Source organism: Aplidium turbinatum, chromosome 10 (assembly GCF_918807975.1).
Source record: "Aplidium turbinatum chromosome 10, kaAplTurb1.1, whole genome shotgun sequence".
In the NCBI taxonomy this organism is placed as follows: domain Eukaryota; kingdom Metazoa; phylum Chordata; class Ascidiacea; order Aplousobranchia; family Polyclinidae; genus Aplidium; species Aplidium turbinatum.
In genome coordinates, this window is record NC_137481.1 from 24282133 (window position 1) to 24344922 (window position 62790).

A 62790-nucleotide genomic window follows, 5' to 3' on the forward strand; every position below is an offset into this window, starting at 1 on the left:
TCTTGTAAACTGTAACAGGTTAATTGTAGAAACACAATAAATTTATTAATAAAATGCTGTCATGAATTTGCAACGATTATAATAATTAATAAGTGCGGCACTGATTGTTCTTGAAGTGACATAAAGTCTAAGACAATGCCTTTCGTGTCCATCTGGACAAATCAATCTGACATTAGCTACACGTGGTGCAGTTGTGGGCAAATCCGGCCACAGCGGGTGACATTCTATTTCGTGGAACGGTTTCATGCCCAGTGCATTTGACCTTGTGTCGTTTTATATTCGACATAAGTGCAGTTTTAAAACATGACTGAGATTCTTTCGCATGCGAAGAATGACATGGCGTTTGCTTTATCACAAAGTAGGCTATGTCGTGTTAATGACAGATTGATGACGTAGCTGACGATGTTTGTGGTTTTGACTTTGGACTTGTGAGTCTGTGTGTGTTTGCGTTTCTAGGTCCTTCCATGGCAGGTTCGCTTGTTTTTGGAAACTTTTAAAGAGCAGTGGCGTAGAATGAGCTTCTACGTGCCCATCAAACAAGGTTACTTTGGCTGATACTGCACGGTTTAAGCAACATACTAACTTACTGTGATGTCCAGCAGCACAGTCGATAGGCTACATGTGCTCCAGTACACTGCCGAATTCAATTATGACAAATTGCACAACTGTGAATTCAGCCCTCGAAATTAGCTTCCATCTACGACGGCAAAAACATTGCCGTCGCCAAATCAGCAAACCTTGGATTGCGGCGGCAATTGCCGTATGCTTTAAAGTTTAAACAAACGAAATTTTAATCGTTTATTCTTCGTGTTTCATACGGCGGTAGCGGAGAGCATCACGCAAGCTATTTTACGCGCTGACAATGCTCTTGTAAACTGTAAAAAGTTTGCAACCTTGTAAATACTGGCTTAATTGTTACGAAAAAGTTGTTGTTACATCGAATGCTTATTGTTTACCGGTGTCGTTGCGAATATAAATCATGGTGAAGGATACAGTTGAAAAGTAGAATTTACCTGCTATAGGTTATCAAACAGAGGGAACAGAAGGAAAAAGTTAGTGTGGTATTTTACAAAATTTATAAAGAATTTTATGACGGAAACAAATCGGAATTAGAAAAGCTAAGGGGTCAAGTTAAAAAAGTAGAACAAAATTGGATAAATGGTTCTTCGGCAGTAAAATAATGCTTCCGATCATATGGCATTGCGCGTTCACGAACGGGCAGTTTTGGGTCTTCAAGTATTCCAGTGACGACGCGACAACCTCATCCTCCGATACAGCATCTGATGATTCCGATTTATATATGATATCCGACTAGTTCTTTATCCAACAGACTTTGTGTTGCTCGCACGCAGTATCCCAATTGTGCCGAAATTATGTTAGGATAAACATAAATCGAGCCAATCTTCTCGCAGGGAGCTATTAATTTGTTACCGGTACCTGTTTGAGCAATTAACATTATTTTATGATGGTTCAACGTCGCTAGATGTCGAAAAACAAACGTAAATTTCTTATTGGGCATTGTTGTTACCCAGGCAGCATAATTCGTTATTTTTGCATTGATTTTGCGTCTGTAGACGTTGAATCGATGTAGAAATGATGGTTTTGCTGTCTGGGTGCGCAATATAACCCGCCGGGAAAATTGTAAATCGATTTGTGCGGACTCGAACGTTGAATCAACCCAAAATTAACTTACTTTTCCCCTGAGCTATTTTACGTGAATTAACGTAACAGCGTGCGTTTTGCGTTGCTCGCTTTATCGCTACTTTAAGTATTATTACATCACAACAAATCAAACGATGCGGTCGTGATAGACTACTCTAGTATACTTTTCCCTTCTCGTTTCACATGTTTTGGTACAATTGTTTCGTAATAAACGTTCAGAGCAATTGCCGACGCAATTTCAACTTTTGCCGTTTGGCCTCGGCAAAGTTATTGCCAAGTAAAAATATGCTATAAAATATAATATTTTCGAAGACTGCGTGAGTGTTCACAGCAACTAAAATAGTCCGAGGTGAGGTCTTGGTGCGATGTTTCTGCTGATTAAACTCCCGCTGCGAGTAAATAACACAGGAAGAAATTTTGAACAAGTTTTGTTCTAATTAAGTGCTCATTTTGCGGCGGCATTTTTATTGCCGTAGCAGAATGGCCATTATGACGTTTACGGCGGCATTTACCACGGCAATTGCCGAGTGCCGCCGCTAATTTCGAGGACTGGAATTTGAAGTGTGAAATGCAGAGTGCTGGCAACTAGTTCATTTTTTCAGTCATGTATAATTAATTACATGTGTAATATTTTGTATTTCTTCTAGCTGTGGGCCAGAAGTCATTGAATTTTCTTTCTCAAAGGGCCTGGTAGCGAACACTGCATGTCATATCGGTTGCTACAACCATTCATTCTGTAACTGTTGTATACTGTAGTGTGTAATAGCCTACGTATGAGTGCTTATATGCAGAAGCCAGAAAGTACATGTATTCACCCATTATCGTATTTGACAATTGCATGCACAATTGTACTTTAGCTACATCTTGAAACTTCGCAAGCTCCCAATCACATCCGCTTAAACTTGCCAAAATCTGCTAAATGATTATAGAAACGTTTCAGCTGAAAATAAGGATGCTGACGGACACATGGGAAATTGATTACTTCAAACGCATCACTACGCGCGCTTCGTCGACCTCAACATTAACATATCTTGTTGAAATTTTATGTGACTTTTTCTATCAGAATGCATATTATCGTATATGAATAATGTATTTTTGGGACTTTTACAGTCGCACTTGCATTACGATCGAAACCAATAGGAAATTTATCAAACGGTTAACTATCGGACGAGATAGTGAATTGTGGTTGATTTAATGGACTAAGTTGTTCCATAAGTGTCAACTGCAAATCAAATACGAACTGACAGATCTTTCCGCTTTCAACTTAACATCTGCAAAAGGCTGATTCTATTTGCTGAGAGTTTTATGAAATTGTGGGGATAATCATAATCACCAACAAGGAGCGGAGGAGCCCTTTGTTGAACATAGAACAATGCACGGCTGAAGATTTTCTAGCAACTCATTTGCTGTGTTGTGTCTTAGCCAGCAAATGAGTCTTTTTGCTTCGACTGCCTCTTCAGTCTTCAGCCTCTGCAGAGACGTTAATGTAAAAGACTGTTTTTCCAGCTCTCCACCCCAGCCAGAATATCAACCTCGCGGGCCGTTGATTCGTAACCCAGGCCTCGAAATTCCGGCGGTCATGGCGGACATGACCTCCGGAATGACCTCGAATGTCTGCCGAAGCCGACTCATTGGTCGGTCATAAATGACCGCCGCAAAATTCTTGACAAAAATAGAGCTAATGCAGCAAAAATATATTTTAAATTTGAATTGTAACAATTGTTTGTTTAACGCGAACAAATACGGAGCTGAAGCAATAATAAGTAGTACAGGCAATTGCTTTAAAGATCAAGATCACATTAGAGTGGCGTGGTTAACTAGCTGATGGCAAAAGTAGCCATTTTTACATCATTTCAACGCCTTGCAATGTTGCCTTGAAATAAAGTTGTCTGAACTTTTCGGCAGGATATGTATTCTAATTTTAACAATGAGGATTATTGCGTTGCATTGATCGTTTGTTAAAAAGAAACGTCACAGAGAAGCAAGTCTCAGCTGGGTTCCGCACGTGCTTAGGCGAATGTGGCGACCTTATTCACGCTGATACTGATAGAAATAGAATTTCTGCACAGAAGGGAGGGTGTTAGACTAACACTATTGTGTTAGTTAGTTAACACTAACACTATTGAGTCACTAATGCGCATTTGTCTGGACGGTCCTGAGCTGGAGATTTGACCCCGCGCCGGCAATAATCGCTTGGCACAACGATTCTATAACGCGAAAACCACGGAATAAGTGATCGTAGTTGCTTTTGTAATTAGGAAATTTGGATTGTTGTTTTCAATTGTGTTTATTGCGTCATTACACGACTGTCATTAACGCACTGATTTATTTGCAAGCAATCTGCTCCAGTATACTTCAGGGTCGGTTAATTAAGCCGTGAACCATTGCAGAGTTATTCTGTTGTAGAAAATCTTCTACAAACACGACTACACAATACTGTAGCGTGATTTTGTGCAAAATCTACATGCAAAAAATATGTCCGGTTGAGATATTAAATGTCCGCTGAAAGGGCCAGTCCGGCAGGACATGCTTGACCGCCGGAAAAAAGTACAAATTTCGAGGCCTGGTAACCCTATTTTGTATTCTTGTCATATTGAATGTTTTACGTTTGATTTATTCTCACAAGAAAATATTTCTTGTACCCATTTGCTTTGCAATGTCGTTGTTCTCTCTCGCACGCCCACAGACTCCTCGCAGTGCTCATGTGATGGCGCCTTGTTTCTTCTGTCCATGTATACTGTGATTTTTGTCAACTGTATATATTTTTTTTTAAGTTAAGAAACTGTTTAAGTGTTTAACCCATTAAACGCCGCACCTATTTCTAGAAGTTTTTTTTTTTTCATTTTCTGGTATGTTAGTAGCACCCTTCCAGTTTAGAAAATCATTAAAAAAAATTGACAATTTTTTGTTTGTTTATACAAAATCTGAGGCGTTGCAGAAACGCAACGTCAGCGGTTAAGCGATAATTTTTTTTTAATTGTTTCACTAATCGAGTGTTAACATAGGCGCCGAGTTTTCAAAATAGCTGGGCGGGCGAACACATACTGTCACGTCATAAAGGTTATTTTTGTGCGTTTTTCAAAAGGGCGATTTTGCTAGGTTGTTGGGCTAGCCTAGTTTTACATTTAAGTCTATGTCTCCTCTAACACGATTTGGAAATAAGTAATAAATATAATTGGTACGCAACAACGTCTGGTCCTGGTAATTCAGTTCCACATATTTTTTGTGATTGGTATGTGCGGGTTGCGGGACGAAAACTGCAATACTGTACTAGTTCCATAATTACATTACTAGTGTTGATACAACACGATAACACACACACAATACATCCGTGGGTTCATACGATAAGTTGCTCCTAGCGGGCGCAAGGATAAGAAACAAGATGCTGTAATGCAACGCAGAAGCGATTTTACGACAATTCAGCTCCCGAGAAGCCATCTAACGATAAACTGCGCTATTGAACCGAGCTTACATTGAATCTACAATCAGAGCAGTTATATAACGAAGGAGCTGACTTGCAACTAATGACAACCAACGGTTTCATCCCGCCAAACCAACAGGTGTGCACAGTTTAACCAGTTAAGTGCGTAATTAAATTTCGCTGGTCGACCGCACAGTGCGGAATTATTTTTCGCAATTTTAAGTGGTTAATTTCAATCGACTCTGACACTTTTTGTGTTGAAGCTACAGCAAAACAATCTATTAATAAAATGTTCAGTTTGAAATTATCTTTGAAAATAGCTGCAATATGATGACGTCATATCAATGACGTCATAATGGCAATCAAAATTCCACAATCAAAAACATAATACACAAAATGAGAAACATCAATAATTTTTTACAGTGTGATAAATGCGGAAGCAAGGCTCTACACACAGTGCTTTGTCACATTCTTGGCACATGTAACAAGTTTCAGTTCGTTTTTGGTGTGAATAGCACACATGGCACCGGCGTGAAGGTCTTGCCTGCTGGCAGTAGGTGAGATTCGTGCTGGATAATGTGAAGCATAAAGACGAATAGGAGTGTCCTCTCTTGATGGTCTTCCAACAGGCTTTGAAGGGCCATCTCTGTAATTTTCTTCTATCAGCCTGTCAATTATAGAGAGAATAAATTGTAATCTGGACTTTGATCCTCCATTTTTCTTATAAAGTATGAAGGCATTGAGTGTTGCCATGTCCATAACGTGCCGGAATTGTTTTTTGTAATACGTCTTCATTCGTTTTCTTGTAGTTGAATAGGAAGCCAAGTATGCATCACTTAGATCAACTCCACCCATTTTATCATTGTATGTTAAGCATACTTGGGGCTTTTGCTTTACCTCGGACCGCGTTGCTACTTCTGTGGTGGATGCATCATGGATGGTGCTGATCATATGGACATACCTCTTGTCCCTCCAGCGGAGAGCCATCAGTTTTCCCCGAAATATTGCCTTGACTTCACCTTTTCGAAGAACTGTTTTGCTGAAACCGTCAGGTAAACCTTTTCTGTTCGCTCGCAAGGTGCCAATAGCATCTGTGTTTCTGCCACAAAGTTTGTCGAACAGATCCGGTGAAGAGAAAAAGTTGTCTAAGTGGATGCAGTACCCTTGATCCAAAAGATGATGGACAAGGCTGAGGACACACTTGCTTCCCATATAATATTCATTTGCGTATTCAGGGCGGTAGGCAGTTCCTTGTCCAGTATATACAAAGAAGTCCCAAATGTAACCTGATGAAGACTCACATAGTTCGTAAGATTTTATGCCATAGCGAGCTCGCTTTGAAGGAATATATTGCCGCCATCCCAGCCGACCCTTCCACAACATCAACGATTCATCTACAGAAACATCTCGCTCTGGCATGTAAATTGTGGAAAATTTTTGTTTCATGTGTTCAAGCACGGGCCACAATTTATATAGCTTCGGTGGAATGTCTCCTGGATCACTTCTGTTATCAGTGAAGTGCAGAAATTTGGTCAGGAGAAGGAATCGGTCTCTGTCCATTATTTTGGCAAAAAAAGGTGTTTCAATAGATGCTTTTTTGCTGAAGTAGTCAGCGACAACAGGCTTCTGAACAATGCCTTGCAAAAGCAAGAGAGCAAGATACAACCTCATCTCTTTACAGTCTGTATCTATCCATTTTGTCACACGTGATCGTCGTCTCAAATGAATACCATGGACCTCTTTGTGCTGTGCAGCATATAGATTAGTTTGATGAACTATCATATTCACCAAACTATCATCAATAAATAACTGAAAAAATTCAAGTTCATCCTCAGGATTGACTATATCAACCTTCATACCAGGAACACCAGTGAAAGAAAATCTTTGTCTAACTTGGCCTTGATCAGACCAAGCAGCATCCTGAGGAGGAGACTGTACATCCCAAGGTGTAACGGAAGTTTCACTATCAGTCACAGGCAAATGGCTAGGATTGTCTGTTGGCCTGCCCTGTGGCACAGTCCAGCTTGAATCAAGAACGTCACTGTCATCGTCACAACTTATTGCCCCAATCAAGCAGGGCTCTTCATTTTCACTATCATCCTCATCTGAACTTGAAGCAAGAAGCTCATCAATATCTTCTTCAGTCATATCAGACAAACATATTCTTTTACGCCTAGAAGCCATAATTTAGCTATATTTATGTACCTAAACTTGTGGTTATTCTGAAACGTTACCAAAAAGTTATCATTAGCTTTACAAGTAGGCCTATACTTGCTTCCCTTTCTCAATCTGCATTCTGTGCTACGCCAGGTAGCCTAAGCTATATTTGTTAGATAACTCTTCATTTGCACGCAGTTATACCATAGATATCTTAAATATAGATATGCAACTCAGCAATCGTGGAATTATCGTCACGCTCGACTGACTTTATGGACACAATCAACAATCAAGGTTGCCAGCTTGGCTAGCGTATCTATGGTAGACTATTATTGTACGGTTTGGGCTTGGCGAGTGGTAGCTTTTGAGCTCCTTTGGAATATTTTTGATGGCGTATCATATATTTCAAGTTTTCACAGAATAGCCTACTATGAAAAATCAAAACAATAATCTTTCTTCACGTAGGTTATGCAACTTCTATTTCATGATCGTTGGAACTATCATTTAAGCTTATTTCCAGTGACTCATTAAAGCTTGTTGTAGGCAGTTTACAAACCTGAGATAGAGAGGCGCCGGAACGATTTTAGGGTGAGATATACGGTAGCGATAATTGTCAAACGTTTTCAGGGGTTGTCGAGGATTTTCAGGGGTTGTCAGGCATTGTAGAGTAGCTACTTTCAGGCATTGTTGGGAATTTCCAGGCATTGTCGATCAATATCAGTGGTTGACAGGGTTTGGTAGTCATTATGGAACATTTTCAGGCATTGTCGAACATTTTCAGGAATTGTCAAACATTTTCAGGGGTTGTCGAGAATTTTCAGGGGTTGTCAGGCATTGTAGAGTAGCTACTTTCAGGCATTGTTGGGAATTTCCAGGCATTGTCGATCAATATCAGTGGTTGACAGGGTTTGGTAGTCATTATGGAACATTTTCAGGCATTGTCGAACATTTTCAGGAATTGTCAAACATTTTCAGGGGTTGTCGAGAATTTTCAGGGGTTGTCAGGCATTGTAGAGTAGCTACTTTCAGGCATTGTTGGGAATTTCAAGGCATTGTCTAGGATTTCCAGGCATTGTCGATCAATATCAATGGTTGACAGGCTTGTCAACCATTATCAGTCATTGTCGGAAATTTTCAAGAATTGTCGAATATTTTTAGGTGTCAGGGGCTCTCAGGCATTATAAAGTACTTTAGATTCTTTCTGGCAGGCATTGTCGGCAGTGGCGTAGCTAGGGAATGTGCCGCCCGGTGTGGATTCAGATTTTGCCGCCCCTTCAAGAAAAAGCATGTGAAAACAGGCCCGATTTAGGGGGGGGCAGAGGGTGCAGGTACCCTGGACCCCCCGACTTTTAAAGGGCCCCCCTACGTGAAAAAAATGTGATTTTTTTACTATTAGCTTTTGTGGTTTCTGCAAAATGCTGTGCAGTGCTGGATTGATGCTACTGTAGACGTCGAGGGGGTGTTTCGCGCCGTAGGCGAATTTTTTTGCACGGGGGGCCCTGATCTAAAAGTGCCCGGGCCCCCCATTAGCTAAATCCGGCCCTGTGTGAAAATGAAATGCGTTTTTTATCAGATTATAATCAAAATCAAAAATCGTAGTCTGAAATTGCCGCCCCCAGACGTGCCGCCCGGGGCGGTCCTCCCCTCCTTCCCCCCCCCCCCCTAGCTAAGCCACTGATTGTCAGACATCTTCAGGCATTGTCTAGGATTTCCAGGCATTGTCGAACATATTCAGTGGTTGATGGTTTGTTAGGCGTTGTCGAACGTTTTCTTGGGTTGTCGATCATTACCAGGTTTTGACAGGTTTGTCAGGCATTGTCGATACTTATGATAGCCAGGTCATTTAAACGCTGCTGTGTTTGTGTATACCGTAAATACGTTTACAACCTACGCAAAATAGAAAGGGATCATTCTGCTGCGCATGCAAAGCTGGGAATAAAAATGCATGAAAATGTTCGACAATGCCTGACAAACGTGTCAAAAACCAATAATGATCGACAATGCCCGGAAATCTTAGACAATGCTAGGAAATGCCCAACAATGCCTGAAAGTAGCTTAATCTAGAATGCCTGACTACCCCTGAAAATGCTAGACAACCCCTGAAAATGTTCGACAATGCCTGACAAACCCGTCAACCACTAATAATGATCAACAATGCCTGGAAATCCTAGACAATGCCTGGAAATTCCCAACAATGCCTGAAAGTAGCTACTCTGCAATGCCTGACAACCCCTGAAAATGCTCGACAATCCCTGAAAATGTTCGACAATGCCTGAAAATGTTCCATAATGACTACCAAACCTGTCAAACACTGATATTGATCGACAATGCCTGCAAATCCTAGATAATGTCTAGAAATTCCCAACAATGCCTGAAAGTAGCTACTCTACAATGCCTGACAACCCCTGAAAATGCTCGACAATTCCTGAACATGTTCGACAATGCCTGAAAATGTTCCATAATGACTACCAAACCTGTCAAACACTGATATTGATCGACAATGCCTGGAAATCCTAGACAATGCCTGGAAATTCCAAACAATGCCTGAAAATAGCTACTCTACAATGCCTGACAACCCCTGAAAATGCTCGACAACCCCTGAGTATGTTCGATAATGCCTGAAAATGTTCGACAATGCCTCACAAGCCTGTCAACCACTGATAATGATCGACAATGCCTGGAAATCCTACACAATGCCTAGAAATTCCCAACAATGCCTGAAAGTAGTTAGCCTACTCTACAATACCTGAAACCCCTGAAAATGTTCGACAACTCCTGAAAATGCTCCACAACCCCCCAAAAAGCCGACAATGCCCGACAATGCCTGACAATGCCCGACAATGCCTACAATGCCTGACAAAGGGTATTTAGAGGTACCCTCTGTGACTGTGATTTGTTTTCAATCGCCAGAATCTCCATAAAGCAGTCCATGCGGAACGAGAATGTGACGTCATCACAAGCAATCCATACGTCAACTTGAAAACGAAGAAAGTTTTATTTAAACAAAAACCAAAAAAATATATTAAAAATAAAGTTGTTTTGCTGTGCCAAGTTTGAAGTCAATGCATACAGCCATAGCTACGCTGTTAGCCTTCAAACATCTTACGCACCACTGAGTTGCATATCTATATATAAGATATCTATGGTTATACCAATTCTTGGCTAGAACCTTGCCAATAACAACCAATGTGTATTTAGCCAACCGTGAAATATCTAAAACATAGAAATCTAAAACTTGTTTTTATAGCGATAAGGGACAAATGAGTTGAACTATAACTGACTAATTTATAATGTAAATCATGAGAGGAGTGGAGGCGGCATTAAATCTTGCATTAATCCTCTTAAATCTATGAAAACAAAAATTCTAAAGATACAGAGATTGAGAATAAACCTTTAACGTGATAACGCAACAACTTCTCATACGAAAAAAAACAAAACGTCACAGCTGCACAACGCTTTGTAGTGAGACCCCGCCTTGACGTGATATCACGTCATACGCACTGTAAGGAAAATTTCCATGACGTGATATTCCGTCATACGCACTTAACTGGTTAATATCAGTGACGTAACAGACGCAACTGTGATGGTTGAGACGACAAAATAGAGCATTTTGGCAGCAGAGTTAATTGATAACGTCGTTTGAGAGAAAATTACTCCTTTGAGGAACAATGCTACAGTTTTTAAACCGATTTAACGTCTGGCGATGTTAAAACGATGTAAAAGCAGTGGATATTGCGGTCAGACTTTTGCGCGAATGAAGTTCCTCGCAGGTTTGCGCAATTTACTTGATTTATAGCACTGGGCTACGACTGGCAGAGTGGAGACAAACGGCGTGGCCGGACACTTTTGCTTGTTTAACGGCGAATCAACGTTGTTTAACGTTGCATGAATGTAACAATGTCAATAATTGACGAAAACTAATCGCTTAATTAGTAGGTCTAGTAGGGCCTATCATATGGCGACAAAACCCTGCGAATAAGGTAAGTAGGCTAGTATTAGAAGGTGGCAGATGGTTACAGAAATTTTAGGACTTAAAATTGCATTAATTTTTTTTTTAAATTCCTGAAATGTCCGGCGGCGCGGCCCGCCCGCCCGGGACTCGGCGCCGGTGAGTGTTAAGACTCCTTTCCCTTTGCGTCTTCTGCGTCTCTCTTTTGACTGTTTTCTTTTTTTCCTCTAAACATATAAAAATCTAAGACCATATTTTAGTCAAGTGCGAAAACATAGTTTTCTTCAGCTTGTCAGCTTCTTTCCTTACAGAAGAAGATAAGAAAGAAGCCTTTTTCTTACTTCATTTTACTTCCGATAAGCTGCGTTTTTTCTTCTGAACTGGGTTCGTTGGCACATGATCACTTTGTACTGGGTTGCAATGAATTTCAATCTCTCCTGCAGCGTTTGGTAGCACTGCTTCACTTTCTGTCAAATCGTTTTCGTCCATACCTTCTTCGTCGCTAACTACAGCATGATCTAGTGGCGCTATGACCAAATTGACCATGTCAATTTCATCTTCACAATATTCTGTATCCTCGAAAGCGGCTAATACCTCCTCTATAGTAAGAAACTTCTGGCGAGACATTATTTAGTGTAACGTAATGCGTTCGGCGTAATTGAGTGACGTAGCGGTTAGTGGAGTGGTTCCTGGCTCTACCGGCCCGCGTTCAATACTCGGTGCGTCACGGGAAGCCTCACTTAACTCTCCAAACTACATTTTTCCGTTCGGAAAAAAATAGCAATAGCTCGGCCTGCCTCTTGTAACAATCAGTTACCATGTGAGACAGAAAAGAAAATCCAGCTCTTTTTCGGTCAAGCCATCAGCAAGACAACTAAGTATCGTTTGGAGTTGGACGACTGGTTTACTGGCTAGTAATTCTCAGATATCATTTGCAAATCAGGTCAATTGTCACTTGATTGTTTCGTAAATGCTTTGTTAGCAAACAAACAGAACTTTTCGTAATCAGCATCTCTTTACGAAACAACGGTGCGTGTCCACTACACTGCATAGTGCATACAGGCCCGGATTTAAGGAGGGGCAGGTGCCCCGGGCCCCCCGACTTTTGAAGGGCCCCCTACATGGAAAAAATGTGATTTTGTGTTATTTTTTCATCCCTTCAGCCTTTGAAGTTTCTGCAAAATGCTGTGCAGTGCTGGATTGATGCTACTGTAGACGCAGAAGCGTTTTTTTGCAGGGGGGCCCCCAGATCTAAAAGTGCCTCGGGCCCCCCATTAGCTAAATCCGGCCCTGAGTGCATATGCATAATAAGGTATCGGTTTTACGCTGACGTTGCAGAAATGGTACAGCAAAGTTTGCCCTTAAATATCTCCGGCACATCACACATTTAGAAGATGTGCTTGCACTGGTATGTTCTAGCATCACTACACTATACTTTAAGCCAATTTTTGAAATTATTTTATTGAATTAATGCATATTGAAATACGACTAACAAAATGCGCTCGAAATGCGTGAAAAGTGTCGTAAAAGAGCGGTGATTTTAAGAGGTATACAAAAAAAAATAGTCTTTTAAAATAAGGTTTTAAACACTTTATTTAGAGTTCAAATGACAAGAATATTCATTTTTTTAGATAGAAAGTTGCTTTTGAAATGCGTTTATAGAGGCTCAAAGTAAGCGTTGCAGCAACGCAACGTCAGCGGTTAATGGGTTAATTGTTGCTCCACTAATTGTGTATTTGGTTGGCGCGTTGGCCTATCTGGCGTGGTTCCCGCAATTGACAGCTGTTTATGGTCATACGAAATGGTTCACTATTTTTGACTTATATACCAATCTATGATCACTTTTATGTTAAGCTACTATCGCAACCTTTTCATTTTCAATTAAAGGAATTCATAATTGTTCCTAACGTTTTGACTGTTCATAGGCAATCAGTGGAAAGAACTTGCCTTCATTTCAACTTTTTTCACTTTTGGAGTTTTATTTCTGATAAGGTGCGGACTGCGGAGTGGCCGATCTTACCACACACGCAATCTCTTAGAGAGTGATTTACACCCGCTTATTTCCCCCCTGTTATTTTGTTTAATCAATGAATTCCACATTTGAACATTTATATTAGCTGTTAACTATCATCTGCAAAATGTGATGAAGATTCAAAGCTAAGGCTACTCGGAGTCTTCTCTGGTCTGTGCGATCGCATGCATTCACAGTTGAGTGTGCTTGCTGAGTTACCGTACATTGTGTGCTTGTTTGATGTCGGAAAGCATATTTTATTTGAAAAACAAACAATTAAACGTATAGCCAAAACTATGAACAGTATTAATTGCCCCACATAAGTTGTGGTAAGATATTGCATCTTATTTTTTATAGACATACTTTGATGTTGACTGTAGTTTGTACGAACGGCTTTTGTGTGCGAATAATAAGCACGTTAAAAGTTTAACTGTATCTGTTGGTGTTTATTGGCGGTGTTACAAAATTCGGTTTGCACCTTGTCGTGAAGCATCTGCATGAGATTGAAGTTGGTCGGAAGTGCAAGGGCAAGACTTCACATTTGTTAGAAAAAGTAGCCGGAAAACTTTAAAATTGCTACTACATGAATTTCAGATGGAGGTGCCATACGTTTTCTCTTTAAAGAAAATGCCCTCCTTTTTGATAAAAAAATGTCTTCCGAAGACATCAAAAAACATGTAGCCTACTTGAATACAATCATTATAAGATAAGGTTTTTCAGCAATCGGAAACTTCACGCTGTCAGTCTCGGTGACTGGACCTGCGTCAGTGGTTCAAAGCCTCTACAAGTATGCGAAACTGCCAGGATTACGCTCTCAAAAGAAGCTTTCCCAGTCCGAGGTTAAAGATTCAATCAATCAAGGTTCTCATTATGCTCAGCTTTAGGGACTAACGAGATTGGGGTACCAGTTCCTTTCTCATTTGTCCGCCCCTATAGCTCAGTTGGTAAGCGCGTGACTTGGTGAATGAAGAAGCAAGATCAAGTGCCGCTGGTTCGACTTTCGGGGTGTGCGCTTGAGCAACGCATTCTGAGGCCTGCTCTCCCTTCAGCGGCACCTGAGGGATGGAATAGTTTCCTGGCAACAAAATTTCCACAATCGGAAACTTCGCTCTGTCAATCTCGATAACCGGCGCTGCGGCAAAAGCCTCTACAATTGGTTATGCCAAACTACCAGGTATAACCTATCAAGGCCTTGTCAGTCCGAATATGAAGATTCGAAACCGAAATCTCACGGCTGTCATCAGCAACTAAGTAAAGTAAAGGTGGTCCCATACTTGATTGAAGTGTTGGGGTATGAGAAGATAGGTACTCGTTGTACTAAGCCTTTGGCCCTCAGGAGAGTAGGGTGACCCCTTCCTGTCTCTCGGCCGCCTTTTCTTTAGTAACTACGTCTACCCAATTTATTACACCCTATAGGTAGAGGTGAGCAATGTTTTTCGACAAACAGCTCAAGCCGGGAGTGGAACCACGATTACATAACTTAATCGGAAAACGAGCGTCTATAGCAGTAGTTCCAGGCCCGGATTTAGAGGGGGCAGTTGTCCCGGGTCCCCCGACTTTTGAAGGGCCCCCCTATGCGGAAAAAAATGTGATTTTGTATTATTTTTTCCCTTTTGGCCTTTAAAGTTTCTGCAAAATGGTGTGCAGTACTGGACTGATGCTACTGTAGACGTAGAGATGGCTTTTCGCGCCGTAGGAGCAAAAATTTTTTTGCACGGGGGCCCCCCCCCCGATCTAAAAGTGCCCCAGGCCCCCATCAGCTAAATCCGGCCCTAAGTGTTTCCCAAACTTTTTTTTAATAGCGCCCCCTGGACAACAGAGTAGAGTAGGCCTATCAAAAGCCCCCTTCGACAACACAAGTACCAAAACCAAAGTTATTTTCCACTCATCACAACTTAAAGTCCAACTCTAATGAGACGGATGAGGTTGGTGCAATGCCATCAGCCTGTTGATGTCGGGTTCCAGTTTGGATAGGAACAATCTTAAGTCTCCCCGTCTAACTATGTCAAAACGGTTTGTTTTATCCAGAAGCGTTGTCACGACACCGAAAGCACGCTCCACCTATGAGCTGGGAAAGGCAATAATAAAAACGTTGACCCGATTCCACACGTGAGGGTATTTCTTCTTGATTTGGTTCTGTAGCCAGAACGATTGACACCAGATATTGAACTTTAGTTTAAATGCAAAAAAATCACTTTGCAATGTTATCAGTTTCTCCTCAAGAATTCCATGTCCGGAAATATCACAAAATGGGTCGATTATTATCCAGTCAGGGATTTCTAACTGGAATAGCTACCTCCTGGAATCGAACTCTTATGTCTTTGTGTACTTCTTGAAGGTGTCCGACGTTTTTTTCGTAAACAATTGTTCGTAAAATTAATTGTTCGTAACACAATTCTTCGTAAAGCATTTCTTTGTGCATGCAATTGACCGTAATACTAATTGTTCGTAAAACAGTTACAATTCTTTACGAACAATTAATTAGGGTAGCGTCTATGCTAGAGATGTGCTAGATGTGACGTGCTGTAGACGAGCAGACAGAGCGTAGAGCATAGGCGTAGCCAGGGGGGGGCGAACGGGGCCATGGCCCCCCCCAAATTTTCAAAGTTTGGATTCCGAAGTTGAGCCCTTTGTTGAAAATATAATAAAATTTGTAGAAATTTATAACGTTTTCCAAGACGTCTGGCTATTAACACCCCAAGGGCTTGTTTTAGACACACAGCAAGACACCAATAAATTTTGCAAATCCTAAATCGCGCAAAATTTACTCGATTTACGTTTCTTTTAACTAATTTGTGGAAGCAATTTCAGAATGGCTTACTCTGTTGGGTTTTTGTGTAGCTGAGTTTTTGGTGTTCTCTAATTTTAGCCGCAGATTTTGCCCGTTCGTGTGTAAGAGCTACCTTTAATAAGTTAATAGCTGTTTATCTGCTAATAAATTTCATACAAATATTACCCTAAAAGTGTTTCCAGAAAGCGCTATAATCCATTATTTAAGTGTAATTTTGCAAAAATTTTCCGGGGGAGCATGCCCCCGGACCCCCCTAGAATACGCGTGCCTTCGGCACGCTCTAACCCCCACCAGTTTCATTGCTTCCCCTTGCTCAAGCCCCCAGGATACGCCACTGCACATCAGGTGGCGATGTCTTAAATCCAACACTTTGTCGTTCTCTTCAATTCATCAAATATTTGGCCCCCCCCAAATTTTTTTCCTGGCTACGCCACTGGCGTAGAGTCCCTGATTCAGAATGGCAGCGAAATAGGAAAGCCAAAACTTTTGGATGGTGGCAAAGATTATTAGAAATTTGAGACAAAGACAAAGATTATTAGAAATTTGAGCATTTTCAAAGGAAATGTCCTGCACGAGTAACAACAAGGGGCGCCGAAACAATTTTTGACTGGGGAGGGGGGCAGGATTATGAAAAAGGGCACTTTTGTTGCTGAAAGGCCAATTTTTTAAAACTTTAAAGATAAGATATAGCCATACATAATGCTCATCTATCAGCTCACTATCGAGTAAAGATACAAGTGTCCGGTATACAAAGAAGGACATCATGCTATGTTATAATGATGTACGGTAACCTAATGTGTTGCAGAATTTGTGCTGTGAATATTATTTTGAGCTTTTGATTAACAATTTCAAAAATATTTTCATTGTCGAATTTCTCGAAAACTAGAGCCAATTCGAAAAAACTAAGTGCATTTTCGGAATCAGGGGCCTTGAAATAGTTTAAAATGACTCTCACCTTTATTTGTGCCAACATTTTTTTGTTGGCCTGTGTTATAATTAGGCTAAAAGCGAATACCGTAGCAGAAATTGTTATATTGCAAAATGTGCAGTAGCTTACATGAATTTAAAAGGGCACCATTGCCCCCTGTTCCTCCATGATGCCCCCACTACCTCCCGCTTCAGGTGCCCCTGATTAATAACTGAAAAATTGTTCACAAACAATTGACCTATCACCTGTTTACGAACAATTCACTATACGAACAATTGATGTATACGAAGAAATGATTTACGAACAACTGTTTACGAACAATTATTTTACGAACAACTGTTTACGAACAATTTACCTATAACCCTTCTTGAAGATTAAAGATGATTGCTGTAGCCTACGTCTTTACATCAACGTCAGATATAGGCCTACAGTAACCTACCTCTATCACTGGTATCAAGTTGATGCAAGCTTGAGAATTGGAAAAATTCTCGTCCACTGCTGCTAGCGTAGTTACGCTCCAATGACACAGAGATAACGAAATGAGTCTCAAGGAATCGTTTTATTCGTGAGTTCGAATTGCAGCATTTAGAACACTAATTTTTGAATTGGCGTTTTTTAGAATGAATAGATTTTGAATTTGGAAATAAAAATAATGTGTGTAAAACTTGTTTGTGTGGAGGTATATAAAGCAGAGATGATGAACTGTTTTATTTTGATCAACGACGCACGAGTACAAAATAATTGACACGGCGAGAAGAACACAATAAACATAGCCAGGTCAGAGACTTTAAAGAACCGGCCTGCCACGCCCCGTGGAGGCGGGGAGCGGCGTGATTATGGGGTGGCGATGCACCCGGAAGGGAAGTCCACCAGCTTAGGTCGCGGGGGCCAGGCTGGGGAGTCTAGGTACCTGTGGAAGGAAAGTGTGGATCGAGAATTTTGTGCGACTCGTCCGCAAAAGTTAGAATGGCGGAACGGGCCAGGGAGACGGGCTTTGCTTTCTGCAAACGCAAAAAGGTCAGCTCACGACGGGCCGGGCGACAGAAGTTTTATAAAGCCAGGCAGCGCCCACGTCTCCATCACGTGACCGTAACACAGGTACGTGTAACTCCTATACCCGGTCTGCCCGTAAGCAGAGCGGATAAACTTTGGGGTCTCTCACGAGGAAGAGATGCTTAGCTACAAGGACGATTTGAATACTCGTGGGAGACGAAAATTATATAAAATCTGGAGCAAAGGCTCAATTAATTGGTGTAAAAAAAAAGATGGTAAGTGGGAATATATTGTATGCTTTACCTACCGAAAAAGTGTTGACGTTGAACCAACGAGCACGGATGTGCACTGGCCAGACGTTGAGGCAGGTTCGCCCAGATGGGTCGGGGGGACTAGCGATCGAAGCGTAGATATGACTAGGCTACGTTACCAGGAAAAATATAGAATAGTGGGATGAAACTTTGGAGGTTGCATCGAGTTGATCAGGAAATCATGTTTATCGATGAGTTAAAAGCAACGCGAGGTTGATCCGAGCGGGAAAGAGCAGCATATCGGGAGAAGGTAGTGTGTGATAATCTAAAATATGAAAATACAGATCCTTGCAGGGGAGGGTCGCTAGCCCTCACACCCGATGGTCGACGTTGTCTTTACACGCGAGAGTGGGAGCTCCCAATGTCGGGGTGTTTAGCGAAGGCAAGTCGACCCTTGTGTTCTTTCAGAAACAACTTACGTTTGTGGTACGTAACGAAGTAAAGCAAAATCCCGAAAACGGATTTAGCTGCTTCGTGCCACAAACTCATGGTAAGATTTCGTCAGAGAGGTAAATTGCGGAAATATTGAATAGTTGTTACTTTAGGCTACAGCAACTTCTACAAGTCCTTTAATTACATTTATGACAAAATTTCGAAAGCGATCGTTGAATTAATATTTGCTGGAAAGAAAATGACTCGACTTTGTAGGCCTATCCCTCATTAATCATTCTCTCCAGGCAATAATAGTTGATTTCGAAAATGAAGCAACAATGATTTTCATTTTTCTCGCCTGGCTTTTGTCTGTGAGAAAATACTGTCTTGGTTAATTTTCTAGAAAATTCAAGTTGAATTTGTATAACTTTTGTGTGCCTGCGGGCCAAAAATAACACATTGTAGCCTGCAACAACCGGCGCACGCCATACAAAAACGTCTCGCGGGCTGGATTTGGCCTGCGGACCGGACTTTGGACACTCCTGATTTAATTCAACCCTGTTTGCAATGCAAAGCTACAGATCACAGCATCAAATGATAACATTTTGCGACGTCTGAATTGATGAGCAGCATGAAACCGTTTAGTGATACATAAATCATTTCAGAGATTTTACAACTTGAAGCTGTTTAACATATAGCCTACTTTAACACGAAAATGATTTGTTCTTGATGATCATCTGGAGTGACATCTACAATGCTTGAGAAAAACTTAGAACTATGCACTGCATTCCAGAATTGGTTTATTATTGGTACATTTTTATTTTATTACTAAAAATGGGCCTCTTCAAAAGTAAAAAAAAACAAAACCCACTCGTTTTTCTTTTACGATGTTTTGCTAAGGGAGAAATTTGCCCGACTTCCCCCCCTCTCGGAGCCCCTGGGTGAAAGAAGAAATGCATAAAAATATCAATGTTGCCATTACAACAAATGGTGCATTAAATTAAATTACTAATATTCCGATCTAATGTTGGAAATTCAACTCAGACTAAACTTTGTAAAATGTGGATGTGCAAATGGGCTGCGCGAATGAGTCGTCTCTGCACGTTTTACTGAATAAGCTATCACTGTTCATTTGCGGTAGGCTACTATGCCAAGTATAAAAACGTTTCACAGCTGTATAAAGCAGACACCTGACTGTGATTCTTGGCGTACAAAAGAAATTGGACAAAGCGGAATGCTATGACATAATGCAAAATACTGACCAGGAACGCACATTATTGGGTTGTCATAAAATTTTCGCATAGATAGTTAAAGTAAAAATGCACAGCTTGAACATGTTTGCTTGCAAAAGTTGAAATTCTTGTCGAACAATTATGTATAGGCTACTGCAGAAAGAATGAAGCTGTGAACCTGATAACGCTGTTCAGCCGATCGGAGTCTCGACAGCATCTCATTCAAACAATTTTGGTTTGAGCTCAATTACATGTCTTCGTGTAGGCTAAATAGAATAAGCTTCTAATGATCATATCAATGGTAGGTAGGCCTATGAGGTTTGATTTTTCTATTGATAATTTGTTATCAACTGCTGCTGATCACGGACAAATGTCGTCGTGTGGATGCAAAACGCAGTGGATGGACATGAATCTTGTTGGGTCTTCCTTTGCATTGAATGCTGGCTTGTAGAAATCAAATGGTGTAGATCTACCTTCAGAATATCCATGAAAAAAAGTAACCTAAAACAGAAACAGTCAAAATAAACTGCTGCCTCTATTTCACTGGTTGTCAGCATTTTTGATGATTGTAGGTCGGTTGCAATTTATTTGATTTGCTAACTGGTTGGCCACAGTTCAAACAAGCACAATTAAGCAACTTTTAAGTTCACGTCACAAGTAGGCCTATAAATAGGCTACTACGTTTGACTATACAGTCTGGGTAATGGGTATGTAAGTAGGACATGTAAGTTTCGATGGTCGGGATGTTGTTTGTAATCTAAAAACTGTTTTTTAAGGTGCAACGTCTATCACTCTAGCGTCTTCTAGAGGAAACAAACTAGTAGGAGTCTTAACTCTTGCTACGGTGTGAAGGTTAAGCTTCGATAATTAAGTTATGGAACGAGTTAATTTTCAATTACGTAAGTTTGTTATATGCTTCAAGAAGTTCCAACATGCAATCGAATGTAGAAAAATAGTTTTCAAGATGAGCAGTGTGCTCCACTGTAGCAACTCTCGTTATGGGCTTCAGTTTTGCATTCTATTATGTAATCAAGGCATTTGTAATCAAGGAAATATGTAGCGGCAGTATTCAAAGATGGGCCACCCATATACAGCTGCAGTAGTGCAATGACATCCTGAATTTCGCAGTGGAGGGGATGAACAGAGAACGGCGTCTATATTTTTCGTAGTAGTTTATTGCGATTGCACACGCCAACTTGACACATTGGAACAAAAAAGAGTAAGACTGGTCTGACGAAATTAAGTCTTGATTACAATTAGAATACAAAACTGATTGAAATCAATTTTGAAACTGAAGCCCATAACGAGAGTTGCTACAGTTGGAGCTTACTGCTCATCTTGAAAACTATTGAAACTACTTTTCTCCATTCGACTGCACGTTGAAACTTCTTGAAACATATAACAAACTTACAAACTGAAAACCAACTTATTGAAACTTACATACCAAGAACTATACCGATGGGCATGATGTTGATCTTGAGGATCAACATCTCGATCTTAATCTTCAGGATCAACATCGTGATTTTAATCTTCAGGATCATTTTTATTTTGGTGATTTTAATCTAAAATCACTAGGGCGATTTTTTTAAAAACCTAAAAAACTCAAAAATGTAACTTTAATTTTGCAAAAAAAGTAACCAAAAAGCAACTTTATTCAACGAAAACAAGAAAGCGAAAGAAATAGCAGCAACTCAGCATAAAAAGCATCTACACTAGTTTCAATTTGTGCTCAAATTATAATTACACATTCAAATTACACATATTTTATATTCTCTGGCAGCAAATTTCTGTCAATCAAACACTCAAGCTGTTGCAGAGAAAACAAGTGGCTAAATATAGTTAACACAATTTGTTTCATCGAAGAAAATGCTTAACGTTTACGAATATTTCGAGAATCAACGCGATATGAACAACCATGGGCTTGTGCAAACCTTAAATCCGTACCATAGTAGAACCAGAAGATATATTAAAAGTTTTGGCATTACATAGAATGTAAATTCTTCTCTCCAGTAGCAAAAAAAAGATAAATAAATAGGAAAATGAGGCATAAAACGTATGCCAAGTAAAGTGACCTAACAAATAAAAAGTAGCCTAAAAACACAAAAAGTGACTTTTGGTAACTTTATAACTTCTTAAATATTGACGCCACAACCCACAACCATGAAATTTTGGTTCTACATTTCTTTTGTTGATTGGTAAAACCACAAAAAAGTAACTTTAGTGACAAAAAATCGCCCAAAAAATCACTTTTTTGTGTGATCTTGAGCTTGAAAACCAATAAGACCAAGATCCCTTTAAAATTGAAGTTTACTAACAAGATGAAAGGCCAGTGTTGCCATTTCAAAATTTTGGTCAAAATAAATAAGTCAACTTCCATAGGCCCTATATACTTTATGGTGACGTATGATAAAAAATGATTCACCTTTGTTCACAATTTTGTTTTGTTAATTCTAAAAAGTCTTTGCTTTCTTTGACCCAATTTTAGATGTTTAAAAAATTTAGAACGGCAGTGCTAAACAAACAACTCTTTAGCTGACTTTGGTCATCTAAAGTGGTTTATTGCATCAAATCAACCAGATGAAAACTTTGTTAGGATCTTGGGTATAAACAAATGTATTAAATGTAAAAATATATTTTTTGTATAGCTTTTGTATTTTTCTTAGGAGCGGTTTATCTGACCGCAGACCTCTGAACATTTTTGATGGCAAACAACAGTATCAAGGTTGCCAGATGGGTCAATGGCGCAATAAACATTGAAAACACTTAGTGTGTTCTTACTTAGAGTGTAACACAAATAAAAGCTTCCTATATGAAACCAGGGATATCTAAAGAAGGGGATACGAAGGCTTTTAATACGTCTGACAATAGAAGGGCTTCTGTTTATTATAAATTATCTCTGTTTACCGTAAAATGACATTTGACACCGATAGCAGTTCAATAAATCTTGTTATAATAACCATAACCTGCATTGCGCTATTAGCATCAGGCCTGAATACTCACTGCATGCTTATGGTTACTTGTTAATTCAACTATCCGTACAGTTGCTTTACATCTAGCCTACTGCAAAGGCTTTGTTAAAAAAAAACAGCTTACTGGTAACTTTTCAACTGTCTTTGCAAACAAGTATTCTTTAAATATGCTCTATGTAACGTTTACTAACTGTCATTGGTAGCTGACTGTACCAGCTGCACGACAAAACTTTCTGCAATTTTGAAAAGAACCTCATGCTTCACGAGCTAAAAACTACTGCCCTGGAAATGTCATAAGAATAAAGCAATCGCTGTGAGCCTTCGCACCCCCTCTTTAGATATCCCTGTATGAAACAAATAAAATTTGTTAAAAAAGTGATGCAGTGTAAAGATATTTTTATCACAATAAAATTGATAAAACAAATTGCCAAGTTTGTGACTTTTTTAGTGAGTTACTATAAATCCCCTCAGTCTCAGTATTACGATTCTACGCAAACTAGGACAACGACTGATAGGCCTAATAGGCTACCAACAGTCACTAACTCATTAGTCCTACAGTTCTTAGGCCAGCGATCAAGTAGTTAAAAACAATAGCTAGCAATACTAACCATATTTAACCGCTCGGTCAATCTAGTTTGGTCTAAACAAGTGCTCAGTACGCATGACCAAACTAAAAATTGTTATATTACGTCTGTTTTAAACAACATAAAATAGTTTATTGCAATTTAATTTAATCCGCCCCGATAGCTCAATTGGTTAGCGCGTCACTTCTGGAACGAAGAAGCTTCAAGATCAAGCGGCGCTGGTTCGACTCTCGGGGTGAGTGCTTGAGCAACGCACGTTAAGGACTGCTCTCCATTCAGCGGCATCTAATGGATGGAATAATTTCCCGGCAATAAAAACTTCAACAATCGGAAACTTCACTCTGCCAATCTCGGTGACCGGGCCTGCGTCAGTGATTCAAAGTATGATTCAAAGTATACAAGTATGCGAAATTACAAGGATTAAGCTCTGCAAGAAGCTTTCCCAGTCCGAGGATAAAGATTCAATCAATCATTTAAAAAATGTTTTGACTATGATAAAAAAAAAACAAAGACGTTTAAGACATAATTCGACTGTGAAAACTCGTAATCATGAAATTATGTGCTATAGCAGGTGCCTAAGCTATTCAAACTGGCGCTGCTACCAGTTTATTAAAGGGTGTCATCCAATTAAGGGAAGTGATTAAGTTGTATGATACACTTCGTTAGACGAATTTGATAGGAATTAAGAAATATGGGTTCGTTTTTATACAAATCAATCAGTGTAACAGATAAATTTTAAAGTTTGAATGCAATACAAGACAATGCATTAGGACTGGTATAAAATAATTTTTGTTTCCAAGACCTGCTTGTGTGCTTCCACCCAGCAATGAATTGAAGTGAAAAAATTTAGTTGTGGATTGAAACTCATAGAAAGTTGTTGGTTTAAATGTAGGCCTACCCTACCTCACTGAAATTAGGTTATAAGTAGGGGGAAGGCGGGGCAAGTTGAGCAGTTTTTTTTTTAAATCTTATTTTTTTATTTTTTTACTAACTTTTTCGAAGACTCAAATATTGCATTTCAAAAACATGCTAATAAGCCAAGTTTTTAGACAAAAACTGGTTGGTTTTATTTATTATTTTGCACTGTATTCAAGTTTAAGTAACGACTGCACAACTTGCCCCGGATTATTTTTCCGGGGCAAGTTGTGCAGCACCATGGGGCAAGCTGTGTAGCACCATGGGGTAAGTTGAGCAACAACAATCGTTCGTTTTGACTAGGAGCAAGTTGAGTAACATATTACGGCCAGCAAAAGTACAGACAATTTAACAAATCAGCTATTTTTACATTCATTCACTAGTCATTTTTTACATTCATTCACGTGGAAGACTTTGAAACTATGTAAAAATGGCTAATAGGCTACAACATTTGTAAATTAACAAAGGCGGTTTACAGGAACAGTTGCATAACTTGCCCCGTCATCAATTGCACAACTTGCACCATTTACACTTTTTTTTAAAGAACAAAAAATTTCAAGAAAACTAACAAATGTACGAAAAAATTTTACCTGCGAAAATACAACTACATCATATGTCCACTGACCCCTACTGCTAAAGTTCGACTAGTTCTACTGTGCATCCAAAAAAAATCAAAATTTTGTTTGCATCCGAATTTAGATCCTAAGACCTAAACACCTTATATCGTTGATCAAGCCTAACCTGCCCAAAAAACTGATAACTGCGATTCACGTGCTTCAAAGTCATTATAGGTAAAATATTATAATGGCGTTTAAGATTCATTACGCTATTTATTTCCTTTCAAACGGGGACTTGCACAACTTGCCCCGCCTTCCCCTAGATGTGGAAAAATCATTACATAAAGTTAGAGGCATATAGAACGTGTAAAACAATGGGTTACTAGAAAATATCTTTCAATGTGATAAAATAGTTTAGTATATCTGTTAGAGCAGGGTTTCCCAAACTTTTTTGGGCCACGGACCACTATTTGTGAATCTGTTTATTCGCGGACTCCTAATACAAAGGTAAAAATGAATAAAACCTAATTTTGTTTATTTGAAAAAATGGCAACATGAATGGGACGGATGGAATTGCATAAGTCATCAGTTCTCGGAGTTATTTGTGAAAGGCAAACTCGTAAGTCCGGGTCCACGGAAAGTCTGGACATATGTTTTGTCTTCATGTTGGTAAGAGCTGAAAATGCAAGTAAGTCGTGGCAAAAGGCAATAACATTTTAGTTTTCTTTTGCGATAGCAATGGGTATTCCTCCACAACACTCAACCAGAAAGATGAAATAGCTGTTTGATTGAAACTAAGCATTAAAGTTCGATCAGATGATAATTTGGCTAATTTTTCTTCTTCGCATCCTGACAAATCAGTCTTTGTAACAACAAAAAGGTTTAATATTCAGTCAAAATTCTCATATGTCTCTTTTAAAAAGTACTTCTTGAAATGTGCAGAAAGCAATTCCAAATGTTGTGTATCGTCAGAGTCAGGTCAGAGTAAATCAATTCTGTATCAATTTGCTAATGTAGTCACACAGAACAGGAAACATATCCACAACATTATCATCTATCCTTGTTTTCCATATGTTGAGTTTCTTTATGAATGCTGTTATTTTGCTTTGAGGAATCCGAGAATTTTTCGTAAACAACTTTTTAACTGCAACGAAGGTGCAACAAGTAAGATTTACGATACTGGATAGCAAAAGTTTTCGAAATCATTTAAGTTGTAAAGAACTGCGGCAATTATCTTTGACAGGGTACGTACTGTACAACGTATATGTGTGACTTTTTAATTTCTTGTCATATCGCCACGGACCACCTGTGCAGTCGTCGCGAACCACCAATGGTCCGCTGACCACAGTTTGGGAAACCCTGTGTTAGAGGTTAGGCTACATATTAGGTTAGATATAATTACAAACAGTTTAAGCACTGAGCTTTATAAACCTGAAGAACCTTAACGAAACAGCAACCTGTTATGAAAGTTCATAAACAACATTGATTAGTTACTTATGCAAGTCAACAAGGAAACTAAAGTGAATCTTAAGTTATAACTAAAGTGAATCTTGTGTTATAAACTTATATGCTACCAACCCTTGAATGGTAAATTTACGTCAATACTACAAAAGTTTTACCCTTTAAAGCATTTCATCAAAACAATGCAACTTCGTGACTTCCTCTGTTTCTTAAACAATCTCATACAGTGGTTCTTGAGTTTGCAAAATGCAACGCATATGTAGCCTACCAACAGAGATGGGCAAGACCACCAAACTATGTGATCTTGAAGATCAAGATCACTTTCAAGATCACTTTTTGTGTACTTAAAAAAAAATAAAGTTTTTGATCAATGATGTTGCAAAAAATAATTACTACAGTAGAATTCGCCTATAGTGACTTTGGCAATAGTGATACTTCGCCTATAGTGACACCTGTTGCAAAGTCCCGTTTGCAAACCATATGTTTTGCATTGAAATGACTTCGCCTATAGTGACTTCGTGTATAAGAACACTTTGCTTGCAGTGACACCACATTTCTGTCCCCTGGGCTCAAAAATTTCCGTATAAGGACACTTTACGGTGTATTTCCAGTTTAAGTTGGAATCATATTTTGTCCTTATCAGCATTCGCCAGTTCCCAGCCAGCAAATCCATCTTTTTACATTGATTTAACGTATGCAGAGGTTGAACCATAAAGGATTGATTTGCTGACTGGGTTTGAATTAAACCAACATGGGATGCGCATGCGCAGATACTGCACAAGTGAAGTTATCAACGACGTTATCATTCGTCTATATATAGTGACACTTCGCTTATAGTGACACTTTTTCCGCGGTCCCTTCAGATGTCGCTATAGGCGAATTCTACTGTATAAGCAACTTGGGTAAAAATATATAGTTGGTATTGCTAACTTTATCTTTTAACTACTCGATCGCTGGCCTAAGAATTGTAATAAGTTAGTGACTGTTGCTATTAGGCCTATCAATTGTTGACGTAGTTTGCGTAGAATCGAAACGTCACACCCAAGGCCGAGATTAATTACAGTATAGTAGGCTACTGAAAAAGTCGCAAAGTTTGCAATTAGTTTTATACTTTTTATTTATAATAAATAAATAAAAATAAACTTTGAACTGCATCACTTTTTACCAATTTTTTGTCAGGTTCATGTGGGATTTTTAACTTTCACTGTATTATGTCAATGTTTATGACACCATTTACCCATCTGGCAACCTTGATACTGTTGTCTGCTATCAAAAAAGTTCAGAGGTTTGCGGTCAGACAAACCGCTCCATACTCAGACCCTAAACAAGTCTTGGTCTGGTTGATTTGCTGCAATAAACCACTTTAGATGACCAAAGTCGGCTAGAATCCATATTTTTTAACACCGCCATTCTAGACTTTTGAAACATTTAAAATTGGGTCAAAGAAAGCAAACATTTCTTTAAAATTCACACATGGAAACTGTGAACAAAGTTAAATCATTTTTTTATTATCCGTCAACATAAAGTACACGGAAGTTGACTTCTTTTTTATGACCAACACAAAAAACTTTTTCAATTTTGAAATGGCATCACTGACCAGATTAGATGGAGACTTTAAATCGTCTTTTGTTGGACACATATCATATTAACAGTGGCTTAATGTTAGTAGTCGCCACAAATTACGTTGCACAGCACAAGTTCTAAAAAAATGCCTCTATCTAGTAAGTAAACTTCAATTTTAAAGTGATCTTAATCTTATTGTTCTTCAAGATCAAGATCACACAAAAAAAGTGATCTTAGATCAAGATCAAGATCACCAAAAAAAAAGTGATCTTAAAGATCAAGATCAAGATCACGCCCATCTCTGCCTACCAATAAGACGTTTTTAGTAAAACAGCATTAAAACTGATTTATGCAATACAACTTACCACGATTCAAAAATATTGTGTTGTTACTTCAAAACAGTAAGTTATAGGTAATCATTATCTTTACAGATGAGTTGTACTTATGGAATAGGAAGAATATACATAAGTATTCTTTAAATCGCTAAGAATAAATGTGAAAATTAAATTGCAGTTGTAGCAGGTAGAAAATATAAATCACTTTAAGTAATATGCTTCATAAAACTACCAGTATAAAAATCTACAAATTAAACCATGCATGTGCTTAACAAAAAATAACAGGGGTTGAAAATGTGAAAAAAAATACTTGTGACCATAGTATAAACAAGATACTAATCCTTTTTATAAATGTAAGCGTGGGATCGATCACGGATCCAACAGCTCAACAATAAAACCTTCAGAACAGAATGGAGGTAAAACCTTGACTAAACTGTGTTGTCATTTAAAAGTCTCATGTGACACATCTAAAGCGTTTTATGATGTTTAGATTAAGATTATAAAAACAATTTAAGAGTTTGCAAATCATAAGTGTGCTTTAAGTTGCTGGAAATACGCTTAAGGTTGCTGGGAGTAAGCTTATATGGTTGCTGGAAATACCTCATCTTGATCTTCTATGCTAAAACGTTACAAACTGAGTTGTGCAACATATAAGAAATAAAAACAATGAACAAATAAGCAGATGTATTACTCTTGAGAGAAATCAAAAATTATGTCAACAAACTGTAAACTGAAAGTTTTTGCTCTAAAAACATTGACACAAAAAATTATTTTAACAAATTGAAAATGTTAGTTCTGTAACTTGCAAAACTGAAAAAATAATTTTTTCATTGTAAAATTCAACAATTAAAAATATTTTTAACAAACTACAAACTTTTAAGTTGTATGGTTGACAAATCAAAAAAAATAACTAGGTGCAAATCTTTAAGTTCCATAATTTACAACTGAAAAATAAAATAGTTTTAACAAATTGCAAACTGAAAGTTTTGCTCTAAAAACATATACACGAACAATTAATCACAAACTTAAGTTTTATTTTTTTTTGTTTACAAACTGAAAAATATTTTTAACAAATCACAAACTTTTCATTGCACAAACCAACAACTAAAAATATTTTTTTAACAAGCTACAAACTTTTAAGATGTATGCTTGATAAATAAAAAAAAATTAACTATCGAGGTGCAAACTTTAAGTTCCATATTTTACAACTGAAAATTAGTTTTAAGAAACTACAAATTTATAAGTTCCATAACTTACAAACTGGAAATAAAAAAAATAGTTTTAACAAATTGTACTCTGAAAGTTTACCTTTGAAATACACATAAAAAATTATTTTAAGTCACAAATTTAAGTTTTCTTTTGAAAATTTCACTGTACAAAAAATGAAATAATTTTCTTTTTGATAAACTTGATTCCCAAATTTTTGAAATTTTTTTGTGGACTCAATTGGGATGCGGACAAACGGGTGCGGACTTAAGCGGGAGATTACTGTAGGTTGCGCTAAGTTTGTTGATATTTTCTAGTCGTCAGATTGTAGAAGTATATGCTGCAAGAACTTATTCTATAGCTGTTCGTTTGGGTGTTTTCATTGCATAAAAAGAATGTTGATTGTTTAGCTGGTATTAGCATCATCTAAAATATTAATAATGTAAAACTTATTCGTACAAACAAACAATAACAAACTTAGAGTAACGTTATTTTGAATAAGCTATTTTTCTTACAAGCTTTAAGTGACATCATACCAACAAATTTAATTTCCAGGTTAGTTATTTTTATCAAAATTACTATCAATGATTACCTAAAACCACTGTTTCAATGATCTTTATCAAACAAATGCTTAGCTAAATTATGAACCTGATAAGCTACGCAGATTTAAACTGAAAAATACCAAAGCAGGAAGTTCTTTTTCTTAATTTAGTGGTTGTGTATTGAGTTGTATCGTCATGATATTATCATAGAGTGGTTTAGTTGTAATAAGTATCCTAAAACAAAATCGTAAATGTTTTCCTACATGATAAGCCTAAAGTTACGTCGTTTTGACCAAGCTATTATTCCAGGTTAGTTACATTAATCAAAAGTTACTACCAAAGGTTTAATTGAAACTTATGTTACAACGAAAGTTTTGTATTTTTACCGCTGATGTTTTTTTCTAAATAATCTTAGAGCTGCTCTCTGCTGAAATGATTAATGTGAATTTTTCCAACATTAAAAAAGTTTGTGGTCATAACCTCACGCTTTGTTGTCTTGTTTTTAAAAGCCATAACTAAACGTAGGGCCAGGGCCGCCCACTAGTGGATTTCTGGAGATAGGTGCAAGGTGGTGCTCGCACCGCACTGTATCCAAGAATGCACTTTGCCATGAAATAAGAGGATTTTCTTGATCTTATCATTGCATTTTAAAATTGATTATTTTTACAGAATTTGGAACTGAATGTGACAAAATTTCAAAAGTAGCCTATACTTACCAAAGTAAGCTCTTAAATTGCTACAAATCGGACAATCGCTGTGGCCTACTCCTACAGCTTGCCCGGGCCAGGTGTTCTTACAATGAGAAAATTTTGACGAGTAGTAACCACAACAAATTAAACCTTACCCTAGCTTTCAGATTCGTATATCTCAGTATGTGTCCATGTTTTTGATGTTGGCTGTGAAACTGTTGGGTGTTCGTCGTTGGAACTCGTAGAATATGATGAATCAAAACTCCCAGTGCAGAGTCTTCGGCCATGACAAGAAACGCGCAAGTTTTAACGAAATTATTTCCCCTGCAAACCAATAATAATAATTGATAATAAGAAATTGGTTGAAACGTATTTCTTTCACGGTATGTCATCAGACATCACATTTTTAATATTAACCGACTTATTTAATTAATAATTATTTTATTGTATTGAATTGTCCAAATAACTAGACAATTTTGCCCAATTGATTTTTATAAACAACTGCATTAGTAGGATATTAATAAAAAAATAAAAAAAGATTATTCGCCCACTCCCGCCTAGCTGAGAGAACACCTCAGCTCAGATAAAGGTTCGGTCTTTGATCATCAACAACAGTGCCTCGCCGACTTTGCATTTACAATCATTGCCAGAGAAAATGATGCGGTACAATTACGCTTCAAAGAGACCATCTTCATAAGTAGACAGGGTTATAGGCAAATTGTTCGTAAACAGTTGTTCGTAAAACAATTGTTCGTACACAGTTGTTGGTGAAATGAAATCCGTAAAACAATGCTTCGTAAAGCATGTCTTCGTATACATCAAATTTCAATTGCATGCACGAAGAAATGCTTTGGGAAGAACTATTTTACAAAGAATTAATTTTACGAAGAATTGTTTACGAAGAATTGCTTACGAAGAATTGTTTTACGAAGAACTGTCAGACACCAGTATAGACAGAGTCCAAAGATCAAAAACCGTGCCGAATGGGAAGAATTACATCACCTAAGTCCTAATCTATTGATCAATTTTAAGAATTACATCACCTAACCTAAGTCCTAATCTATTAATCAACTTTTTTGTTTGTCGTATCCAGGTTTTTACCCGGTGGTTGAAGATTTAGATTAAGTGAACGAGAAGGCAAGGAAGCCAATCTTCGTGTCCACCTTCAGGCATGCCTTTAAGTGTCCTGCCACAGACACAGCCGCATGCTCTTGAGCGGTGTCGAACCGGCGCCCTTTCGATTGCCGTTCCAGGGTTCTCACTACTCGGCTATGTAGCCGGCATGTAAATTAATCAACTGATTCAACACAATTTCACAGCAATAACGCCTAACAACACAGAAACTCAGCAGACAGCTGCAGCCTCCAGCCAAACAATAGAGCCGCATAAAATAAAGACCCACCGACTTCAACACCATTCGTCATAGCGCATGACTAGGGAACTGTATTCGGAAAGCTAGTGCATTTCGCTATTGCCACAGCAAACTCGCAGCATCAAGCTAAAACAAATCGTTAATATCTACATTGTATTAAATAATATGAGGCGTTCTACTGGTGCAAATTAAGCTAAACTATCACAAGATGTATACTGTGACAATATGCTTTTTTCCGACGTTTCGTCAATCAGACGCGACTGACTTCTTCAGGGTGCTAAACCTAGCATGGCAAAACACAGGGTCATGTTGCTGAAATCAACTAAACATGCAAAATGAAAATTCAACTTCTAGACAAAAAATTATCGCGCGCAAAGTTTGAAATAGCTCAGAAACAGGGGACTTAAATGTTAACGATCAACAAGAAACTTAAATAACGACAAGAGAGGAGAGTGAACGGCATGAGTCATCATGATGAATCGAGTTTTGTACGCACTATTGCACAGTTTTACAATCAGCATGACACCAATTTAAAAAATGTCAAAAAAGCACTTACAATAGTTTTTTGTAGATAACAGGAAAAGAGATGCCATCATTGCGATTCATTACATGAGGCTTTTGATTGATAAACCAACTTTCAGAAAACATTCGCTTTTTACAATCACATTCAGAATTTTAGAATTGCTCCAAGGTATTTTGTGATCTGAAGTTATGGCAGGCATGCAAGGAGCAGAATGTTCCGGCCGTTGATATTTGAAAGCTCTTTTGTGTTCATTAATGCGAGATTTAAGATCTCATTTTTCTTGGTCAACATAAATTAAATTGCAATCATCACAAGAAACTTGGTACACTAAACCTGAGATTTCGCTTTGTCTCAAGGGGTCTTTTAAAGACGGCAAAAATTTACTTATTGTCTAGAAAGGTTTCAAAGCGACTTTTACCCCAATTTCATTTAAGATACGCCGAATTTTTTCAAAAACTCCCTTAACATAAGGTGAAGAAACAAAAGACTTATTCTGGGTAGATGGGGGTACTAAACTTTTTTGGTTGTCGTTGGCAAGCATGCTTTCTTGGAAATCCATTGAGGCGCAACGTATTGTGTAATGCTTTGTTTTGTCGTGAACTTTCATGCGGATCTGCGACATGTGTGTCAATGTGGTCATACAAAGTTTTAGCTACAGTAAGTTTTTGATGCTTTGGATGGTGTGAATTAAAATTTAAATATCTGTCAGTGTGTGTGGGTTTTTTGAAAATCGTAAATCTTTGAGAGGAATCTTTGAGAGGAACGAAAGTAAATAAGCTCACAACATCAAAAGAAACAAAGCAATGATTGCAATCAACAGAGGTGGTTTTTGATTAATTGTACAAACCGAGATCAATTTTTTAGAGTGTATTCTTGGTTCAATAATGGCGATAAAATGTCAATTAAAAGTTTCGATAAATTATAAGTAGGCGAACCGATAAAGGACACGATAGGTCGAAGAGGGGTGTGATTTTTATGAAGTTTGGGTGATCTATAAATTTTCGGAGTTACACTCTTATTACCCTTCAGACGATGATAAACTGGCATAGTGATTTTTCGTTGAGTTGCAAATCGCCAAACTAATTTGTTTACAGATTTTTCAATAGATGCAATAGGATTAGGTTTACGTCTTAAAATTTTATTGGTAGTAGCCCTTTGTCATTTAAAAGTTCAGAGAGTTTGTTATGATACTCAGAACTATCCATAATTACCGTAGCGTTCCCTTCATCGGCTTTCATTATTTTGATGGAGCTGTCAGATTTCAGTAGCTGTCATTTCTTCTGGAAGAAGGTTGGGTCAGTACAGGTCTTAGGGTATTTCGGTCCCTGTGAGGAATATGCTTTGCGGGCCCCAATGACAATGATCCAATTCAGTAGCGTAACTAGGTATTTTGAAAGGGGATGGGGTGGGCCGGCGGGCGAAGCCTGACGGTGTGTTCGCTGAAGGCGACACCCAGAGGCGGGAGGTCTGGGGGCCTCCCCCAGAAATTTTTGAAAAATTAGTTTGAATTTGGTGCATTCTGAGAGCATGTTCAACAAAAATTTGTGTATAAATATTACTGTAAAATGGTGCTCTCCGGTGGCATAGCAAAAGGATAAGATCATGTTTTCTTTGGGATTTTTCGGAAATAAGCAGGTCTCTATGTTTTCTTGCTGCTAATTCCTGGCTGAGCTACTGCATTTTCTGAGTAAATTGCGGGCCCTTAATTTGCGGGCCCTGTGCGATCGCATGGTTTGCACACCCCAAAGACAGGCACTGGTTGGGTGGAGGGGGTCTTGCCGAATTCAGAATTTGAGTAATCTTTGATCTGGCCATTGCAACACCAGCTGCGTCATTCACACCTCTGTATCCTTTTTCTGTGGCCGCATCAATGTATCAATGTCCAACTTTGGAATTGACTTGAGCGAAATGACAAAATTGTGACCCCTTTTCAACACTTTTTCACCACTTTGATTTGAGGTTTAGGTTTTTCACCCATCGGTTTGTCAACGATGATGTGTCATTTCTTTCTGAGAGCTGTGTTTGTCGTAAAGCAGCTAACTTTTTTTCATGAATTTTTGTTTTATTGTTTGAAGAATGTTGCGTTTTAGTGGAGTAGTGCAGTAAATCTTGGACATGGCCTGACTTTAGCTTGCTCTTCAAAAAATCATGAAGTTGACTATAAAATGATTTTTTCTTCTTGATTTGAATGTGACATTTCGTTATGCGCAATTTAAAAAATTTAAAACCGTGTTTAGACGCTAATCGAAAACCTAAAAGTCTACAGTTTTCTCCACCTATTCGCACATCTCGGGTTTTAAAAAAACAAACAAAAAAAAACAACAAAACAACATTCAATTTTCATCTACATTGTATTGTAGCCTAAGTTGGCTACATTGTTGGCCATCTAATTTAGCCTGGTGTTAGATTTAACCCCTCACATTTCCAATACATAGGCCTACCATACTTTCATCGCCTAAAAAGAGGACACGTTTCGCCAGCAAGTAGAATATTACGCTTGAAGAATCTTTTACATGTTTTTAGATCATTAGGCCCCAGTATAGGCCTACGCAGCAAAAGTTACCAAAAAAGAACAAGAAAACAGATTGACTGACCGTTTAACTTATTTTTTCTCACTTCTAATGCTTCCTTAAGACAACAAATGATTTTAGACTATATTTTTAAGAGACAGCAAAAAGTGAAAAAAATACCTAATTTTAGACAGTTTCAATCAGACAGCAATGATCGCAAATATCTGCAAAATGTGACAAATCAGGCACGACCTCCAGGTCAAGCCTTAACTTTTTTCAGCAAGGAATGGTCAGTCTTAAGGAAATTGTTAACATATTTGCAAGAAATACGACGAAAACGGTAGGCTGCATATTGTCGTTAAGATGCTAAAAACGGCGTAAACTAAAAAGCTGCTCCTTTCCTTGCAAAGCTGTAGGCCTAGTATCCATGCCAGTGCCACGATTTCTTTTGCTGTAGGGGAGGTGTAACACACATTGCACTTTTAGACATTCGTTTCGATTTGCTTCAAGTACCAAACGAATCAAACTGAGTTGGTAATCAACAACTTCTATCAGCGTTGTATCAATATAAAATGTATCTAGGTAAAAGAATATTTTTTTGTGAAAGTGTAAGCATGGTCTTTGAAATGTCATTTAATATCTTACAGTGAACCAGGCAATAAACGTTCAACAACAGTTCCATAAAATGCGCCAATTTCTTGTAGAACTTATAAATCAGCATGTTAGCCTAGATTGGTATACAAAATGTTTAGAAAACAGATAGCCTACAAGCCGTCGCTGAAACGTCATCAAGCAATATAGTCCCGTTGAAAATATAAGCATGAAAACCCAAACTGTCAAAAAAGAGGACATTTGAGCATTTTTAGTATCCTCGGAGGACAATTCGTTTTTCTTGAAAAAAGGACAAATCTTCTTAAGAGGACATATGGTAGCCCTACCAATACGTGTTGCCTTTGTTTATTTGTGCTATCAAGTTTGCCATTGGACACTTACTTTACCCACGGCTCCATCATTGTCACCAACGCTTTGGAAAAGCAATAGTCGTGTCCAGGGACGAAATGTAGAAACGGACTTCGCTGTATGTTCTTAAAAAAATGCGATTTTAATCAAAACTGGTTTGGTTAAGCAAATGATTAGAAAGAAAGGAAACTTTTGTTTCGTCTGTTGCGAGAATAGTACGTCATAATTATAAACAATAGCCTACGAATGAAATAGCTCTACAACAGACAGGAAGCAGCAAAAAATTATAACAGTCATCAAGTCAGCTGCTTCCCTATGCAGGTGCTGCTGCATGCAACTGTATGGAGCCAGCTTACTTTTACCAATAGGCTAGTGTTTGTCAGACTGCTACAAACAAACAAATCACTTCTTTGGCCAACAAGAAATCAATTTTTTAGCAAGAACTTTGGAAATTCTAGAAAAATAAACCTCGTCAGAACATTTGCCCTTCAATCCTAGATAATGCCGATGCATGATGGTATGATTTCGAAGAAGGATGAAACAGGTTGCTAAGGTTTGTAAATAATAACTGGATGCAATGTTTTGCAGAAATATGTAGCCTAAGTCTAGCTTAACTTTAATTATTTGATAGGCTAGCTGTGATTCAAAATCTTTATATGCCGCTCATCGTAGCCTACATTTGTTATTCAAGTGGTTGTTATGTTGAATTTTAAACTTGTTGATTCATGAAGACCACTTGTGGCTAGTTGGAACTTTCACAAATCCAGATTTATAGAATCGCCTTATTACCTCCATTTTTTTACCATGCCATTTCCAAGGCTTCAGATCTTTGTGATATGATTCATTATAGACCAGATTCCAGACCCATGGATCCGGGTGAGCGCCCTAAAAAGCAATAATTTTAAATAATGAAAAATACTTTGTGGAGAAATATTTTTTTCAAAGCAATAGCAATTTTGAATAAGCTGTATCTCTGGCATAATTGTTGGTGTCATTCTCTCCATTCCCGGATTCTTCTTTCTTGCCAATAAGTTAAGTTCACTGGAGTTGAGCAAAAATAAACAAAAAAGATAAAAACGTTTTTCTTATATTTATTAAGGTGGCACGTATAGCTAGACACAACGTTGCTTTCCAAGATCAGCTACTGGAACTTACATATATCATTTGCGAATCTTGACTGCCAAGATAGATCGGTTCACTGGAGTTGAGGGTGTTGAGTAAGACCAACAATTGCTTTGTATTGACGTAGACGTCGTCATCGAAATGACACCACCATCTGCAGAATAACTCAACTGAAAAACTTCAAAACATTGAAAACAGCGGTGTGTTCATCCAAAACCGAGTTTTTTGAAAAGAAAAAGCTCGCACATGAGATAACAAACGCCTTTTCAGGTGTCTTACTTTCTTCATGGTCCAGTGGTGATGTGAAAAGTTAACAACAATAATAACATGGCAACCAAAGTGTGCGGCTTATTGTATTATAGTCATATTATCTTCCTATTCACAAATTATTGTCTAGGAGACTCTAGGTTTAGGACGTTTCATACAAAATAGAATGTGGCCTATATCAAGACCTTGTTTGGTCTTGTTATCGAATTGCTTCGTTCTGGTTTGTTTTTGAGTATAGCTTCTTATTGAAGAAATACTTTTGGACAATTTATTTCAAGCACTTTCAGATTACAGTGATTTGATCATGTATCAGCTAAAGCAATAATACTTGTCTTCAACAAAGTAGGGTAGTTCGGGGCAAAACAAGTCGTCGGGTAAAACCGGTCAGTTTGATTTTAATCAAGCGTAACTTTTTTTTTGGAAATAATACACTCAAAAAATGCTTTAGCTCACTTAGTGGTTCTTTTGTGATGCGACAACAGCAACTGCTGTGCAGTTTTTGCTTGCTGTCTCGGTCTAGGCTGCGAAACGTAAGTTGGTGTAAAATTTTACCTTCATATTTTGGACTAACTTTTTTTTGTGGTTTCGACTAAACAGAGCATTACACTATGAAAATTGTTAATTAAACCAAGACTCTCTAGTTTAAACGAAATTACAATTATTGTACTTTGTCTCAAAACTACTCATCTTGTAGTTCTTCCTTGGAAATTAGTTTTATTGGGTATTTATTTTTGTTCAGTCATGGCTATTTTGGTTGGGGCAACACAAGTCAGTCACGAAGTGCTGTGCCAAATTTTTGCCTCAATTGGTGAAAATGCTAAATTCTTTAACCACAGAATTTAGCATTTGGTTCATAGGGTATTATTTGCCTATTAAATCAAAAATCAGCTTATCCTGGTGTGAGCGAAGCATTTAGTTTGGGGGGGGGGGGTCTGCCAAGGGGGCACAATTTTTTTGATTTTTGGCCATGTTTGAGGCCCTATCACTGCTAAACCAAATTAGGTAACAACCCAAATTTTTTACAGGTGATAGTACTTCTGCCAAATATTGAAAAAACAACATCGTTCACATTGTCACTCTAAAAGGTCAAAGATCATAGACATCCAAAGTTGGCCGTTTCCAGCTCTCGGCTAAGATTTTCCAAAATTTTAAAACCTTGCCAAGACCCCATTTTTGATTGGTTTTGGCTGAAATTTGGTAGAAATATTGTTTATAAGATTCTCGATGAACTGAAAAAATATCAGTACAAAATATCAAAGGGTTTGGGAGTTTATTTAATGTGAAACGTGGGTCGAAATGAAAAAAAAGCAAAAAGTGGAGTCCTTTTAATATCTTGGTTGCCCATGACCCCAGTGAAAATTTGGACTAAAATTAATTTTGTCCACTTATTCACTAAGATATGGTAAGTATACCATGCAAATTTATCGATGGTTCTCAATGTTTTTTTATAGAAAGTGTGCGTCAAAGTTTGGACAAAAACGCAAAAAATCACAAATAAAAGATTTAAAAAAAATGTAACAACATTGAACTATAGGCTACTAGAAAACATTTGAAGTGTATTTTTGATTGTGTTTCTATCAATTGTTCACAAAGAAATTGTTCTAACATTTGACAACTGTAATGTACCATGTGGACCTCATTGTCAGTGAACAAAATGGCAAATTTTGTCATAATCTTCCTTGCTCAGTTTGTTTTGTCGTCAAGAAGAGCCATGGATATTCGGCACAGCAATTGAACAAATAATGTCATAAAATAGAATCCAGCATGTTTGCTGATGTCTGTTCTGAATAAATGTGCTGCAGTAGTGCACTTTGTATGTGTAACTGCACTTTGTATGTGTAAATATACTCTTTCTTTCATCAAAAAAACACTGACCGGTTTTACCCTTACTTAGGGGCAAAACCAGTCATTTGACTCTGTCGTAAAAATGATGTTGTATTAACATAACTTAAAAATAAATTTCACTTTTTTTTGCTATCTTGTTTAAGGAAGCCTTAGTACAACTGTTTAACACTAAAAATTGAGACATTTTAAACTTTATGTGAAGATATACACAATGATACCAAATTGTGACTAGTCTTGCCCCGCACTACCCTATCGCAATATTGCACTTCGGTGAGTTACAAATTAATTCCAGGTGCTACGGTACTGCAACATTAGGTCCACCGCTGCATTATTCATCGATCAGAAGCCAAATAGTAAAACAAACATGATATCAGACCCTGACATAAAAAACCTTGTCCCACTACAGCAATCTCCTCGGTGATTAATGTCAAGAAACCCCTTTGTATCAGCTGTTCTTGCATTGATACAAACATTCAGTGATCATACCACTAGCCCAGCACATTTTATAAAACACACTTGGACTGCAGCATGGTGTGCCACCGACACATAACTCCATGGTTTTATACCTCACCCAGTGGTACGCCCCCCTGGTATGGACTTGTCCCGGCCAACTCGGATCAAGTTCAATACAATTCAAACAGTAGTCGGCCACTTCCATTCTAACATGCACAATGAGGTTTGGCGCCCTCATCGGCCTGCGAATGCGGCGCGGAGAAACAAACTGCTGACCATGTCGATTTTAAATGTCCTAATCACAAGGCGCCATATCAAATGCATGGCATAGCAGCACTGGATGAAGATACACTAACCCGGATTTTCATCACCTGCCCTCAAATTTAGGAACGCGGGCCTAATCAGTAATCACCCATAACATATTCCTTTCGTTGAAGTTTGGCCCTGTTATGTCACAATCGATCAAATCTATTTACATTACCCTACCGGTACAGTAGTGTTATGCGAATAAGAATTAGGGAATATTGGAAAAAAATTTTCATGTGTTTCATTGAATGTTGTTCGGAAGCTTTCGATGTCATCCAATATAATATTTTTTGGAAATGTCCAAAGGACACGACAACACCAATGCATCTGCGGGAAATCATCAGATCATTGCGTCGTGATCAAGAAGCTCCAGATCGAACAACATACGAAAGTACAGCTTGGTTTAAAATTGAAAAAGGAACACTTTGAGGATGCATTCTAATCACGGTTAAATATTGGAGCAAAATTGAGGGGTAAAATTATTGTCAAGGATTTGAAATATGCAGACGACGCTACTTTTTTGGCGGAAAAAGCACGTGACCTTGACGACTTAATTAGTGAAGTGGAAAAGAAATGCGAATGGCTGGATTAAAAGTCAACATCAAAAAAACAAAAAGTATGAAACATGAAAAATCCGACGACATAGAAATTGAACAGCAAAAGAATTTATATTTCTAGGATCAAAAATAAGCTGAGACTTACAACTCACCAAAGATGTTGAGAAGAGTAACATTGGAAAGAAATGCATTGCTTGGAATGAACAGCATTTAGAAGAGCAAGGATATCAATTTAGAAACCAAATATAAACTGATAAAAACCATTATATTTCCTATTGCAAGTTACGAACTCTAAACATGGACAATGAACAAAGCAGACAGAAACATGATTGACGAATTTCAATTTTGGTGTTAAGGAATGATGTCTCTACATGTCCCTTAGATAGCTAAAGACAAAGTAACAAATAATCAGATTTCAAACTAAATTAAAGCGGACATATTCATGTAAACTAGAGTCGTCCAACAGAAACTTTCTTATATTTCGTCACCTAATCATAAGCAAATCACTGGAAAAGATATCATGCTTGGTTTGGTCAGCGAAAGAAGAGTTTTCCAAAACAAGATGTCTCGATACAGAAATAAATGACAACGGGTATGCATGGAAGAGCTGGAGGAAGTTGCGAGGAATCGAGATTTTTGGAGGAAAATGATTTATAAAATAACCTAAAGTCGAAATTGACAGAACGGATAGAGGAAATAAGTTTATAGATTTAAGAGGAACGGTATCGAATTTTCTAAAAACGAGTTTAGCAATGGAAGTTGCGCAATGCTTTGAACAAAAGTTACTTTAAGACAATTGATCGGCTATTACTACATATAAAACTTATACAATGTAAGATTACCACACGTTTAAGGACAAGGAATGTAACCTTCCGTCTGAGCTGTGGATATTGGTTGTAATTAATACTGTAGAAGCAATAAACAACCTCTCCGCCCAAAAAAAGTCACATTCATGCTGTAGGCTAACCTAATACATAAAACTTTTCAAGGATGGCAGAAAGATTGAAAGGCAATGAAATATTTTTCAAAGATCGAGGCTTTGCAACTTCCTAAATTTTTGTAGGCCTATAAGCCCCCATCAGGATACTAACTTTCTTTTTGTTGCCAGGAATGTAACGCATTCTATCCCAGTTTTACAGCACAAGTCGTCCCTGTAATGAAAAAAACATCAGCCATTTTTTAGTACGGTAACAAAATTATTAATAATCCTGTAGTAATTACAGATTTCATATTCAGACGTCACACAATACATAGCTGGGAAGGGCTGGAGAACAACACTCCTCTGACATGATTCTTAACAGAAGACATAGCCTACTGATGTAGGCCAAGTTAAACTACCAAGAAATAACTAAAAGAAAACAACAAAAACGCAAAGATTAGCAGACTTCGTTGAGGGAATGTGAACAAACTTTATTTTGACTTAAAACGACTTCTTCAAAACCTTAGTCAAAGCATTTGTGCATGCATTTTCTTGAAGAGTTGAATTGCGATTTCCGCTTGATTGGTTAAGGTTAATGCAATCATGATTGCTGAATGCTGATTTGTGTTTCAAGATGGTTGAAATTATTCTGAAACACCCTTATTAGCTCTCACTCAACGCTGGATAGCCTACCCCTACAGCATATTGTAGTATCATTCTATGGTAGTATAGCCTAGGCAAATATTTAAAACCCACCTATCGTGTGTTGTTCCACAACCAGAGTTAACTATTTCAATTGCTGGAAATTGCAAGGTGTATAAAGTTATTGATGCCAATAATATTTTTTTAACAAATAAATATGTATGACAATAGAATAGACCACTTTGCAACAAAGATTAGCCTAGTTCTTCAGAATCAAGTCATTTGCAGGTTTTCTAGCAAATAATCTGGTTCTGTATCACAAATTTTAGTATCAGTGACAATTGAAATATCATAGAAACTATCGATTCGGTGTGATATCAAGCAATTGTTTAACAATTAACATCCGTTTGTGCTTCTCTCTGAGGTTGAGAAACTTCACTATTCGACTCGTTGCTCGCACGTACATTAGGGTGTTTTAGCGTAATACGCAAAATTCTAACCATTGTTAATATTAATGTACAGGGTGGTGTTCATTTCCTTTCATTAAAAAAATCCTTTTGGCAAATTTTTGTTGAAATCCGTCGACATTTACTACTTGCGCAAGGAAGCTAAAGTTTAGGTTGTTTAGCCTATAATCTAGCAGCGGAACAGTGTTGTCAGGTTATGTTGCAAAAACAAGCAAAAAAATTTGAAAAACAAGCCCATAACAAGCAAATTAACACAAAAACAAGCCCAAAAACAAGCAAACAAAAAACAGTCAAAATAGCAGTTAAAAAGTTGCAATATGGCAAATTTTTATAATACAAAACATTCTATAGAGAAATAAAACATACCGTAGTAACTTTAGCGGGTATAGCATTAGCATAGGCTACTTTATTTCAGGCAAAATATAACATAATTAAAATAAAATAAACTCAAACGTTTTTGACACGTAGGCCTACGTGTGTCCTCATCAGGAATTAAATCTGAAATACGGTATAAAATGAAAAATCGTAAGATAAATTTCACTTTGCACTGTAACTAAAATGTGATAAGGAGTAAATAAGGATTTACTAGGCTATAATGACACTACCAGGCAGAAGCACACACTAGTTACCCCTGTTGACTACCTGGCTATGGCTACTGACTTGTGACATTGTGAACTTGAACTACTGACTTATAACTAAACTTGTGACTTGAGTTGTTGACTGGTCACTGTTGTGTGTGCTAGAATTCTTGGAAAGTGTCTGGTGGAAAAAGAAACCGCTGCCCAGTGTGGCCAGATACAAAATCCGTTTAAACAGAAAATTAAAACAGCAAAAGTTCCATAATATTTAAAAATGTCATAATAATTTAAAACAACTAACAATTATACCAATAAAATGAAATATTTCAATAAAAATAAAACAACAAGCACAAAAAAAGCAACCCGCAAGTCTTAAAAAAAAACCGCAAACCCAGAAAAAAACAAGCCCAAAAACAAGCAACCCGCAAGTCTTAAAAAAAAGCCGCAAACTCAAAAAAAAACAAGCCCAAATTCGCGGGAAAACCGCAAGGTTGGCAACACTGAGCGGAATATGAGCAATTACTGGTACTTGTAGGCTACGTCACTTCACAGAACAAATAAAGCATTGTTACGTCACAATTGCAACACCTCGTAAACTACAAAAATTACACTGTCAAGTCTGTTGTGCCGTTGCATTTATTTCAGTTTACTAACAGTTTTAAAATTACCATCGAGAGGAGAAGTGCTTCAAGTTTTGTTTGATTTTCATTGTAAAAAAGGTTTTGATTTGAAAAGTAGTGTCAAGAACACAGTATCTTTGCTTTTGCCTATTTGGAGTCGAGCACGGATTCCAACACGCCATCAAAACCATGTGATTAATCAGGTGAAAAAATTACACCAGGAATGGCAAAACTTGAAAAAATCTATCAATCGTAAGAGTGCGCTTGAGTTAGTCAAACGGACAGACTTTAAGAAATCATTGAATCACCTGTTCGATATAGCACACAGTAATGCTTTGGAAATGATCAACATAGAAGAAGATCGCCAGTTCCTTCTTGCCCAGAGAGAAGAGGGGCGCCTAGGTTCCATGGTTGGCGTTGATATGGTTCTATGCAGGAGAGACGAGCGAGTGAGAAATAGAGCATTAAAGGAGAGAGAGCGAGTTGAGGCGGAAGCAGTTTGTGTTGCCGAATCTACCAATTTAACCATACTGGAATCCAGTGATTCAGAAATGGATACTCAGCAAGAAGATAATCTCGACAAGTCTGGAGATGGGCGTCATCCATCAGTTGGTGGATCGACGTGCTCCGAACAGCCTGGGTCCAGTGCTGCAAGCTGTCTGCCGAAATTCCGACGAGGTAAAATTGTTTTATAAACCCCCGAGATAGCAGCAGCATTGGACAGGACCAATACTACCTCGAGGAAGGCCGTTCATATTTTAAATGCACTGACGGTGTCCAAGCAATTGCTCCATCCAACCGGTGATCTGATGATTAGCCCAAGTTCAATTCACAAAGCTCGCCAGATCTATCGCCAAAAGCTGTCGGACGAAATTAGGGAGGCTTTTAACCCTTGCACCCCACTGACCATACATTGGGATGGGAAGATCATGGGTGATTATGAGCAATACAATCACATCAAAGTAGACCGTTTGCCAATTTTAGTGTCTGGCAAAGACGTTACCAAACTTCTGGCTGTACCAAAACTAGAATCGGGAAAATCAATCGTCGAAGCTGAAGCAGTGGTCTCCGAAATATATAGTTGGGGCATAGCGGATCTTGTACGTGCAATGTGTTTCGACACAATCAGTGTCAACACTGGCTGGCAGAACGGAGTATGTGTTTTGATCGAAGCTTCTCTCAAGAAACAACTCTTGAATTTAGCCTGTCGACATCACATGTCGGAGATTGTCCTTGAAAAAGTTTTCTCTTTGGTAGATGCTGTTTCTAAGTCCCCAGTGATCGACTTATTTGCTCGGTTCCGCGACTTCTGGTCAAATATAGATCAAGCAAACTTCAGCACATCTCTGGACGATCCTGCTGTTTCTGATCAGTTACAACCTGTCCGCGCAGAAATCCTGAAGTTAGCGGCCGACAAGCTGGATCTCAATCATCCTCGGGACGATTACGCTGAATTATTAGAACTCAGTATCATATTTCTCGGAGGAGTGCCGAAGAGAGGTGTCAAATTCCGTTACCCTGGTGCACTTCATCGAGCAAGATGGATGGCACGAGCGATATATTCGCAGTATGGCAAACAGTCATGGATCCGAAGATCCGCCAAACCGGGCCGTGGTATCTACCGATATTGCTGAGAGAAAACTGTCTGATTTCTGCACTACTGCAACTGAACGATTATTCACAATACTTGGTCTAGACAAAAGCTTCTTAACCCTTGATCCTAAATACTGGGCTGAAAATGAGGCGTACTAAAGTGCCAAGGAAACAGTTTCTGCCCTGAGGGTGACAAACGATTTGGCAGAACGAGGAGTGGCGCTTATGACAGAGTTCAATTCGACATTGACCAGAGATGAGGAGCAGAAACAGTACGTTCTGCAGGTAGTGGAGCATCATCGAAGAAAATTTCCCGTAGCCAAAAAAAATTAAAAGCCATGTTTGGATGGTCTAGCTCAGATGTATTTAAACAAGGATATTGTACTCGAGTATGATGCAGTCATTGACATATTTGCCAAGCGCAAACTCTAAGTTTAATGCGATGGCTGTCATTACGAATCGTCGAGAATATTCAAAAGTATTAGAGGTCGGAAGGACTAACTTATTGTTTATGTTCTGAAGTGTTTGATATCTTTTGTTGGTTCATTGATTGGAACAGTAACTTACTTCTGCGGAATCGCTCTTGATTTAAAGTATGGGGCCGTTCAAATATCATATAACGATATTTTTGGCGATTCTGGACCGCTACACGGCTGACTGACACAATGTATTGCCCCCTCCCCCTAATAAGCTTTCTAAATACGCCACTGCTTCTGATCATCTCGGTTATGGGTGAAACACGGTGTAAAGGTTGTTAAAGGAATAGTTGCTTTGTTGCTATATTTGCTTTGTTATCCTATAAACGTGCCTGAAATGCGTGCATATTAAAAGTACTGAATAAAGCTGGTTATTTGGTTGCGTGTTGTAAAGTTGCTTGTTTTATTGATTTTGCAAATTTTTCAACCTCCTTGCGCAAGTTGTAAATGTTGAAATAATTTCTTGAAATTTGAAAGACATTGTTTTCTTACCAATTGTAACAAACTGGTGCCCTGTACAAATCAAACTTACGATATGAGAAAATTAAAAACACCCTAACGTACATTCATGGTTCTAATCGTCTACCAAGTAGCCTATGCCAAACCGTCAGGAATAAGCTTCGGAAGAGAGTTTTTGTTGTGTGAAGGTTGGCATTTCATAAATCAATTCAACCGTAGCCTACAGACAACAATCTGCATAGGCTACAATATATCCACAGAAATCCGTTCTTTACACGCTGGCGAGTATTAAGTCATGAATAGGGCGATTTTTTTGTAACCTAAAAAACTCAAAAAGGTGACTTTAATTTTGCAAAAAAGTAACCAAAAAGTAATTTTCTTCAACAAAAACAAGAAAGCGAAAAAAATGGCAACAATTCAACATAAAAAGCATCTAAATTAGTATCAATTTGTAGCCTACTTAAATCAGAATTACACATTCAAATTACACAATGTAATGTTTTACATTCTCTGCCAGGAAATGTTTGTCAATCAAACACTTTAGCTGTTGCAGGAAAAACAATTGGTTAAATATAGTTAACATAATTTGTTTCATCGAAAAAATTACCTAACGAGTTTTCGAGAATACACGCGATATGAACAAACATGGGCTCGTGCAAACCTAAAATCCGTACGTACCATCGTAGAAAATACATTAGAAGTTTTGGCATTACATAGAATGTAAATTCATCTCTCCAGTAGCAATGAAAGATAAATAAATAGGGGAATTCGGCAAAAAATATGCAAAATAAAGTGACCTAACAAATGAAAAGTAACCTAAAAACACAAAAAGTGACTTTTGGTAACTTTATAACTTCTTAAATATTGACCCCACAACCATGAAATTTTTGGTTTTACATTTCTTTTGTTGATTGGTAGGCTATACCTAAAAAAGAACTTTAGTGACAAAAAATCGCCCTAGTCATGAATAACATTTCAACCTGGATTTTTCTCTAAAACTTCGTCGTCTCCGTCCGTGATCACGTAAATCTGTAAATTAAACAGAGACATTAAAATAGTTCAAAGCAATAAGTTCCCTAGTTATAGCTCATGACTAGGGAACTGTGCTCCGAAAGCTAGTGCAATTCGCTATTATCAGTGAACTCGCGGCATCAGGCTGAAACAGGTCGTTGATACCTACATCGTGAAGTAAGCAAAGATCATGCTGCGAAAATACAAAGCAATATGGTTTGACAAGATTACTGGCTTGCATGTTACCTAATTACCTTAGCCCATTATGTATGTACGGTACAGTAGACAATCATGCTGCTTACAGTATGCTATACTACATTCAGATTGCAATGATGGTCGTCGTCGTCGTGTGAGCGTCTGGGGCCGAGGGTCTATCCTTTTACCACCCCAGATTCAAGATGTTCCCGGACTATACTGGAAGGCTACTAAAGAGCAGCCAGTCTTTGGTTTAATCATCCATGACACGCAGACCTCCCACTCCGTTAGGTGGCTTGAAGATGGAGCAGTCATTGATGATGTGGTCTGCGGTTTGTTCCTCGGCACCACATTCACAAGAGGAGGAAGAGGCCATTCCTCATTGGTGCATGGTTGAGCGGAAAAGCCCGACGCCCGTACGGAGACGGTTGAGGCGCACCCATGCCTGTCTTGGTAGTGTTAGACCGATGGGGCGTGTGTCGGCGTCGGGGATGAACGAATAGAGTCTGGTGGCGCTTGACTTCCATTCAGAACTCCATTTATGGTCCGCCCAAGCAGCCGCAGAGATGTCTTGTACATCAGTTTCGTTGATAAGAAGTTGAGCGGCTGGCACGAATGGGTGTCTTGATTTCAGTCGACGGAGATGCTCGTTTGGGAGAGCAGAGATCTTGTGGGGGAGAAAGTGGTTAGGCTCCATTGCCCGTCGACCGAGGGACAGAGTGGCTTCTTCGCGACGAAGCTCAGTGGGTTGGATGCCAGCGAGAATGGGGAGATTGTCCAATGGTGTGGGACGCAGGCATCCGGTCACTGTGCGCAGGGCGCTGTTTATGGCAGTGTCGATGTTATGGCAGTGAGCACTGCGGCACCAAACCGGTGCACAGTACTCTGCTGAAGAGTAGACAAGGGCTAAGGCTGCTATACTCAAAGTGTCAGCCCTCGCCCCCCAGCTAGAGCTAATGATGGTAATTAATTCTGTATGCATTTACGAATTACTTTATTTTGGAAGAAAATGTTGGCGTACAAACATACAGTAGAATAGTAGATGGACAGTTTGTTGTGTCAAGCGGTTATTGGTTCTAACAATTGTTTGAAAGTGTTATGTTATCCAACGTAGAAAGTAATCGATTGCACATCTTTTGGTCACTATTTGAAGTAATGATGCTTGTCTTCAACTGTACTGCAGAACATAAGAACGTAAATTTTATTTTGCATGTTATTCGCTCTGAGGATGTGCATTGTCATGATGCGCGAAACGTCATTGAAGCAATAAAATGACTTGTTTGTTTTTGCTTTTACTTTCATCAGATGAACGTTGCATCTAGCCTACAGCTAGAAACAATAATATTTCTGATGAGTACTCAAACCTTTCCTTATTCTGTAAAGTGTATTACCGAATACGGCACCCCCATCAGTTTGTTTCCTGTATTCAGATGTATGAGTAGCTTGAATAAATAAATTTTGTTTCTAAAGCATTTCGTTTTAACATTGGAACTTGATTAACGTAGTCATTACGCTGACGTTGCTACAACGTTTTAACCTAGCATTTCTAGACCTCAGTATTGCAGCATTCCATTCACGTCACTGACCTTGTCTACAAACTACAATGGTTACAGTGATATATTGTTTGTGTGTAAAAAAAGTATGTTAAATCCGCTAAAGTTACTCTGTTTTATTTTTCTATAGTTCGACAAAGCAACTCTTTACCAAAGCTTTATCATGATAAAGTAAACTTGAACAGTTTTGTTTTGCAACCTACTGGTTTTTCCGCTGTTTTGATCCAAGTCTTTGCCGATAGTGCTATTCTGGTAGGATGGTTCTTTTTAGTTGTTCTAATTGTGATGTGAATATCGTCCCATTGCACATCAGGAGATAATGGCGTGTGGTCTTTGTATTTTGGTGCACGGATGGTTTCTGAGATTCCTGCAATATGACAAAAGAATTTAGAACAAAAAAAAAATAATAGAAGAATGACAATAAATTAAAATACTGCAAAACCACAGATAAAAAAAAACTTGTTTCGCAGCAACAAGTTGTAATTTGGTCCTTGAAATGCTACGTTTAAATACTGGGCACTCATTTCTTCAACAACACTTTTATAAAAAGCCCATGTACCAACTGTACTTGTTCTCTGACACAAACCTTCAGTTTTGCCATTTACATCCCATTCATCGGCTGCTTGGCCGAGTAGTGAGGACACCTGCCCAGCAATCGAAAAGATGTCGCTTCGACACCGCTCCAGAGCACACGGCTATGTTTCGGCAAGACGTAACAAAATAATAGAACCAGCTGACTCGATGGCTATACGTCCCTTCCCTGCTCCTAGTTATGTTGCATCTTTGATCGCATTATGCTGTAGGCTATGTTGTCGCAATGCGCGAAATAAAATATAATTATTACTGAATACTAAAAAGTTTGAGTGTTCATCAGGACAATTATCGTTTCTAGCACTAGTTGCTACGTTCATCTGATGAAATTGAAAGTAAAATTAACAACAAACAAGATGGTTTATTGCTTCACTGACGTTTCGCGCACCATGACAATGCGCATCCTCAGAGCGAATAACATACAAAATAAAATTTCACCAGGTTATATACTGCAGTGCGATTGAAGGCAAGAAAAAATTAAAACACGCAATATTTTAAAAAATTGGTCAATGATGTGTGAGCGGTTACTTTCCACGTTAAATTACATAAAAACTTCCAACAATAAACATAAAAATTCGAAGCAGTGACGACCAACAGAAAAAAAAGTGCGATTGAAGGCAAGAGAAATAGAACACAATGTTTTAAAGATTGGCTAATGATGTGTGGTTACTTTTGACGTTAAATTACGTAAAAAAACTTCCAACAATAAACATAAATTCGAAGCACTGATGACCACCAGAAATTCGAGACAAAATTAAATTGTGTTTAAGTAGGCTTAAAGCCTGCATGTCCAGACAATAATGATTTATAAGGTTTTGGTAAAAGGTTTCCGTCGTTCCGGTTGAGTACATTGCAATGTTTGGATGTGACGTTGATGAAGCAACTTTCTGCGTTGGTGCGTTGATAATAATTACTTTCATTTTTCAAAATTTTTGTTTCTGACCAGTTAATTTTGTGATCCTCTTCTAACATGTGTGAACAAAGGGCTGACTTTTCATGTTCCATATTTTTGACAGCTCTGCGATGTTCTTTGACCAGGGAATTTATACTACGTTCAGTTTGGCCAATATAAACTGCGTCACAATCATTACACGGAATTTCATAAACAACGTCTAAGACGACGAGCATTGAATCGCGCCGGAGTTAAAGTCGCTATGAAACCACTTCGAACCACCGGCAACATTTTATCACTACCAAAAGACCCTACCCCTTTTCACAATAAATGTGGTGTTGTTTATGAAATTCCGTGTAATGATTGTGACGCAGTTTATATTGGCCAAACTGAACGTAGTATAAATTCCCTGGTCGAAGAACATCGTAGAGCTGTCAAAAATATGGAACATGAAAAGTCAGCCCTTTGTTCACACATGTTAGAAGAGGATCACAAAATTAACTGGTCAGAAACAAAAATTTTGAAAAATGAAAGTAATTATTATCAACGCACCAACGCAGAAAGTTGCTTCATCAACATCACATCCAAACATTGCAATGTACTCAACCGGAACGACGAAAACCTTTTACCAAAACCTTATAAATCATTATTGTCTGGGCATGCAGGCTTTAAGCCTACTTAAACACAATTTAATTTTGTCTCGAATTTCTAGTGGTCATCAGTGCTTCAAATTTATGTTTATTGTTGGAAGTTTTTTACGTAATTTAACGTCAAAAGTAACCACACATCATTAGCCAATCTTTAAAACATTGTGTTCTATTTCTCTTGCCTTCAATCGCACTTTTTTTTCTGTTGGTCGTCACTGCTTCGAATTTTTATGTTTATAGTTGGAAGTTTTTACGTAATTTAACGTGGAAAGTAACCGCTCACACATCATTGGCCAATTTTTTAAAATATTGCGTGTTTTATTTTTTTCTTGCCTTCAATCGCACTGCAGTTCATAACCTAGTGAAATTTTATTTTGTATGTTATTCGCTCTGAGGATGCACATTGTCATGGTGCGCGAAACGTCAGTGAAGCAATAAACCATCTTGTTTGTTGTTAATTTTACTTTCAATTTCATCAGATGAACGTAGCAACTAGTGCTAGAAACGATAATTATTACTGTTATGTTAACATACCGGTTGTGTGTAAAATAATCTGCTGAGCTATAAACGGAAAACTATTTGAGAAATAGCCTACTGTGTGCGAGAGTAATACGAATAGTCATATATTGCTTGACAAAACAGTCTTTTCAGTGACTTGTCTGGAGACGTTGAATCAATGTTAAATCAGCTGATTTGCTGACTGGGACCCCTTTCAAACATATAAGTTGTAGATACGTTTCTTTTCAAGCAAATAGTTGTCACAGCAGATTACTCACTTGTCCGAGTTGTACATGTTTTTATTCTGTTTTCAGAGCTCCAGTATAATCCAATTGTAGCAAGACTAGCAAGAAAACAAAATATTAAAAGAATTTGTATTCCATTTGTCTTTGACATTCTTACAGCTCAGCAATAACATAAAGAATCGCAGCATGAAACTAAACCTGGTATTAAAAGAGAATTACTCTCAAAACAGACGAAATAAAAAGTTTCTCTCTCTCTCAGTTCAGATAGAGAAACTCCGGTTAATAAATCCACTGGCAATGACTTTGACCGAGTAAGTTTAAATCACAATTTAGCTAAAAGGTTACTTTTGAAAACATAAGCAAACGAAACCAAGCAACAACTCGGCATATATAGTTTGATACAGAATATAAACAAAATTGTGAACGTTTTCGGCTACGCTTCTAACCATTGTCAAGCTCTCGAAAAAACTGATTTACATAACATACAAAATGATAGAGAATATCCAGCAGAGTACTGCACAAAAAAAACAAAAAACGGTTCAAACATTTGAGAAAACTGCTTTAAATTGCATAGACAAAATGATAGAGAAAAGATCTTCTTGCGTTTGAGGCCGCCGCAGGTCATGCTGTTATATCCAGGCAGCAGCCTATGGATTGTGTATTCATCGAGCGTTGTTAGGTCTACATATCTATCCTTGGGTCGGTATACAGGTGTTACGGCCAATCTCTATACAAATCAAACGTCATATAAAACCGTTCAGGTCTACTGAATCTTACGTCATGGAATTTTTCCTAAAAATGAGCCAAAATTGCACCATCGTTCGTAAGACTTGTGTCAAACCTGTTTAAACATGAAATATTGCATCATCACCTTTGAACACCTGTTTGAATTGCGTGACAATGTCTTTCACTATTACGTCACAGTACTGCGTACGTGAGTTTGAGATATTGATATCTCTTCTGGTCATTCATTTTAAAATTGTTGCTTGAAGAGGTTGGTCGCATGTTTAACTGTTTTGCTTAGTGCTTGTCAGCTGGACGAAAATTTCCGTCTTTTATCCAAGTAATCTGTTCTGTAGTGACAAGTTTTATTGGTGTACGGCGTTGCATCCCATTTTCGACAGCCAGGTGGCTAATTTTACAGAAATACAATTTTGAATAGACGTTTCAAAGGAGTGTTTCTTTTTCGGTCATTACATGCAGACGAACGGATTCGGGAATCTTATGTTACAATTTTTCCACGAAGAGATTATGGTTTACCGCTGTGACCAACAGGACATTGATAGAGAATGTGGTGTGCAGTTTGAAAAGATCACGCGGCAAAACGAATCAAGCATTTAAAACAAAAACGGCTGCATAGCCGATTTAAAGCGAAACACTGTACATAGTTTTTGTATTATAGGCTATCCGTAGGCTACGTCTTAAAAGCTTGTGTTTTTGATTTTTCTTTTTTGTGTTGGTAGTAAGGTTCAGTCACCCCCGCATGGCTTTATCAACTGGCACACCTTCAGTTGCTTTAGGTATGTGCATCAAACTGGTTCTTTCAACTAGTTCACTTATTTTAAACTGTTAGGTTTGGTGGCCGTGCTTAATTTATTTTCATCTACGTAACCAGATTGTCCTAAACTCGCACTCCCAAAAGCCCCAGCGCTTGAAATCTCGACGCCCGTTCTCTCGACATGCTGCAGTTATCTGCAAATCGAACTTCCACATTTCCGAAGTTTGGAACCGTAAATGGAGAGAAGTTGCGAAACCAACCCAATTCACAGTCCTTCCCAATACCAACACCCCACCTGGAGCAGAACTACCCCGGAAGGAATGGGTGAAGCTCAATCGCCTGCGGACTGGAGTGGGCCGTTTCAGCAGCAACATGTTCCAGTGGGGCCTCGCCGATTCACCATTTTGTGCGTGTGGCTCAGATTTTCAAACTGCACACCACATTATCTATCAATGTCCTGTATACCGACCACAAGATAGACATGTGGACCTAACAACGCTCGATGAATACACAATCCATTGGCTTCTGCGCCTGGATGTAACAACGTGACTGTGGCGGCCTCAAACGCAAGAAGAAGATCTACGTAACCTATTTGTATCGCATGCACGTTTTAAACTTCTTTGGTTTTGCCGCCGTTTCCTTTTGTTGGTTTTGCTCCCGTACACTGTTTGCAACTTTATCATTGCTATTGCTCTCCAACAAAGAAAAAATAAATTGGATTGTAATGATACACAGGATGTGGATCCATGTAGGACTAGCCTACGAGCACGATTTAATTAAGAGATTATTATCACTACACTTTATCGAAACTGTTTGCAAAGTTATTTTATTCTGAGCAAAGTAATCAGTGTTGCTAGGTATGGAAACATATCGCTTTTATAATGCATCGTGACATAATTTATTAATCAGGAGTTTCAGACGCTTTTTGTTTTTGGAGTGCATGGAGGCTTGAATTGGAACGAGCTCCTATTGAAGCAAAAGGATGACTACCTTTGAATAGGTTGTTCTTCAGATACTATGTGACACTATTATCATACTTTTCTACATCTAACCACTAGCCAGACAGCAAATCAGACACTTTTTATATTGATTCAACTTCTCTAGACGTTGAAAAAATGTTAAAAACGACTGCATGCCTCCCTGGTATGCACTGTAAAATACAAAACTTTTCTTTTTCCTTATTATGTAAATCCAAATTGGACAGTTATGAGAACCATCACCGTGTGTGTGATTCAAGACGTTCAAACGTTGGCCTCCTACACTTCACAGTATTCCGACCATAACCGACTGACAGTGTGAGTTTGAAAAGAAAATTGGACTAAAGACAGGTGGCATAAATAAAATGTTTACTAAAGTTTATTGCTTGATTTAGTTCTAGTATCAAGTGATGATAGTACGTTTGAATAAGTGTAGACTAGAGATTTCCAACCTTTCATTATAGTGGGCTGCATTGTCACTTGAAATAATTCAATGGGCCGCAGAACCTATTAAATTTCAAGAAAAATAGATACATAAATAACAATTAAAAATCATTGATTTCATGTTTAAAAATAAGAACAAATAACACACGTAGAAAGAAAACAAAATTTACTAATATAATAACCATGGATCGTGAAGGAACTGACTTTTGATTACGCAGGTTTTGGTTGCGCTGGGGAATAATTATCCTACTTGTCGACCAAATGGTATACTTGAATCTCCCATATAAACCAAAGAGACCACATAAGCCGGGATTGCCGCAACTCATTAATTTGTTGATTATTTCATTACCCACCCGTAGACATACGGTAGTGAGATGTTTATCATACCTAAAATCAATGCTTGTGGATCTACGCTTTGATCATTTCAAAATATTATAACCAAAAAAATAAATTTATAAGCCACAAGACCGTAACAGCCGTTTATAAAATAAGAAGATTTCAATCAAGTGTTCATATTTTTTTCCAAAATCTTCGGCCAAAAGTCAAAACTGGTTGTTTAGTTCAACACCTCACCCATTTTAAAAACATTAAATCTTAAATGCAATTTAGGAAGAGAGGTAACTTTTTTAAACCATAAACAAACATAACTCAGCAATAACACTACATTTAAAGTAACTTGCGTACTTCTGGTGACTATTTACCAGGTTACCCCCTGATGTTAAAGATGATAACTAGCTTTTTGTATTTCCGACGTTTCGTCAGTTAGCACGACTAACTTTATCAAGGTGGCTAAAACAGGTTAACACAACCTGTTCAGCAACAATGGCACAACACAAAAACATACTGATAAAATGAATAAAGTAAAGCAGCAAGAATCAGAGTTAAAACACGCAACAAGATGACTGCAGGGCTGAATACAGTGAATGCCTAAAACCAGTAGGCTACTTTTCAACAGCGTAAATTTATCTATCTTTAGGACCACCGTCAAGAAACGATGAAAAGATATCAGACAAGACAGAAAAAAGGATTAGCAATTACAATGATAAAGAAAAAGCTCTGAGCAAAGGAAAAGGTGAAGGTAAAGTTAAAGTCGGAAATGCAAAAAGCTAGTTATCATCTTTAACATCAGAAGGTAACCTAGTAAATAGTCACTAGAAGAACGCAAGTTACTTTAATTATCAAATGCCTGGTGAACAGCCTCTCTCTGTTTTTAACACTACATTTAATGTTATCAAAACAATAAGCGAATGTTTTCAGCTAGGCATACAGCCCTTTTTAAAGAATCATAGCCTACAGTATCACAGGTTCACAGCAAAAGTATGGTCAAATCTAAACATTTGAGAAACTGCTTAACTAGCTCACACAAAATGATAACTGAAAATTACGCAGCACAACGGGTCAAGTATTTGAGAAGTAAAGTTAATTGTACAGAGAAGGACTCAAGCAGATTACGCAAGATAGACAGAAGCACAACACGACACGAGATAGTGGCACAAACAAAGCAGAAATACGAGACGTGACAATTCAACCACAAACAGTTGAAAGATAGAAGGCTTCGCCAGCAAATAATTGCCTGTTGAGCCCTGGGTTGAAAGATTTGATAATTATCAATGCCTCGTGAATCTCGGTGTCGAACTCGGACAAACACTTACGAACAATTCCGAAGGACTACAATGAGGGTTTATTATTTGAACACGATTGGCAGTTTCTTATATGATCTTTAATTGCACTATTTTTATTAAAATTTGCTAAATTCAAATGCTCTTCCACTCTCGTCGCCAAACGTCGTTTTGTGGTCATACCAATGTATGAACCATAGGCATACGAAGCCGAGCAACGTGATCAAGTTTAACAAGTTTAACATCTTAGATGTTAAACTTGATCACGTTGCTCGGCTTCGTATGCCTATGGTTCAACAAGACAAACTCTCTACCGAAGCTCTATCATACCAATGTATGTCGAACTCGCATCATGCGAGAAAGTGAACATTTACACGACGTTTGAACATATGCAGAAAGGAGTTTTAGACTTCAGCTGAAAATAGTAACCAGCTTTAAATGTTTTATAGACTGGAAAAATCTTGACGTTTAATTTCAAGACAATGAATCTGGACAAACTTATGGCAAAACGTTTGGATTCCTTACCAATAAACGGGATTGCTAGAAAGTTCTTGCAATCAGGTTTCTCAACTGGAGACGTGGTAGAAACCGAAATCAAAAACCCTCTAAGAATCTTATTGAAAAAGCAAGTTGGTAATAGTCTTAGTGGCTTTCTCTGCGGTGAAATTTATGTCACGATGTTGCGCATTGAGTACTTCAAGAAAAGAAGTACTTTATTAAAGTCATTTGTCATTTCTTGAAGGAGGCTACTCTGTGCACAACATCGTAACATAAATTTCACTGTTAAAAAAGCCATTGAGACTATACCTTTTCTAGATGTAGAAAAATAAATGGTAATGGATTTGATAGTTGGGTCTGGCGTAAACCTACAAATACTTATCTTTTTTTAAATTTCAGCGCTGTTTAAACCCAAACTTAACAACCAAAAGTGCAATTTAAAGAGCACATCGCCTCTTGTAAAACGTGCACTGACAATGTCTCGATCGACCAATTTAAAATCATTTCTCGAGGCAGATCTGATTTTCAGACTAAGATCCTGGAAGCAATAAGAATCAAACATAACAATCCATCTCTTAACCTGCAGTTATTCGCCTGTGGTTCTTCGTTCCTTTCATGTGTGTTCTAATTGTTTGTCCAATGCCTGTAGTGTTACACTTCATGTGATCTGTTTTCCACCGTATAATATACTCGTAGGCTAATCATTTTTGTATCATTTGTTTAGTTTGTGCTTTTCAGTACACAGTGTCGTTGCAGTTATAGTGCAAAGTCAAATTTAGCTTGCAACTTTTCATTACAAGTACATTGCAGATTTAATTCCTGATGAGGACACACGTACGTGCCGAAAACGTTGAGTTATTATGTTATATATATATATTTTTGTGTGTAATACATTATGTTAAACTCGCTAAGGTTACTTTGTTTTGTTTGTCAATGGTTCAAAAAAGCAAACTCTCTACCAAAGCTTTAAAACATTTAAAGCTGGTTACTATTTTCAGTTGAAGTCTAAAACTCCTTTCCGCTTATGTTCAAACGTCGTTTATAAGTTCACTTGCTCGCATGATGCGAGTTCGACATACATTGGTATCACCACAAAACGATATTTGGCGACGAGAGTGGGAGAGCATTTGAATTTAGCTAATTTTAATAAAAATAGTGCAATTAAAGATCATATAAGAAACTGCCAATCGTGTTCAAATAATAAACCCTCATTGTAGTCCTTCGAAGTTGTTCGTAAGTGTTTGTCCGAGTTCGACACCGAGATTCACGAGGCATTGATAATTATCGAATCTTTCAACCCAGAGCTCAACAGTCAACAGGCAATTATTTGCTGGCGGAGCCTTCTATCTTTTAACCGTTTTTAATTGAATTGTCACGTGTTGTGCTTCTCGTATTTCTGCTTTGTTTGTGCCACTATCTCGTGTTGTGTTTCTGTCCATTTTGCGTAATCTGCTTGAGTCCTTCTCTGAACAATTAACTTTACCTCTCAAATACTTGACCCGTTGTGCTGCGTAATTTTTCAGTTATAATTTTGTATGAGCAAGTAAAGCAGTTTCTCAAATGTTTAGATTTGACCATATTTTTACTGTGATACTGTGTGACTTTTTTAATATTTCTTTTAAAATATTTTTTTTATTGGCTTGAAAAGAGCTGTATCCTGCATGACTAGCCAAAAACGTTCGCTTATTGTTTTTTGCTTTTTATGATGTTTTTGCAGTGTTGTTGCTCAGTTATGTATGTTTATGGTTTAAACCTTAAATCCTCACCAGCATTGAAATAATGTACCAATGGTAGCTTTTACTGTCTGGGGTGATTGATATTTACATTTGTATTCATCATCATCATCATCATCATCAGCCATCATCTGCTGAAAGATGGCTTCTACACTCTACAGCAATAAGGCATGTTAGGACGATATTTTAGCCGTTTTGTGTTCCCTCACCACCGACCAAACTTGTCTTGAAAAGAAAACTAATTTTTTATATTTAGTTAGCATTTCTATCAGTCAGCGCTAACACAATTAATGTTTCTTTTTGAAGGAAGTATCATTAATAATGCTGTGGCATTGTATTCAATTTCCCTCCGTTGTTTTAACAGTTGTAACTGCTGCCCAACTTCCTGACTTGGATGTAATATTATAGTGGTGCTCGGTTGACGCGCACTAGCCATTTATAACGTTGCTGTGCGTTGTCGCTTTGTATCCTCAATTATTGTACAATAATTATGCAAACGATACAACTGCCATTTGCTTTCTTTATTCTGCTTCAATGTGCGCCTTCCATTTAATTAAATGGAATTCACTGAATTGTGTTCATGTCAACAAGCAGTGGCGAACGCACGGGAAGGGGGCTGGGGTTTTTTTCGGTTATTTATCGGTCATTGACCAATTTTTTAGCAAAATGTCCGAAAAAAATATAGTTATTTCGGTCAAAATGTCCGAAAAAATATATTGGCAGCTGTTGCTAATGCTTTGCTGACTTTGAATGCAGGGAACGCAACCGTACAACGTGGATTCAGTTTGCTTTCTCGGTAGCGAACTCCAACAAGAAATCGCTTGCGTTGTTCAACTGCAGATAAACTTATGCGTTAGAGGTTAACCCTTTGCTTTTCAACGTTTTTTTGGAAGTTAACTGCTCAAGGGGGGGCCGTTTTTGGATCAAATTCAATCAGCTGTTACGTGTGATCCGCTGGTGCTATTTCAACAGAAGTTGCACTGGTGTGAAAAAAAATCATTTGTCTATAAGTTTGAAAAGTCATTATTCTAAAATTTTATATGTGAAACTTGATATTTCAACTTTTGCAAAGATACCCAAAAACGACAATTTTGATTTAACTTGCCGCCTTTAATTAACCGTGCTAATCCGATTTCATGCAAAATTCTAAAGGACAAAGAACTCGATCAACCGCACGAAGTGTGTGTGCGGTGTGCGGACTCATTGCGTCGATAAAGATTTACGACATGCGAGCAAATCTTATTGTAGGCTACTCATTAATTATAAAATAGTTACAGAGTAACATTGTTACATGAATTTGAAAAAAACAAAACTGCGTTGTTTTATATTTTTGCCTGAACTAATGCTTTGCGAAACCCATGGCCAGCTTCTTGTTTTATGGAACCAAACTTCTCATAAGTAACACCTTGGCTTACTTGAATAGCTGTTTACATGTTCGTTTGTGTATTTTAGGTCTACAATTGAGTTTGTAGTATGAATATTTTTAGTAGAGAGAAGACAATTGAACAAGCTGTTGAAATTATCTGAAATTTCTAAGTTCAAATTAGGCGCTTTTGGAATTGTGGATTTGTGTCAAGTCGCATCACAAATATCATGCCGGCTACATCATAAGTCATTTGGCTTACGAGTGTTTATAAACATAACTCATGAATTACATCCACTAAAAATACAGCATGTACATCAACAAAGCTAAGTTCGAAGTTCACTTTTTATTGTGTGTCAATCAATTTGAAAATGCATTTTTAGTCCGCCAACGTCGAAACAATGCAACAGCAAAGTGAGGAACATGGGTAAACAAAGGAAATGTGAAATAAACCCACAGTCAGCAGATCTACATTAATTTAACGTTTACAAATGTTGAATCAATGTAAAAAGACTGAAATGCTGACTTGGTCGTTATTGTTTGGAACACAAAAAATACGCGTAAACGCGACGAAGCGATACAAGAGCAAAGCAGCGATTATAATTTCTGGCCAAAAAAAATGGACTTATGACTTGAAAGATAAAAATGATTATAACGAAGCTTCAAAATTTGTCATAAAAAATATTGCAGAGGTACAATAAACACAATCATTTTGTGCTAGATTGTGAGAAGACTTCCTAGATTCTTTTCAAACATTTGTAGTATTGCAAATTATTTTGTATAACTTCATATTGCCAAAAAATGGCTTCTTGGTTGATAAAACGTGGCTACAATTCTATAAAAAATTCTTAGGCCTACTACATTGAAGTAATGAAATGTTTTTTTTGTGATTTTTTCTGATGACGTTTTACAACATCCGAAAAGTAAAAATAATAATGATGAATAATTTCACATAACCATGGTTTGTAAACGCTTCACAAAAATTTTGCGGAAATTTTACTGTTAGACGTAAAACGTTTGTAAAAGAAAACTGTCGGGTTACGTATTTATAATGTTTATTACGCTGTTATCTAGTTATAAACTGCCTTTGTTGTCTACCTTTGTGGTTACCGGCCAGCTTAGAGCAGCATGCAAACTACGCGTTTATGGTATTTGCATCGTGTTATGATTCCCACAAATTTCCCACAAGGTCTTTGTTTTTATCTTGATATTTTTGTGCCTTTTCTGCCCTAAACTTGAAGTCACTGTGCAGCACAATCCACACCGGTTTTTAGAAATCCACCATCAACATTGAAAATCTTTTGTGTTGTGCACCATTTCAAGTAGTGTCTTCCCCTGAACTGTTACACAAACCGCCCAGAACCAGGTTGATTATGAATATTATAGCCGTTGAGTGGCCGTTATTGTATGTGTGGATTTATTAGCTGTCTGACTAAATTCATGCCAAAGTCGAGCAAATTCTGCTTTCGGGATCCCTGCCGTTTTTTTCGGTATTTTTTGTTGATAAGTTTAGGCAGCATTTTTCCAAAATAAATGAAGACATCGGTATTGTTCGTCACTTAGATTTAGTTTTCTCAGCATTGTTTTTTCATTCTTTGATCCATTGGTTTATCCCACTTTAGGAATAATCAGATCGTTTATAAATGGCGGGTTTTCACAATAGCCGGCCTCTTATACATTGGCGCAACGTATTCAGATGTTGAATCAATGATCAAGAAAGCCGATTTGTTGTTTGTCTGATGTGACGCCGAGCATTATGCCTAGTCTACAATACAAAATATTTTGTAGTGAAGACATTATCATCTTTATTTTGCGCTCTTTGGAACAATACACAGTGCACCGTCGAACAAAAATGCAACACATAACAAGTAAGCGTAGGCGACATAAAGCAGCGAAGGGACATGTAGTCATCGAGTAAGCTGCTACGTGATCTCATAATTTTGAGCATACTGTATCTCACAATTACTGTTTGCAAAAACGCCATTTTTTCAGCTTCTTCCAAAAGCATTTGAAGTGATACATTTTCCCAATGGAAAGTTTTGCCAATGAGAGTATTTCCATAGAACATTTATTTCGAAACCAGGTTTTTCATGTCACTACTCACTACCTAAGGGAAGATTTCTTATTGTAACGCTTTTTATTCGTCAATGGATATTTGCTGGTTGAAACAACTGTTTTGAATAGTTTGTGGCCTACATTGATCATAGATTGCTTTTCTTCGTAAAGCTGATAACGCAAAAAACGTTTGCTATTATTGTTTCTAATTAACAACTTTGTGACCACTGGCTTCTTTTTGTAGCATTAGAAATAACGTGCTTTGTGTTATTGAGGTCAAACCAAACAAAGGAAAACAAGAGGACGTTTCTCTCTGCTCGCGCATATCGATGCACGAAGCAATTATGAGCTCATGGCTTGTTATCGCAATGTAATCCATTTCACGCTTTGCTGGAAGTGAGCTAGAAATATCAAAAATTCACCAAAATCTTGAATTTACAAGAAAACTACACAACTTTTAGCATCAAATTTAGTATCATCAGATCCGCCTGGCAATTTTAGGAAAAGTCAAGAAAAACCAAGTGCATGGCGTTACTGTGCTTCAAGTAATCGACGGAAATATGAGGGGGGGGCCAAATCTGGCCTCCCTTTGAGGAGCAAAGTGTTAAATGCTGCATCATACAAAAGTTTCGCTGATGAACGTTAAAGAAACGT

The 62790-nt window shown here is 37.9% G+C and overlaps 1 protein-coding gene across 1 annotated transcript; it reads right to left on the minus strand.

The window, feature by feature from the left end:
- Positions 1-17459: 17459 nt before the first annotated feature.
- LOC145778793 (beta-1,3-N-acetylglucosaminyltransferase lunatic fringe-like) lies at positions 17460-49714 on the minus strand. Its single transcript, XM_082590376.1, has 10 exons — positions 49663-49714; positions 49280-49443; positions 47298-47346; positions 42239-42281; positions 41655-41714; positions 37169-37289; positions 36803-36898; positions 36047-36138; positions 30804-30972; positions 17460-20328 (listed from the first exon to the last, which is right to left on the minus strand). The coding sequence occupies exons 6-10, from the start codon at positions 37175-37177 to the stop codon at positions 20188-20190; spliced, it is 507 nt and encodes a 168-aa protein (XP_082446502.1). The 5' UTR covers positions 37178-37289; positions 41655-41714; positions 42239-42281; positions 47298-47346; positions 49280-49443; positions 49663-49714; the 3' UTR covers positions 17460-20187.
- Positions 49715-62790: the final 13076 nt, after the last annotated feature.

Coding starts and splice junctions, on each gene's coding strand:
- LOC145778793 (XM_082590376.1), bottom strand. Junction 36,139..36,802: donor GGCATGGTAAAAAAATGGAG/GTAATAAGGCGA, acceptor CATTTTTTTAAG/AACATACAGCGAAGTCCGTT. Junction 30,973..36,046: donor ATGATGGAGCCGTGGGTAAA/GTAAGTGTCCAA, acceptor ATTGGTTTGCAG/GGGAAATAATTTCGTTAAAA.